The sequence below is a fragment of the Alnus glutinosa genome, chromosome 5 (genome assembly GCF_958979055.1).
Source record: "Alnus glutinosa chromosome 5, dhAlnGlut1.1, whole genome shotgun sequence".
NCBI lineage: Eukaryota > Viridiplantae > Streptophyta > Magnoliopsida > Fagales > Betulaceae > Alnus > Alnus glutinosa.
In genome coordinates, this window is record NC_084890.1 from 31,761,802 (window position 1) to 31,826,877 (window position 65,076).

Sequence of the window (65,076 nt, forward strand, 5' to 3'; positions counted from 1 at the left end):
AAGTCAATAACTTTTAGAATTCATTGTTTATCGAGCTTTCACACTTGGCTTACTTAAGTCTATATCGAGATGATAATAATACTTCAATAACGTACCCAAAAGTATAACCAGCTCAACTTGAGCTTTTGACTATCTATGTTGATCATGTACAATGCAAAAGTCCTTAATTAGTTCCGATGGAGCAGTACGTACCTCGCATGTCCATTTTACTTTAAACTTCATTAATTCTATAAGCAAAATAAAATGACCAACCTCACAAAGCACATGAAACTTATAAAATTTATTTATGCCTTTTAAAGTCAATAACTTTTAGAATTCATTGTTTATCGAGCTTTCACACTTGGCTTACTTAAGTCTATATCGAGATGATAATAATACTTCAACAACGTACCCAAAAGTATAACCAGCTCAACTTGAGCTTTTGACTATCTATGTTGATCATGTACAATGCAAAAGTCCTTAATTAGTTCCGATGGAGCAGTACGTACCTCGCATGTCCATTTTACTTTAAACTTCATTAATTCTATAAGCAAAATAAAATGACCAACCTCACAAAGCACATGAAACTTATAAAATTTATTTATGCCTTTTAAAGTCAATAACTTTTAGAATTCATTGTTTATCGAGCTTTCACACTTGGCTTACTTAAGTCTATATCGAGATGATAATAATACTTCAACAACGTACCCAAAAGTATAACCAGCTCAACTTGAGCTTTTGACTATCTATGTTGATCATGTACAATGCAAAAGTCCTTAATTAGTTCCGATGGAGCAGTACGTACCTCGCATGTCCATTTTACTTTAAACTTCATTAATTCTATAAGCAAAATAAAATGACCAACCTCACAAAGCACATGAAACTTATAAAATTTATTTATGCCTTTTAAAGTCAATAACTTTTAGAATTCATTGTTTATCGAGCTTTCACACTTGGCTTACTTAAGTCTATATCGAGATGATAATAATACTTCAACAACGTACCCAAAAGTATAACCAGCTCAACTTGAGCTTTTGACTATCTATGTTGATCATGTACAATGCAAAAGTCCTTAATTAGTTCCGATGGAGCAGTACGTACCTCGCATGTCCATTTTACTTTAAACTTCATTAATTCTATAAGCAAAATAAAATGACCAACCTCACAAAGCACATGAAACTTATAAAATTTATTTATTCCTTTTAAAGTCAATGTTTTTTAGAATTCATTGTTTATAGAGCTTTCACACTTGGCTTAAGTCTAGTGATGATAATAATACTTCAACAACCCAAAATTATATAATGTATAATTAGAAAGAAAAAAGAAATTACAGAAGTATATAATATATAGAACTCGGTGATTTCTAATATTTATTGTTTTATAAAGCCTTCACATATGAATTATTTTTGCCTACATATTACATACTTTTGGGCAGTTGTTGAAGTGTTATTATCATCTGCGCATCATCTACATTCTTCAGTTAATTTTTAAATATCACTACATAGGTTTGATATTTCTAGACTAAAAACTTAACTATAGAAGGCAGATGATAATAACGCTTCAACAGCCTAGAAGTATGTGATATGTCGACTAAAATATACTTCATGTTCTCGAATTTTTGAGTTATTATTTATTTGATTCTTGATGTTGAGATTTGTGTATAAATCTAAATTAAAATAAAAGTGGAATAATAGCGGAAGCAAGAGAGAGAAAAGAGACAAAATTTATGTGGTTCAGTTTATAACGTACGTCCACAGGGTAAAGCCCAAAGGGGTACATTGTGCTCAATAACTTGATGGTTTGCAATACATAAGTCTCTATTTATAATTGAATAAGTCGACCGAAGTAAACCTAAATCGACTTATACAAGGAAAGATAAATTGGCCTAGACTAGAAAATATAAATCAATAATATTATATTCATAATATATATATATAATATATTCTGTTATCCCCCTCAAACTCATGGTGAAAAATTCTGGAAACTTGAGTTTGAAAATAGAAAATTGAGACCTGTGGTGAAGACTGCTGGGCATTGCCGGAGGAGACAAGAGGCTGGTAGGTGGCAAGTGACAACCAGTGGTGAAGACTAACGAATGCTAACTTGAGCCTGAAACTGAAAAATGAATAATCCACTTCTTCTTCTTTTCTTTTTTTTCTTTTCTTTTTTTCTCTTCCCTTTTTTTTTTTTTTTTTTTTTTTGAAAAGTGGCCAACTTTAGCCATGAACAAACACACAAGAAAATAAATAAATTATGAGCCCACTTGGGCAATTGTCAATAGTCGCTATGAGCCTAGAATTGAATAGGGGCTAACTGCGGGTCAAGAAGAAAAAAAAAATAGACCAATTGGGCGGTTATCGGTAGGCATTGTGGGCCAACAATCGACTAGGGGCCCACTGCAGGCCAAGAAAGAAAAAAAGATGAGCCCAATTGGGCGGTTATCGGTAGTAGCTGTGGGCTAAGAACTGATGATGCAGGAGAAAATCAGACACAAAATTTGAAGATTTGATGATTATTTCTTGAATAAGATCAGCCCGAGAAAAGAAAGAATCGTACAAAATATTTGAAGAATATTTTTTAATTTTAGATATTTTTTTTCATTTATGGTAACTTTTCATTTATTGTTTAAGAGATGATTCTGAACCCAATTTGGGCCAGATTTTTGGCAGCTTACTTATTTTATTTTGTATTTCATTTTATTAGGATTATTAGGGTTTTGCTATTTTTGGTAAAATCCTAGAGGTCGAATTTTTCAGCTATATTAGCCCGGCTTGTGGGCGTTTTTCCAACAGCTTATTGTTATTGATTAATTATCAAAATTCAGAGTTTTCTCTCTGTTTTGGGGTGAATTTTCTAGTTTCTTCCTTGCAAATTACTTGTTGATTAGCCTACAGAATAATCGCTATTATGTTCCGGCGTCAATTGGTAGGAGAAAATCAGACACAAAATTTGAAGATTTGATGATTATTTCTTGAATAAGATCAGCCCGAGAAAAGAAAGAATCGTACAAAATATTTGAAGAATATTTTTTAATTTTAGATATTTTTTTTCATTTACGGTAACTTTTCATTTATTGTTTAAGAGATGATTCTGAACCCGATTTGGGTCAGATTTTTGGCAGCTTACTTATTTTATTTTGTATTTCATTTTATTAGGATTATTAGGGTTTTGCTATTTTTGGTAAAATCCTAGAGGTCGAATTTTTCAGCTATATTAGCCCGGCTTGTGGGCGTTTTTCCAACAGCTTATTGTTATTGATTAATTATCAAAATTCAGAGTTTTCTCTCTGTTTTGGGGTGAATTTTCTAGTTTCTTCCTTGCAAATTACCTGTTGATTAGCCTACAGAATAATCGCTATTCTGTTCCGGCGTCAATTGGTATCAGAGCTTCAGCACTTTCCTGAGACGTGGTCTTCATCAGTTTCGATGGCTGGTGGTCGTGGTGGTCGTCGTGGGCAGGTTCCGAATGAGGAAGCTCTGCACCGTGATCGTAGCGTTCAGGACGTGATGATTGAAGATTTGCAGAGGCAAGTTGCAGAATTAGCCCAACGCCTTGCGGTGCAGGAATTCGGTAATCGTGAGATGAACTCCGATTCCGATTCCACCTTCGACATCCCGTATCACAATCCTGCTCCATACAGGGGACAACGTGGTTGGGATGAAGAATTTGTTGATGAAGAGTTCCAAGAAGACGAGTTCGTTGATGAGGAGTTCATACATGAAGATGTTGAAGATCCTTCACAAGAATTCGTGGATTGGGATTCTCCACCAATTTATGATATTGATATCATGGATGAAGATCTTATGAGAGATTCTTTATCGTATGATCAAGAGAAAAAATCTATAGTAGATTTAGATTGGGCCTCTCCAATAATTTTTGACGACATATATCCTGACGAAGAGGATTTATTGAATGAGGTAAGTTTTCTAGTTGATGAAATAAAATTTATTGAAGAAAATAATGACTATCATGTGTTTGATGAAAGTCCACATAACGAGGGATTTCAGTTGAGTAATGAGGAAATTAGTTATGTTGATTTTATTGGGATTGAAAGATTTCTATCAAATTCATCTAGTAATAAGTTGGATGTTGGTTTCGGCGTGTTAGCTGACAATTTTAATTTTTGTGGTCAAGAAAGAATTGATAATTCTTTGAAGACTTTTATGGAGCATGAATTGGAGAAAATAAATAAAAGACATGAGAAGATTGAATTATTTCAATTTAGTGTGAGGCTAGTCGTTGTGATGGGTTGCAATTTATTTATCTTCTGGTTTCAAGTTAGTTTGGTATTGAGAAATACAGAATGGAATGAATTGATCGGCCATCCAAAAGATCGAGGTAAAGAAGGTTCGAATTCGAGGACGAATTCTTTCTAACCCGGTGAGACTGATACAAGAGAAAATCAGACACAAAATTTGAAGATTTGATGATTATTTCTTGAATAAGATCATCCCGAGAAAAGAAAGAATCGTACAAAATATTTGAAGAATATTTTTTAATTTTAGATATTTTTTTTCATTTATGGTAACTTTTCATTTATTGTTTAAGAGATGATTTTGAACCCGATTTGGGCCAGATTTTTGGCAGCTTACTTATTTTATTTTGTATTTCATTTTATTAGAATTATTAGGGTTTTGCTATTTTTGGTAAAATCCTAGAGGTCGAATTTTTCAGCTATATTAGCTCGGCTTGTGGGCGTTTTTCCAACAGCTTATTGTTATTGATTAATTATCAAAATTCAGAGTTTTCTCTCTATTTTGGGGTGAATTTTCTAGTTTCTTCCTTGCAAATTACCTATTGATTAGCCTACAGAATAATCGATATTCTGTTCCGGCGTCAATCTAAGGGCCAACTGTGAGCCAAGAAGAAGAAAATTAAAAAAAAAAAAAAAAAGATGAGCCCTATTGGGCCGTTATCGGTAGTAGCTGTGCGCTAAGAACTGACTAAGGGCTAACTGTGGGCCAAGAAAAAGAAAATTAAAAAAAATAAAATAAAATAAAAAAAGAAAAAAGATGAGCCCAATTGGACGGTTATCGGTAGGCGTTGTGGGCCAATAACCGACTAGAGGCCAACTGTTGACTAAGAACAAAAAAAAAAAAAGATGAGCTCAATTGGGCGGTTATCCAGTTGGCACACCAATACTGACAAGGCGCGTGAAGTGGTTTGTTTTGACCGCTCCTCATTTTTTTTTTTTTTTTTTTGTCCTTCAAAAGCCACTGGATGGGTTCGGATCTGGTGCATGCAGGAGCACTCTAACCTTGTAAGCTTGTAAGTATATGATCTTGTGTGGGTGAGTACATCAAAAGGAGAGTAGGACCTTAGGGCTGTGATCCAGTGTGGCGCATACAGGTGAACTCGCGAGCTTTGATTTGGTGTAACAGAGGTGCAAGTGGAATCGCGGGCTGGGATCCAGTGTGATGTACGAAAGCTAGATAGGTGAGCCTTGGCACGTGGGAGACACGCACAGTCAGTATAGATGGCGCATGGAAGCTCGTGGCAGCTCCACAAGGCACGTGGTTGCTGCAGTCTGGTAGATCGGCAGTTTCCAATCCTGGATCCAGGGTTTTCTTCCTCAGACGGCTGGTAGAGGCGGAGCGTGATTCCCAATGGAGGCATGTGGAGCTGCTATCAGAAACTACCTACAGCGCGTTAGAGCATGTTGAGGCTCTGATGGCTGTGAAACTGGTAGATCTGTGACGACTGGCGGCAAATCTATCTGATGGCATGATTGTCGAGGTGGTTGGATGACCGTAGCGGCGCGTAGTTGTATGTGTGGAATTTTTGGGCGGCGTATGGAAGCACGTGACGATGACTATGGTGGTGATCTCGGTGGCGATGGAACCGTCTGCTTTAGATCTTTCGATTGGCGCGGCTACCAAGGTGATTGGACGACTTTGGAGGTGCGGAGTTTCTAAGGCAGAAACTCTTGGCAGCGGATGGAGGCGTGATTGAACTATTTAGGCTAAGGAAAGATGGCTTTGATACTATGTTGAGATTTGTGTACAAATCTAAAATAAAATAAAAGCGGAATGATAGCGGAAGCAAGAGAGAGAAAAGAGACAGAGAATTTACGTGGTTTGGTCTATGACCTACGTCCACAGGGTAAAGACCAAAAGGCTACATTGTGCTCAATAACTTGATTGCTTACAATACATAGGTCCTTATTTATAATTGAATAAGTCAATCTATACAAGTAAACCTAAATCGACTTATACAAGAAAACACAAATCGGCCTAAACTAGGAAATATAAATCAATAATATTATATTCAGAATATATTTAGAATATATTCTAACACTTGAAATTCTAAAACTTGTAATTAACACCTCAACTTTGGAATTGTTGTTATCCATAAGATCTAATGACTTAAAGGTCATTCAACATAGGGGTGAAAATGTGGATGTGGATGCGATTATTAGCAATATCTGCATCCGCATTCGTATTATGTGATTACTATCCGCATCCGCACGTTTATTCCAGTTATTATTTACTATCTGCATCTGAGGTAATTGGCGCTTTGGATTACTATCTAAATCTATATGCAAGATTAAATAATGCAGTTATTACTATATACAAGCTTAAATAAATTAAGATTTAACTTGTTACACAATTCGCGATTATCAGTCATAGAGGTTCATTGTTTCATAGAGTAATTGAGATTTGGATTACCAAAGAAAAGAAAAATAAATAAATAAATGCAATGACGTATGACTTTGAGATGATACTGAAAAAAAACTTAACATAACCTAAATGTCTTAAACTTACTAAATCCAAAACGACGTCGTTTTAGTGAATTTAATATATATATAAAGGGAATGCGGTAACCGCATCTACATTCCTTAAAACAGCTATCCGCATCTACATGTGTGGATAGCGGAAAGTGGTTAGGTGCGGATAGCGGATACAAGTGATTATTATCCGCCTACATTTTCACCCCTAGTTTAGTATTCAAAACCATAACTTTGTTTACAATTTTTCAACTTTCCAATATTTAGGAAGAAAAAAAGAAAAAGGCCAATAAAATGATCTTGTCCCAACGGTTGTGCCACTACAATGACATCATTTCGACATTTCTCTTATATGATTTAAAATCTTAAGCTCACATCGATTAAACCCAAAACAAACTCAAACCATGGCCCATGTTGCATCACCTCACCCATGGTCAACCTGTTAGAGTATATTAGGAGCAATTCTATACATCATATCCATGTCCATCTAAAAATGATGTGACTTTTAAAATCGTCATTTGATTTATGATAGATCACTATTGAATTTTAATCAAATTATGATTTTAAAAGCCACATTAGTTTTGAAGAGATACAAGAGGAACATAGGTCCTATGATGTCTAGAACTACTCATATATTAGGGGATTTGATTTTAGAGATTTATTGTAATTATGTTATCTTCTATAATCAGATTTGATGGTAGTCAAATTTTATTATAATCAGATTTGATAGTAATCAAATCACATTGGATTTGATTCGATTACCATACTTATCTACCAAAATTCTCCTATGAATATGAGTCTCATGTATTGTGAAACTATCAAAAGGAATAAAAGCAAAATGTAACACTTTGGGCTTTATTCCATGGACGTAGGTCATAGACCGAACCACGTAATTCTTGTTCTTATTTTTTTAATTTCACTTTATCTTTAATATATTTTATGATTATATTTTCTTTCATGGTAGTAGTTATAGGCTAACCTTAATGTTCAATCCAATGTTCTTGTGAATTCTTTTGTTTTCTATTTTATTGTCTTGTTCTTAGTAGTTTGCAAATCTCTCATCACTTGTGTTTCATCCGTGCCACTTACCTGCCTTTTGGCTTTTACTATTGTACGTTGTAGTTCACAATAGTAATTGCTCCTAAAATGTCGTGACACAAGTCCATGGAAGTAGAAACACGCATCTGCCTCTGCCTCCACACATTCTTTTTTTTTTTTTTTCCTTCTTTTCTGCTTTCACGCTGCAGGGCTCACTGGCCACTGCTCAGTGCTCCCACTCCCAGTCCTAGCCTAAGCAACTTGCAGCCTCCCACTTTCTCTTCCAACACCACAAGAGCATACGACATATAGTGGATTGTGGAATGAGCGCACCACAGTATCGTCCTACACTTTTTGATTCATATATAAAACTGGCATACAAATGTGAGTCCTACATGCCAATGTGGATTATGGAACCTCCTTTGTGCTATTTTTCAGCCTAATCAAAAGGAAACAAAAGAAAGCTCGTAAAGTGTACTCTTATTAACAATACAAAAGTGACCTTGCCAATTTTTGTATAAACCATTACCATTTTATGTGGTAAAAAGGACGGTTGATAGTCTTTCGGCCTCGTATGGAACAGTCAAGGGCGGAACCACGTGCATTGGGGGGGGGGGGGGGGGGGGACGAATGTGCCCCAAAAATTTTAAAATTCAGCTTAAAATATATAAATTTATAAATTTATCCTTCCAAAATAATTTTTTTGTCCCCCTTAGAATTTTTTCTTTATACTTTGACCCCTCTTTTATTTTGGAAGACCAAAAATATTCCTTGTACTTGAGCTCACAAGTCACAATCAGAAGCCTGCACTGCCAGGCTGGACGTCTACAAGCAGCAAGGACCAGCACGTCTGTTGCGACTACAAGCTCACAAGGCACAATCAACAACTGCAAGTCTGCAAGCTCACAACCTTCCTCACCTCAGTAAGCGTGAAACCCTTTCCTCTTCAACCTTCCTTAGCAAGCGTTTCAATTTTTTCTTAGAGGATCGCTCCTCAGCTTCAAGCTCACAAATTCGTGATGGAGCATGGAATAGCTTTGCTTGCAAAGCAGAAACAAAAGAGATCGAAGCACCCTTTCGATCCTGGAGAAGCCCCATGCCGGCCGCGACCTCTTAGGTCCATCCTATTCCACCCTTTTTTTAGTTGAATTTTCTTTTTATTTTTGAAAAAAAATATGTGAAACTTTACTGAGGGATGAATGATTAACTCTTAGATCAAAATAGAGAATTAAAACAAACGAACAGAATTAGCACGATATAAGGATACATGATTCTGTCTGCAGAGATATTTCACCGTCCTCCTCAGCCTAGAAAAAGGGGAGCATGATTTATAAATTTAAAAATGGGGAAAAAAGAAAAGAAAAGAAAAATTATTGATCATGTTAGGTTCATTTTGGCTTATATTAAATTTTAAAAATTAAAAATAATCCGTAGGAATTTTTCTTTTTGTTACTTTTTCTTTTAATAGTAGCTGTACGAAATATGGATCATGTGCTTTCTAATAGTAGTCTTTTTCTATGGACCATGTGCTTGCTCAGTTTCTCTTTTATATATTTGGTCAAATATGTTCTGACTTTTAAATGGATTTATCATTTAGGTTTTGGAGCAACATTGTTATGACTTGACTCTCTATCATTATTGTTGTTGAGAGTTTTGGGGGATCTTGTTAAGAGAAAGTGTTTACGCTCAAAGGTACCACTTTTGTTTTTTGGACCCTATAAATTGCGCTTCGTTTATTTTACTAATAGTTTATACTATTGTGTGTTTGTGATATCATGAAAATTTGAAATTATAATTTCGAATCTAATAGGTACTTTGATGTAAAAAAATTATACAAGTTTTTTTTATTGTTAGTGGTAATAAAAAATAAAAAATATCACTTGTTAGTACTAATAAGAGCTATAATGAAATTCTAACAAAAATCTTATACGTCTAGAAATATCACTTGTTAAGCTCGTCCCCTCTTACCAAAAATCCTGGTTCTGCCCCTGGGAATAGTGGAGGTGTTTCTGCTGGAAAATGGGTTGTATATATTTCGTTTTGAAGATGAACATTCCAAGGATGCTGTTCTTGAAGTAAAACTTTGGCACATTGCAAATAAGCCTCTCATTCTACGGAAATAGGTTCCAGGTATGCAGCTTCTCAAATTGTCTTTATCCTCTGTTCCTATTTGGATAAAACTTCATAGTCTACCTATGGAATATTGGAATGCTACATGTTTGGGCCTCATAGCTAGTGGGCTGGGTAATCCCATCTGTGTTGATTCTGTCACTGAGGAACACCGTAGACTTGGGTTTGCTCGAGTGTTAGTTGAGGTTGATGTGGTTTCTGGTTTTCCTAAGGAGGTCGATGTAGTTGGTCTTAATGGAAAAGTCATAAAAATAGGTGTTAAATACCCATGGCTGCCTATTAAATTTAAGAATTGTAATCTTTTTAGGCATGGTACTCACACTTGCCCCAAAACTGAGAAGGCCATTTGGGCTACTCAAAAGAAGGAGCCAATAAAACAAGATGTTTCTAAAGCTCTTGTCAAGAAGAAACCTGTTGGGGTTTATAAGCCTGGTCCTTCTGGTGTGGAGAAATGGACTGTGGTGAATCGTGCAAAGAAAACACCTAAATCTTGGCCTATTGCAAAAGATAACAGTTCATTGGACCAATTCTTTTCAATTGCTAGCCAAGGCAGAGGGTTTTAAGTATGATGACAATGAGATTAGGAAGTCCAATGGGGCTCTCCAACTCATTTTGGATGAAATGGTGGATTTTGATTCTTCCTTTGCTGATGATAAAGGGAAAGGAAAAATGGAGGGAGGAGATGAGGAGGGGATGAGGGGATTCTCACCTCATTCAGGAATCTACTTGTTTGGAACATAAGGGGCTTGAACCACCCCTCCAAATAAAGTGAGGTTCAAAGAATGATTCAAGAGAAAAAGATTGGTTTGGTTTGTTTGATTAAGACCCGAGTGAAGGAAACAAAGGCTGGCTCTACTGTTTCTTCTTTACTTCCTGGTTGGGATTTTATTTCAACTATGAGAAACATTGTCTTGGTCGACTTTGGGTTGGCTAGAATAAAGATGCGTTTTGTAAAGACCAAGAATTTAAATAGGAAGTTTAGCCATTTTTAAATGGTGTTTATTAAATTAGATGGGACTAATACTAAGTCTTAAGCGAATGTGTTTATGCAATTGAGTAAAATAAGATTGAGTAATAATTATTAGAAAAATGAATAAGATAAGATGGGGGCAAAATTGTAATTTAGAAAGGATGAGGGCTAGAATTGGAATAAGACCAAAGTTTGGTCTTATCCACAACCACGTGTGTGGCTGTGGATTGTTGTGGAAAATGTCACTCTCCCCCTCAAGCCCCACGCACAGCACCCCCCCTCTAATTCTTCTTCCTTTCTTCTTCTTTCTTTTTCTTCTTTCTTCTTTCTCTTCTGTGTCCTTCTCGCCAGACCCACAGAGACAGCAATAGAGAGAGTGAGAGAAATCAAGTGAGAGAGAGTGAGAGATAAGAGATTGAGAGGGAGACCCGAGAGATTTCCGTGGAAACCCGTCGAACCCGCCAGAAACCCGTGACCCGTGTATGCAACCCGACGAATCCGGGAGAACCCGTGTGACCCGATCCTTCGGTAGTGAAGTCCGGAGCGATTTCCAGCGGCTCCAGTGGATTTCCGGCGAAGACCCGTGAGGCACGAACCCAGAACCCCTCAAACCCGCGACCCGTGAGCCCAGAAAACCCAAGGACCCGTGACCCGCCTGACCCTAGAAGAAGACCCGATTCTTCATGGCGTTTTTCGGTGGCTTTTCCGGCAGTCCAGTAGCGATTTCCGGTGGATTTGTTGAGGAAAATCCCTAAGGTATAAAAATCCTATGATTCTATTTAATTTGTAAATTGGATTATTATAAACCCTGTTGGTTGTTGGATCGGCTGAGCCGTGATTAGGTAGTTGATGTTTTCTGTTTTGGGGGTTCTTGATTTCCAGTGTGTGTCCGGCTGAGCCGTGTGTGTGTTGTTTATTTTGTGGATTGATTGGATTAGTGTGAAATTAGGGTTTGGTTGGATTATGATTTTGGGGGTTCTCTACTATTGGCCGATTGAGTGTATATTTATGGATATTGTGCTATTTGATCAGTACACAATGTTTGATTTGAGGAATTATTGTAGTTGGATTGGTGTTTTGGATTCTTGATCGGTTGAGTGGTGTGTTTGCACTGTTTGGCTAGGTACTGATTTGGGCTGATTATTGATGTTTGATTGAGAGTGTATTTGAGTATTGTTTACCTTGTGGGACAGTGAGGGTGTGTTCTCGGTGGATGATTTTCCTAGCTAATAATATGTTGATTTTAGTCCATAAATTATGGATTGAAGGATTGCTCTTTGTTGTTGACCGAATGGTTTTTTTTTTGGATTGGGTTTGATTATTGATACTTGGTTCTTGTGTTCTTTGGCCGGTTATGTTGTGGGGTAGTTTTTTGATTAAATTCTGAATTTAAAGCTTGGTTAATATTGGATTTTGAATTAGAATTTTAATGTTGATTATTGGTGTTGAATTGTTGAATGTGGTTTGTTGTTGTGGATGAAGGCTGATTTGAGGGTTTGAAGGCTCAGTGAATTAGTTGTGTTATTTTGTTGTGGATTATCGGTTTAGGTGATTTTTGGGTGTTAGTTTCATGATGGGAATTGTTGGGTTTAATGATGAAATTATGGATTTGTTTTTAATGGCTGATTTGATGATGTTTTATTGAGTCTTGTTGGTGGAGCTTGGTTGAGGATAGGTTCCGGTTAATGTCACAAGGAAATGGTCGAATGGTTTGGTTAGTTCCTTGTGGTAGCCGTGTGTAGAGAGTGATTTTAATAGGTGTTGTGATGAAATGTTGTTTGGAGAGAAGTTCATGGTTATTGAATCCTCTTTCGGAAATGACTAAATATGTGTATGTGAAATTGATGATCTTGGAAAGTGTTGTGGTTGGTTATGTTTTAGATTGTTATGCCCTTATTGGGGTTGAGTTGGTTATAAACTAGTAAGAAAATAAATGAGTAAAGACTACATTGAGTAAACGAGCAAATAAAGTATGTGGGCATAACGAAAGAATAAACCCATGAATAGGTAAAGTGACTATATAAATAGATTATAGGATTTTAGTATAATATAGTTAAAGACATTTAGATAACCTTTAAGATTAAATCACTAGGGTTCTAGGTTAGAAAGACTTAATGGATAAGTGTATCAATAATAAGGTAGGAGCGTTTATGTGGAATGGTGGTGGACTAATAGCAAATTAAGCCTAAGTATAATGCTTGGCTTTGAGGTTAATGTATATGGCTCAAGCTTTAAGAATGTATATTATACTATGTGATCGTAAGTAGCTTAAAAAGAGCTATTAGATTAATATGTTGTATAAGGTTAAGGTTCTATAATCTAAACTATTTATATGGTTAGTAATTAAATAACTAATGCACTTATTCATTTATATTAAAAGTACTTAAGTTTATTACTGAATTAGGCTTATGTGGATAAACAAACTATAAGCTTAATGTCTAATAATGATAGTAAGGTAACTTGGTATCCAATTTACTTATCTACGTACACTAAGTAATTTAGTATATTAATGGACTAGGTTTAAGTATTGTATATTTATATGTATATATGTACATATATACATATGCATGCATACATGTTAAATATATAATGTTAACTTAGTAAATAAGCAACAAACCATTAATGGATTCACAATGGTAATGTGATGTAATAAATAATATGTAGGCGAATAAAATGGTAAATACATCTCCTAATTAATAAGAAAGATATAATAAGAACTTATAACCAATGATTAGCCTAATAAGTAGTTTAGGATATCTAGCTAGCTTTAGAAGCGAGTGATGTGACATGTGAGCACGCGGGTAGTTAGGATGTCATAGAGTATGTGATTCAATAGCATAGTCTAATGCTACCAATGGTTGCAGGATCATGTTCGGATTGGAGACTTTAAGTGGTTCTCCAATGTAGAGTCCAAGTGACTAGAGTCCAAGGAGTGTTCGAGTTGGAGTCCAATGCAGCCAAGGTGGGTATTCCACTCACTAAGAAAATATATATTTTTATATGTATTGGATTGATAAAAATATATATATTGTTTATGAAACTGAACCAACCATATGATGAAATGTATATGCTTTGAGATGATTTATTAGTTTCGATTATGTTTAAACTATATCAATGATGTTTAAGAGATAGTGCAAGAGTGAAAAGTATTGACTAGATTTAAAGTGTTAAGTTCTGCGGTTGAGATTTAAATTATGCAAATTGTTTGAGAACATGTCATGTTAAAACTGCGTAGATTTGATAAAGAAACTAAGTTTTGAATGATTTCAAAGTGTTGGGTAAAATGCTGGATTTGTTTAGTTTTAAAAGGGTGTGATTTCAACTGCATGATTTCAGCGTGACACAGTAGGGAAATATATACTGGTCAAGCACGGAACATTGAGCATGTAGTATAGAGCATACATATCAGAGTAACAGTATCAGCACATTGAGGCAGTATCAGCAACACATTGAGGCATGCATAGCATATATAGCATTGTTTTGTGAGAGATGTTTTTTATGTTATGAGTAGTTTTGCTAGACGTATTGGTATGCATAAGAGTCTTCATGAAAAGATCTTATGTATATTTTTATCGGATGGTCACATGTGTTAATAGCATACATTGAACTTGAAAGTACATGGATACTGATGAGTGCCAAAAAGTGTATATTTGGACCCCTTAATTTACATTAGTTAAACCTTTAGCTTTATTATTTTCTAATGCTTTGGTTAGTTTTAGTGTTTTTATATTTTGTAGGACAATAAGAGAGAAATGATATAATTCAAGCAAAATACAAGGAAATTCGGATGCAGCAGACCACTACATTTAGACTGATCATAACAGGACCAAACGATATCCTTTTTGGGAGTTTCTTAGGTCTAAATTTAAGTTCAAGATGTCAGCTTTCCAACGCAACAAGTTTCAGCCAATTTGGAGATGCGTGTAAAAAGATATGGCTGTTTGAATTTCAGTCGTTGGATCATCCCGAAAATCCGGAACCATCTCTCTTAATATTTTTCTTTTGCCTCATTCCTTGTCTCCCCAAAGCTAGAGCCAATACACGATTTTCTCCACATTCTCAGCCACTTAATCACCTTTTTTTCCCCACTCAACATAAAATACCATCTTTCCATAAAACACTCACCACTCATTCCATAAAACACTCACCACTCATTCCATAAAACACTCACCACTCATTCCATAAAACACTCATCACTCATCTCTCCACTCATACATAAAATAACACCCACTCACCCATTCCACACAAACCACTTGGCTATAAAAGGAGACCAAGGCTGAAAATCAAGGGAGAGAGGAGGCATGAGCCTCTTTGTACATAACTTCTTGCTTATCTTCTTCTTGTAGCTTATTTCTTCCCTTTTGCAACTCTTTGATTTTTATGCTTTTAATTTAATGTTTTAAGTTGTAGTTATTTTATCATGTGTAGCTAATATTTTCGTTTGGGGTTGAGGATGAGACCTCACCATTGAAGAGAAACCGAGTTTCTTGCTTGTTCATGCTATTTGAGTTTATGGGTTTGATTTCTCATTGTTCTACTTCGATTTTTATGAGATGATGTTTTGATATCTCTTGTGGTTTCCGGATACAAGTGATGATGTGGAATAAGTTTCATTAAAATTGATTGCTTGGTGTTTGATCTATCAAAACATTGGATATTCATTGTGCGTCGTTCGACTAATACATTGTTTTATCGGTTTGAATGATGATATCCATTGTGATTGAATGATACATTGGATGTTTTGATTTCAATTGGTACTCTTTGTGATTTGTGCTATGAACGGAATCATTGAATATTTCAAATGATTTTTGAAGCAATGTAGAGCATACCTAAGATTTGTATGTGACAACCTCAAAATATGTGTGATGAGCATGAGATTAGGTTATTGTGATTTGGTGAGTGTGGATTCCGAAACCCTAGACCCCTTTATCTTCATTATTTTTGTTCATGTTTTCTTTTATCAAAAACCTCTAAATTTGGAACTAGGTTAAAATAGGATTAGTTTGAATAGAGATTAATTTTCGCAACACAATTCCCTGTGGGATCGACCTCGCACTTGCATAACACTATATTGCAAAACGATTCGTGCACTTGCGAGTACTATTTTAAAACACATCAGATACATGACTACCCAGGTGCGAGTAATGGCATGTCTATGAGTAGGAAGGTTGACTGTTCTTGTTCATCAGGAAATACGTGTTAGCATGATTGAGTTTAACTCTAGTGCTCTCATGATCTACTGACGTCAAGGCACGAAGCTGGAATACGATTAGAGATGGTGTTGCGAGTGTTTTGTTGAAGGATGTTATCCTAGTATGGAAAAGTAAGATGCCATGTTCTTTGCTTAAGACTTATGTGTATACGTGATATCTGTGATGGAGTGATCGTGTGCACATATGTCCAAGCGACCGGTGAAAAGTATTATTATAGAGGGGTCTATATGTAGAGTCTTCCAAGCGGTAGATTGGAACTTCTACATATGTTCACAGCTATATAGTATGTTTTAAATGTTTTCTAAATAGTCGGTGTTTGCTGCATTAGCTATTGGTAAATTGTGGCTAATATAGTGCTCGCACGACTAAAAATAAATAGAGGTTGGTTCTTTGTGAAAACTCAGTTAGTCTTATACCACTGAGGTCTTAGTATGAGGTATACTAAGGCGGTGAACTCATTCTTTCACCTATGCGGATGTGGATACCACCACAACCGTGTAGATGATGTTTTCTTTGGCTGCAGGTACTTCGGTATAGTCGATGGGTCGGTAGCAGTGTGCTTGCGATATTATGACTGAAGCTCGCCGCGACAGTTGTAATTGTCGGACCACGGGTTGTCCACTATTTTATAGGTTTGGTATGGCTTGTGACGTTTGTGTCACTTATTCTTTGTTAAGCCATTATTGTTATAGTGTTAATAAGACTAAAACAGATAGATGTTAAATGGCTCTTTGTTGTAATTAACTTGTGATAGATGTATAAGTTGTAATTTCCGCTATTCAGATTTATGTTTTCCGCTGCATAGATAGATGTATGTTATACTCTGATTATCAGGTACATGTTATGGGGCATGTGCCATATGTTGGCTGAGCGACACGTAGTCGTGCCACTGCGATGACTCGTTTTATGTTTGTATAAAAAAAACAAACGGGTCGTCACAGAAAATGGTATCAGAGCAGTTTGTTCTAGGGTTTGTTAGGAAAAGAGGAAGTCTAGGTTTGTATTAGAGTCTAAGGATAACAAGAGAGCCTTAGGATTCTAAAAGTTTTAACACAGATAAGAAAACTTAAATATGAATTCTTGTATGCATTGCATGAATTTTGTAATGCATTTAATATGATTCGTGTTGTCTATGTAGCATAGTTCTGTGTAGACAAGCTATGCCACTTAGACAATGACCTCTTCCTTAGTTCGGAAGTGTTGCTTGCGTCTCGACAGATTTGAGTGCAACACCTCCCTTTGTCTTGTCCACGTATGTGGAGTCGTGTAGGTAGAGTACGAACATTTAGGCCAAAACGTATGCGTGACCACTCTTGTAGTGACGCTGTAATGGGTATACCTAGGTGTCTAGTTGCTTAGTCTTTCAGAAGAGTCTAGTATGGTTGTCTAAGATTATAGGTGATGTAAGGGAGAGCTTCTCGTGAGGGTAAACTAATAACCGTCCTTTGAGAAGTGATGACATATCATTTGGGCGCATCAAAGGAGACTCGAATCTTGAAGAGCACGAGACCATTGTACAAGATCAATTCTAGGAAGTGGCCTAACTACAACTACAGGACGACACCCTAGCGAGGTGACTGCCATCAACCGAGCAGCTATTCAGACGACGAGAGACGTTTCCTCTAGGAATCTGACCGATGGGTACGAGTTAAGATAATAAAGTATTAATGTGAAACAGACTAACAAGCGAATAACTAAAAATGATAAATTGCCAGATATCTTGTTTTAATAAACCATGATTTAAAGAATGAATTAAAAATAGGTAGTTAAGTTAAATTAGACTAGTTAATAAAATTTATGGGCTAAGCCAAAATACTTTTAAAACTTGATTTCAGACATAAGAATTGACTAAAAAGGTAGTAGTTCAAACATGCTTTGTGTGTAAGATATGTAATTTAACACAAATAATCATTAAAGTAAAAGTGATAGTTCAAATATGAACTTTCAATATATAGTTGTACGTGTTAGAGGCTGCTAATTGAATTAGGTCTAAGTATTAGAAAAGAGTTAATTGCTAGCTGACCTTTGATGAGATAAAGGTGTCGTAACATATTTTTGGTGGTGAAACCAATATTTAGAGAAAATTTATGTTTTGAAGGTATTGATGGTAGTGCAATAGTAAGGAGTTAAAGGATCAGATCGATAATATGTTGAGGATAAGCCATCATTAATGAGTAAGTAGCAAGTTGAAGCATAGTGATGTTAGGTTAAGTGTAAGAAAAAAATCTTAGTGGTTTACTTATTCGAGGATGATAGTACCTATGATTAAACGAGAAATAGATTATAATATCACATGAGGATAAGTAGATTGTGAATATTGGAGGTACTTAGTAAGCCCACACTAGATCTTTGATGTCTTAAGGGTCACAATTGAGGACAATTAGAGTTATTCCAATATGATTTTAGGAGTGGATAAGGTAAACGATAGAGGAGATTCATGTAGAGCAACTGATGAGTACCAAATATTGTGTATTTGGACCCCTTAATTTACATTAGTTAAACCTTTAGCTTTGTTATTTTCTAATGCTTTGGTTAGTTTTAGTGTTTTTATATTTTGTAGGACAATAAGAGAGAAATGATACAATTCAAGCAAAATACAAGGAAATTCGGATGCAGCAGACCAGTACATTTAGACTGATCATAACAGGACCAAAAGATATCCGTTTTGGGAGTTTCTTAGGTCTAAATTGAAGTTCAAGATGTCAGCTTTCCAACGCAACAATTTTCAGCCAATTCGGAGATGCGTGGAAAAAGATATGACTGTTTGAATTTCAGTCGTCGGATCATCCCGAAAATCCGGAACCATCTCTCTTATTATTTTTCTTTTGCTTCATCCCTTGTCTCCCCAAAGCTAGAGCCAATACTCGTTTTTCTCCACATTCTCAGCCACTTAATCACTTTTTTTCCACTCAACATCATTCCATAAAACACTCACCACTCATTCCATAAAACACTCACCACTCATTCCATAAAACACTCACCACTCATCTCTCCACTCATACACCCACTCACCCATTCCACACAAACCACTTGGCTATAAAAGGAGACCAAGGCTGAAAATCAAGGGAGAGAGGAGGCATGAGCCTCTTTGTACATAACTTCTTACTTCTCTTCTTCTTGTAGCTTATTTCTTTCCTTTTGCAACTCTTTGATTTTTATGCTTTTAATGTTTTAAGTTGTAGTTATTTTATCATGTGTAGCTAATATTTTCGTTTGGGGTTGAGGATGAAACCTCACCATTGAAGAGAAACCGAGTTTCTTGCTTGTTCATGCTATTTGAGTTTATGGGTTTGATTTCTCATTGTTCTACTTCGATTTTCTTGAAATGATGTTTTGATATCTCTTGTGGTTTCCGGATACAAGTGATGATGTGGAATAAGTTTCATTAAATCGGTTGCTTGGTTTTTCATCTATCAAAACATTGGACATTCATTGTGCGTCGTTTGACTAATACATTGTTTTATCGGTTCGAATGAAGATATCCATTGTGATTGAATGATACATTGGATGTTTGGATTTCAATTGGTACTCTTTGTGATTTGTGCTATGAACGAAATCATTGAATGATCTAAATGATTTTTGAAGCAATGTAGAGCATACCTAAGATTTATACGTGACAACCTCGAATAAGTGTGATGAGCATGAGATTAGGTTGATATGATTTGGTGAGTGTGGATTCCAAAACCCTAGACCCCTTTATCTTCATTATTTTTGTTCATGTTTTCTTCCATTAGAACAAAACCCCTAAATTTGGAACTAGGTTAAAGTAGGATTAGTTTGAATAGAGATTAATTTTCGCAACACAATTCCCTGTGGGATCGACCTCGCACTTGCATAACGCTATATTGCAAAACGATTCGTGCACTTGCGAGTAACTTATTTAAAACACATCAGCAACCAAATTAGTGTTGAGGTTGCATAAGGAAAAAAATTTCATAGCTAAAGTTTGAGGCACTAAGGATAAGTTAAAGAATATGGTATAGAGGAATATGTATGATTCACTTTAAGTCATAATTTGGATAATGAGTTTAGAACTAAGGAGGGGAGACTTAGTGAATTCACTTGGACATGTATGGAAATATGTAAAGAGACAATTGATATATATAAAATTTTGTATAGTAAAGTGATTGATGATTATAGAGAATGAACTAGGAATTGCCAAGTGTAAAGATTAGTTATGTCTTTGAGGTGAAAGATTGAATGCCTAGCACAAACTAACTTTGAGGAGCTTCAAATTCAAATAAGCATATGAGATCATAAGCGATGTTGCAAATTTCGAGGACGAAATTTTATAAGGAGGGGAGGATGTAAAGACCAAGAATTTAAATAGGAAGTTTAGCCATTTTTAAATGGTGTTTATTAAATTAGATGGGACTAATACTAAGTCTTAAGCGAATGTGTTTATGCAATTGAGTAAAATAAGATTGAGTAATAATTATTAGAAAAATGAATAAGATAAGATGGGGGCAAAATTGTAATTTAGAAAGGATGAGGGCTAGAATTGGAATAAGACCAAAGTTTGGTCTTATCCACAGCCACGTGTGTGGCTGTGGATTGTTGTGGAAAATGTCACTCTCCCCCTCAAGCCCCACGCACAGCACCCCCCCCCTCTAATTCTTCTTCCTTTCTTCTTCTTTCTTTTTCTTCTTTCTTCTTTCTCTTCTGTGTCCTTCTCGCCAGACCCACAGAGACAGCAATAGAGAGAGTGAGAGAAATCGAGTGAGAGAGAGATGCGAGAGAGTGAGAGATAAGAGATTGAGAGGGAGACCCGAGAGATTTCCGTGGAAACCTGTCGAACCCGCCAGAAACCCGTGACCCGTGTGTGCAACCCGACGAATCCGGGAGAACCCGTGTGACCCGATCCTTCGGTGGTGAAGTCCGGCACGATTTCCAGCGGCTCCAGTGGATTTCTGGCGAAGACCCGTGAGGCACGAACCCAGAACCCCTCAAACCCGCGACCCGTGAGCCTAGAAAACCCAAGGACCCGTGACGCGCCTGACCCTAGAGGAAGACCCGATTCTTCATGGCGTTTAACGGTGGCTTTTCCGGCGGTCCAGTAGCGATTTCCAGTGGATTTGTTGAGGAAAATCCCTAAGGTATAAAAATCCTATGATTCTATTTAATTTGTAAATTGGATTATTATAAACCCTGTTGGTTGTTGGATCGGCTGAGCCGTGATTAGGTAGTTGATGTTTTCTGTTTTGGGGGTTCTTGATTTCCAGTGTGTGTGTCCGGCTGAGCCGTGTGTGTGTGGTTTATTTTGTGGATTGATTGGATTAGTGTGAAATTAGGGTTTGGTTGGATTATGATTTTTGGGGTTCTCTACTGTTGGCCGATTGAGTGTATATTTATGGATATTGTGCTATTTGATCAGTACACAATGTTTGATTTGAGGAATTATTGTAGTTGGATGGGTGTTTTGGATTCTTGATCGGTTGAGTGGTGTGTGTGCACTGTTTGGCTAGGTACTGATTTGGGTTGATTATTGATGTTTGATTGAGAGTGTATTTGAGTATTTTTTACCTTGTGGGACAGTGAGGGTGTGTTCTCGGTGGATGATTTTCCTAGCTAATAATATGTTGATTTTAGTCCATAAATTATGGATTGAAGGATTGCTCTTTGTTGTTGACCGAATGGTTTTTTTTTTGGATTGGGTTTGATTATTGATACTTGGTTCTTGTGTTCTTTGGCCGGTTATGTTGTGGGGTAGTGTTTTGATTAAATTCTGAATTTAAGGCTTGGTTAATATTGGATTTTGAATTAGAATTTTAATGTTGATTATTGGTGTTGAATTGTTGAATGTGGTTTGTTGTTGTGGATGAAGGCTGATTTGAGGGTTTGAAGGCTCAGTGAATTAGTTGTGTTATTTTGTTGTGGATTATCGGTTTAGGTGATTTTTGGGTGTTAGTTTCATGATGGGAATTGTTGGGTTTAATGATGAAATTATGGATTTGTTTTTAATGGCTGATTTGATGATGTTTTATTGAGTCTTGTTGACAGTATTAAGGGTGTTGCAAAGAGGTTTTATAGAAACCTTTTAGGCACTAACCACATGGTGTTTACTGAGGAACATGCAGCTTGGATCAAACAACTCATTTTTCCTACCTTATTGCTGCAGAGAGACCTTTTTCTAATATGAAATCCAATAAGTCCCTTAGCCCTGATGGATATACCTTTTTTATTTTTTATTCTGGTTGTCTCCTAAAAGAGGTCAATGCTACAATTCTAACCTTAGTCCCTAAAAAGCCAAATCCTTCGTTTATGGGGGAGTTTCGGCCCATTGCTTGTTGCAATGTTATCTATAAATGTATCATAAAGATACTCTATAATAGGATTCTTCCTATTCTTGATGGCTCGATAGGCAAGACTCAATCTGCTTTTATCCCAGGAAAAAGCATTGCTGAAAATGTGCTTTTGGCTAAGGAGCTGGTCCTAGATTACCATAGGAAGGCTAGTATTCCACGGTGCACTATGAAGGTGGATCTAATGAAAACTTACAATTTAGTAAATTGGGAGTTTCTTATTCAATTCATGATCTGTTATGGATTTCTACGAAATTCTTAAACTGGATCAAAGAATGCATCACATCTCCTCGGTTTTCTATTTCTGTAAATGGGACTCTTGTTGGTTATTTTAAAGGTGTGAAGAGGGCTGAGGCAAGGGGATCCTCTTTCCCCTTACCTTTTTGTGATAGCAATTGAGGTTTTCTCTAGATTCATGGCAAATTGTACCCGAGATGGCTTTGGTTTTGGCTTTCATCATAGGTGTGCTAGGTTGAGGATTACTCACCTATGTTCTGTCTCTATTATTAAGGCTGCACTTGAGGAGTTTGAGAAGCTATCCGGTTTACATGCCAACCCTTCAAAGAGTACTATTTTCTATTCTGGAATTTCTGCTGGAAGGAAGGATACTCTATTAGTAGATTTGAGGATGAATGAGGGTCAACTTCTTGTCAGATATCTTGGAGTGCCCTTGATTTCATCTAGACTTTTTGCTTTTGATTGCAGTATGTTACTTGACAAGATTGTTAGCAGAATTAATTCTTGGAATTCCAAGAATCTTTCATTTGCAGAAAGGCTAGAGCTTCTTATTTCTGTTCTTTATAGCCTTCAGGTGTACTGGTCTACCTGTTTATTCTTCCTAAACAGATTATTAAAGAGATTGGTCAGAAGTTCAACCGTTTTCTGTGGAATGGAAAGGATGGAAGTTGTGCCAAAGCTAAAACTGATTGGAATGAGCTTTGCTTTCCTAAAGAAGATGGCAGTTTGGGATTGAAGAATTTGGAATATTTCCTCTATGATGAGACACATTTGGAGCATGTTTGCTCAGTCTTGCTCCATTTGGGTTGCATGGATTCAAACATATTTGCTGAAGGGCCAGAGCAATTGGAGTGTAAGCATCCCCCATAATTCCTCTTGGTGCTGGAGGAAACTGTTGAAGCTTAGAAGTATGGCTAGGGACTTTATAAAGCTTGAGGTTGGTGATGGCAAACACATCCATTTATGGGTGGATCACTGGCATCCGTATGGAGTGTTGCTTGACAAGTTTGGTTATAGAATCATTTATGATTCTCAAAGTAGGTTGGATGCAGGATTAGATTTTGTCCTTCATAATGGCTCTTAGGGTTGGAAGCCAGCAAGGTCTGATGCTTTGGTTGCTATTCAAAGCAAGCTTCCTGAAATTCCTCTTGGTTATATTGATAAACCAATCTAGCCAATTGCTAAGAAGGGTACTTACCAATGTGCTGGCACTTGGAATTTTCTTAGGAAGAAGGACATTGTGGATTGGTGACTATTGGTGTGGTTTCCATACGCCATTCCAAAACAAGCTTTTATTCTATGGCTTGTTATGCAGAACAGACTATCTATTGGTGATAGAATACTGGTTTGGGCAATACAGGTGATACAAAGTGTGTTTTTTGTAGTCATGCTACTGAAAGCAGGGACCACCTTTTCTTTTCCTACAGTTTTACTTATAGGATTTGGAGAGCTTGTATGCAAAGATGTTATTCTTTGGCTCCTCCTTCAGATTGGTCAGAAATTATTAATGTTGGGTGCAGAAAATGGAAATCAAAATCCATGGAGGGTATCCTTTGTCGGTTGATTTTGAGTTCTACTGTGTATGGCATTTGGCGTGCCCGGAATGAGATTAGACATAATGGGCATCCAAGGACTGAAGAGCAAATCTTGAAAGCTATTCTTTGGGAAGTCCGATTTAGAATTTCTGGTAAAGGGTGTTTCAAGAAGAATAAAAAGACTGTCAAATTATGCCATTGCTAGAACATTGCAATTGATACTAGTATTTTGGTGTAATTTTGCTTAGTTCTGTCATGATTTGACAGTTGGTTGGTTGTAATCTGGTTTCTGTCCAGTTTGCTTTCGATGAGTTTTGTTTGTTTGTTGTTAGAATTTGTTATTGCTTTGTTGATTGTTGTTTGTTTTAAACAGTTTGTACAGTTGTTTTGAGATAAATATAGTTCACTTATTTATCGAAAAAAAAAAAAACAAAAGTGACCTTTTTATAATCAAAATAAAGTTAATTACATTATCATTTTTTATCAATTCTTTCTCGATTTGCTTCATTGTTTTAAATGTATTTATTAATATTTCTTCGGGGAAAAAGAAATTGTGCATTAATTCTAGTGCTATTAGTGGTACCTAGAAAAGTGTCTTCCCGTATCTTTCAATAAAACATGTTCCAAAATAATGTAATTTACCAAGTAATCAAAGATTTTCTCTTTTTTCTTTTTATTTTTTTGGTGGTTTTGATCTTTTATCTTCATGGCTTATTTTTATCATATTAAAAAAAAAACAAATCAACAATTTATGAAAAACGGTTATCGATTAATAACCGGTTTTTAATAACCGCATAGCCATCGGTCTAACAACCACAATCGGTATTGGTTGTAGCTGCAATTATGAGAAAATAACCGCAACTAGTTGCTCACCCCTACCTAACAGTCAATTATTTTGCAAGGCTTGATGTTCTTAGACCCAGTCAACTTTATATAGACATTTTGTAAGGAGGTAGAATGGATAATGGGCCTCCAGCCAAGTATTTATATTATTTGAATAGGACTAATACGCGAATAGGACCCCTAGCCTATAAATATGTCAACCCAACTCTTGGTTGGTTTAGCTCCACCAGTCACACCCTATACATTTTATATGGTCAAATATTTTTTTCAATTTTGTCCTTCGCGGTAGTTAGGAGTTTAGGAGAGGTACCAATAGATGTAGAATTCTTGAGTTTGAAGTTTATTCATTAATTTTCTTTTAAGTTACCCATTATGGTCTATGAAATGTGATTCAATACCAAGCAAAAGAGAGAACAAAAAAAAAGATTTGATAGATTGATAATTTCCTATTAAATTTAAGCAAGCAATAAGATTTGATATTCCAGTTTCATTTTTATTTCAAAGATATTAAAATGTTTTGAGAACAATTTTTTGTTTTTAAAAATAAAAGTACATTTTATTAAATGCATTTCTTCATACATTTTAACTAATCGCTCATCACCAACGAGATCTTAGGTAGAACAATGTTCATCACATCAAGATATGAGCAAAAGTAAAATATTAGAAAAACCATGTTTGATACGGTAATTAGCTCGTACAAAATTTTTGCATTGTTTAGAATAGTATCCCTCTCCAAATCAAATTAAATAGATATTATCCATTTCATGATCTAGATTTAAAGTTGGTGTATCTAATAGTGTATATAAAGTCAGCATTGGCACGTCTTTTAAAATTTAAATAATATAAAATCATGTATATCGTTACTTGCACTAACTTTAAATCTTAACCATAAAATGGATACCATATCATTTGAAAATGGATAGGATCCTTGTCCAATATGTTGCATGAAAAGTTTAATATTTACTTTAATGTACTCATTAATATATCAATATCAAGATCTCAACAAAAGCTCATCAAATTAGAGATCTCAATAGAGGTATAAAGTAGTCATCAATATGACAATGAGAAAGTCTGAGTCGTAGACCCGGTTACGACAGGACTACGACTCGGTTGACGTGGTTATGTCCACATCAGCTTTTTTTAAAAATTAAAATTAAAAAAAAATAAATAATAAATAAAAAATTAAAAAAAAAAAAAAAAAAAAAAAACTAAACTGAATGTAACAAAACTCTTCCCCCTTTCTCTTCCCCAAAAACTAAACGAAATAGCAGGGAAAACATTCCCCAAAACTCTTCCCCCCATCCGTCCGTTCTCCACTATCCCTCAAGCAATCAAGACCACCACGACCACAACGAAAGGCACCGAGGCATCAAGTTGTTCGGTAAGCGTTTCACTATTCTTGCAACTAGAAAAAAGTTTTGGTCTTCTTCATCCTTTAGAACAGTAGTTTGCATTCATTTTTAGAAAATCTAAAACAAATTTTTTTTTCAAGCCCTAGCCATCAACAAATATCGGGTCCATGGAATCTACAGCCACCGTCTACCTTCTTGTTGCGTATGATCAGTTGTTTATGCATCTAGGTCTTCCTTATTTTGTGAAAATATTTTAATGGGTTTATGATTGTTTTGACGCAATTATTGGGTTTCTTCTGTAACTAGTGGGGTTTACAATCATGGGTGTTTCTTTGTTTTCAATATAGATGAGTTTACTTTTGTGGCTTTTGGGCTTTTATTATGTTTTTTTTTAGAATTTTTTATTGATTTGTTTATTGGGTATCTGTGTGGGATTTTCCAAGCTTTTACGGAAGGTGGTATTTGACTTTGAAACCAAAAAAGGGTTTGTTGGGTTTGGTTGTGATCAGCAAATTTTGATGTCTGGGATGTCTGTTTGTGGATGGGCTATGATGGGTTTCAACGGATTTTGGTTCTGATGGATGTGAAGTTAGGGTATGGAGCGGTCTCATTCATGATCAGTCTTCAAGGATTTCAATCGTTCTTTGATTTTCATGAGGGAAAAATTTGATTTTTGGTAGTCAACTTAATTGTCAATGGTAGTTAATGGGTTTTAGGAAATTTGGTTTGTGAAGCTTTGAAATTCATATACGATTGTTTGGGGTACACCCTCTTGATTTTAACCCTTCTTCTTCCTTCCATTTTTCCGCCTTCCAATTAGATTTCAGTCTTTTTGTAACGATCCACCCCCAATGACACAATACTGTCCGCTTTTGGCTCCCCATACCAGACTTCCCAAGAGGTCACCCATCCTGGGATTGCTCTCGCAGCGGCTCGCTTAACTGCGGAGTTCTGATAGGTTCATTGTCATCACAGCTTTAAAACGCGTTGTGTCATAAATGGTGCATTTATACATATAAGCACATCCTCATTCCTAGGCGATGTGGGACGTCACAATCACCCCCCCTTTGGACCCAGCGTCCTCGCTGGCGACCCTCATGGGATCACCCTATTCTTGGCGTCCCAGCGAGTGCCCGCCGGCGACCCTCATGGGCTTGTGCACGCTCCCACCATCTCAGGCTGGGCAATGGCTCTGATACCATTTGTAACGATCCACCCCCAATGACACAATACTGTCCGCTTTTGGCTCCCCATACCAGACTTCCCAGGAGGTCACCCATCCTGGGATTGCTCTCGCAGCGGCTCGCTTAACTGCGGAGTTCTGATAGGTTCATTGCCATCACGGCTTTAAAACGCGTTGTGTCATAAATGGTGCATTAATACATATAAGCACATCCTCATTCCCAGGCGATGTGGGACGTCACACTTTTGTAGTTGGAAGATATTTTAATAAAACAAACCACAAACCATGTCCAGTCACTGTGTCATTGATTATGCAGCCAAAAAATACTTAGGCATGCTCCTTAGAATAATGTTGTGTGTAATCTACATGGTCTTGGACTCTTTAAAAGCCATGTTCCTTAGAATAATGTTGTGGAGTTAATATGCATTCTTCATTTATTGGAGTTAATATGCATTCTTCATGTATTGGATTTAAAGCCATGCTTCTTGTTTTTACTTTTTGTTATTTGAAATGTACTATTGTTCAGCAGCAATTGATCAATTCAGGATGTGCATTTGATACTCTCAATTTAGTGAAAGAAGACAAATTATGATAAGGGCCACACAATAGGCATCCTAACTAGTAGAAGCACTGGTTATTCAAGGGCCAAAACTGGCCACAGTGTTGAGTCAAGTGAAGAAGCTGGAAGTGACTGTACTGGTGCTGAGACAGAAGAATCCATCCTCCAGTTTTTAGCTGGTGGGTCCAATCTAACCATCTAATCTCTCTCTCTCTCTCTCTCTCTCTCTCTCTCTCTCTCTCTCTCTCTCTCTCTCTCTCTCTCTCTCTCTCTCTCTCTCTCTCTCTCTCTCTCTCTCTCTTCCCACCCTTTGATCCCAAACTTATAAATCATTTACTTTCCTTTCAGTGCATGACCAGATAAATCTTTTGTGCGCCTCCTGCCTTGCTAAGAGCTGGTAGCTAACTTCATCGATGCCTAAACAGTCATGTCAAATAAACCATGTGATCAGGAACTGTTGTAGAATTCCATAAATATCAAAGCAGAAAGGGCAAAGCTGACTGATTCCAAATCAACAATGCCTTTTTTTACTTCCACTTCCACTTCCAAAGGATGTTCCATTTGTCCCTCTTTTATTTAATGCTCTATGATGAGTCAAAAGAGAAAGAAAGAACATTAACTTAAATAGGAGAACCATATGAGCTGATGATAAATGTAATATACAAACAACCAGAAGAAAATTACTAAGATGCATATGTCCAAAGAGGATGAGAGGTGGCAGCATGCATAGGAATGACAAAAAGAATTGGCAGTGACATAGTATTGGTAGTGCTTCTTGAACTGGTTGTTACATAATCCGTCGTAATGAGGTGCATTAGAAGCAAAGCAACAAACAAAAATTGATGCTTGTACTGAAATTTTCATTCTCTTTCTACTTTTCTCTAGATCTGTGTTTACTACAGAAATTGAAATAAAGAAACCCATGTGTATTATCTTACTCTGGATCTCATCCACAACCAGACACAGCATGTAATCCAAGCCTTCCAGGCGTATCTTGTCTTACTAATTAAATATTAAAAATTAAAGATATGATTCGTTGTTTGCTTGCCAAAGTCTTACTAGTGAAAATGTAACCCTTCGAATGTGCTAAATGTGATGAGCTGGCCAAAAAGAAAGCAGCAACCATACTTTAAGAGAAAATCTCACATGAAATAGCGAGGGTTGAGAAAATCTCAACTGATCAATCTGAATGAAAACTCGGTCAATTTCAAATCAAACGAGCTCGTCCTAGTTAAACTCACAACTAGGCAACAAAATTAATTGTTTTATCTCAAAATTCATAAACCCAAGCAACATCCAACAAATTAAAACATTTATTGCATCTCCAATTGCCCTCTATTAAAGAAACTTTGAACCAGTTATCACTAACGTAATACATTACCATTCCAACACAATATACTTGATTGAAAGAATTCCCAGGGTTTTAGGGTTTAGCAGTTTTAGGGTTTAGCGTTTTAGGGTTTAGCAGTTTTAGGATTTAGGGTTTTAGGGTTTTAGGGTTTAGGGTTTTAGGGTTTTAGGTTTAAGGTTTTACAGTTTACGGCATAGGGTTTAGGGTTTTAGAGGTTAGGGTTTTAAGGTTTACAGTTTAGGGTTTTAGGATTTAGGTTTTTTTTAAAAAAAAACAAAATTTTGGCGATTTTCGCCATGTGGCAGTACAACCATGTCGCCAGATGCACGTCGTTGCATGTTGCGACGTGGTTACTAACCACATGGCCACATTGGCGACGTGGCTTTTGACGTGGCCTAAAAGCCATGTCGCTGACATGTGGCCACGTGGCCATTCGATGACGTGGCTTAAGTGGCCACGTTGCTGCATGCAAACCGTGATCAGTGACGTGTCATTGACCATGCTGGGACACATCAGCAACATGGCAGTAGTGGCCATATGGACACTTACAGCACGTTGCGGGTGGTTCACTTCGCGACCACCTGATCCACTACGCATGGTCCACGTCGCTAATGCCACGTGGTGACCCGTTAGTGAGGTGGACTGCCCTCCAACACGTGGTGAAGGGCAGGTGGCTAACTACCATGTTTTTTGTAGTGCCAATTGCTAACGGTGGTTATTCTATAATAAAAATTTAAATAATATGCAATAAATTTCAAGATCTAAACTGTCATAATTTTTACAATGAACTGATAAAAGAACATATATATATATATATATATATATATATACCTAAACTTCTGCGCAGGAGGACGAGCCTCTGCACTCCTAAATAGGAGCTGAGCGCAGGAGAGCTCCTGCGCTCAGCTCTTGTGCAGGAGAGCTCTTCTATCACGCTTTTTCTCCCTAAAAATTGTTGAATTAAGATAATTAATTTTTTCACCACAAGAATTAGTGTCGTTTGAACAGTTAACGCTAAGAATTTAGTGTCGTTTACTGTTTAAACAACACTAAATCTTTTTTTTTGGTAGTGGAACTTGGTATTTTACAATCTCAATCTTCTACACTATGGTGAGGTAATATAGGTGCTACTTATTTAACTGCTAATCCTGTATTTTATGAGCGAACAGAGCACATAAAAATTGATTTTCACTTTGTTCGTGACAAAGTAACATCCCGTCAATTGGCTGTTCAGTTTCTTTGAAGCAAGGATCAGATTGCTGATATTTTCACCAAGCCTCTTATTGCTACACGATTTGCTATATTACGTACACTCCAAACTCAATGTTCGTTACTTGCCATTGAATTTAAAGGGGCATCTTGGAGATAAAGAGACTGCATGTTGAAGATGAAGAAGCTCATGTAGGTTACATTTCTAAAGCTTTGTGGTAATTACCTTTTCCCCCCATGAACTACTAGCTTATGTCATTTTGGCCCCATAAACTACCACTTCGACCAAAAAGGAGCATCAAACTACCATCTTTACATTCTTTGTCCCCTTCCGTCAGTCTAATTCATGCAAAGGCTTAAATGCCCTAACTCAATTTCAAAAATTACCAAAATATCCTCATTTTAAACAAGAAAAAGAAAAAAGAAAAAAAGAAGAAGAAAGAAACTGAAGGAAAAAGGGGGTGGCGGCCTGAGGTGGCTGGATGTGCCTGCGAGCCAACCCCAGAGGTGGCTCTAGCCACCTCTAGGGTGGCTCGCGGCCCACCCTGGCCTAAGGGGTTGCCGCGCGGCCACCCTAGAGGCTGTGGGTGGCCCGCGAGCCACCCCTAAGGTGGCTCCCGCCACCTCTAGGGTGGCTCGCGGCCACCCCAGGTTCTGGGGAGGCCATGCGGCCACCCCTTAGGCCGGGGGTGGGCCGCGAGCCACCCCAGAGGTGGCCGGGCAGCCACACTAGAAAAGACCTAGGGTGACCGTGACACCTGGCCACCTCAGGGGTGGCTGCCGCCACCCCTTTTACATCAGTTTTTTTTTTTAATATATTAATTTTAATATTTTTTATTAATTATTGTTTGGGCATTTTAGTCTTTAAATCAAACTTAACGGTAAAAAATGCATATTCCATCCAAGTTAACGGGATTCTCTGACGGAAGGGGGCAAAGCAGTAAAGATAGTAGTTTGATGCTCTTTTTTGGTCGAAGTGGTAGTTCGTGGGAGCAAAATGACATAGGCCGGTAGTTCATGGGGGGAAAATGTAATTACCCCTAAAGCTTTTAATTCTAGTCATAAAGAGTGATGTTAAGTTTGTAACATTTAGCATTTGTAAAGTCTTTAGTCTTAATTTAGCTTTTGTAACGTTTAGAATTTGTAAAGTCTTATTCATGCCTATGTAAACATATAATCTTTGAAAGTAGTAAAAGAGAAAAACCAAAATCATAGTCTCTAACACGGCCGACAGGTAAAGGAAAATATAAAATGTATTAATAAAGGCATTAAAAACCAATTACCAGATACATAAGGTAGAAAATAAAAATGAACATGATAGAATTGTTCGGTTATAAAACAGTGAATCAAAGATTTTCAAACGGCAAATACAGCGCAAGTTTAATACGATTATCTACAAATAGAACATCCAAATCTAATCCTCATCAGTAGGTGGTATCCCATGTTGATCATTAAATGCAGAATGCATTTCGTTCACAGTGCTAGTGAGGGCATTGATCTGAATATGCATTTCTGCGAACTGAGTCTCCAAGTCCAACACTTTGGAACGAGCGTCAAAAAGCGCCTTCTTCAGCTTAGCCCAAGCTAGACTCTGCTTCGGTGGTTGTAGGAACTCTGGTATATTCAATAACAAACTCATGTTAGCATTTTTTCTTTAGACTGACACCTTAAACAACATAACAAAAAAATTTATTAACCAGATGATACATGCAAACACGCACACACGTACGTACGGATTGCAATTTCTAATATATATATATATTTTTTTAAAACAAAAAGAATTTGGCAAATAGGCAACGAATACCTTCGCCACCGCTTGTTATTGGGTACTCATGCTCACTTGTGTTGGAGGTGAGAGTGCTTGGAACTGAATCAATAAATATAATTAGTCTTCACGAATTGCACCAGAGAATGCCCAAGAAGTACGAATATATATATATATATATATAAGAAGTCCGAACTGAAGTTTTAATATGGCTAATAGCCCTAAAACACCCTAAATGTCATAACATGAAAATTTGATAACCGGATGATATATGGAAACACACACACACACAGAGATCCGAAGTTTCAAAATTAAAAATAGTTGATGATCATTGGAAGGAAAGACCTGGGGCAGGTGTTGTTGGGTGTCCAATTGACCGATCAGCAATAACTGACTTTAAGGGATACCCTTTTTTCATTCCGTCTCTATTTGTCATCCCTGGCGGACGGAGAGATCTAGAGTCGTTGTTTCCTTCTGTGCCACGGGGAGTGGCCTTGAACCGATTAGCCTCCAGACGTCTCGGAGATTTGTACATAGATTTCTCCATTTTGTCCTTCTAGAAGAGAATAGTCTGGCACAAATGACCAATTAACGTCATCCACGGATGGCACCAAAGAATGCTCAGCGACTCAATGATATCTTTATAAAGTAGATACGTCAGCCAATGATGAAGGAACTGCTACAACTTATTTAATGCACCTCCATTCATTAAATTTTGCACCATGTATATGCATGTATGTAGTATTTTATTTTATTTTATTTTATAAGGCCGGGTTTTAAGCATGTCTAGCAGTAGTACTGGTTATATTAGCAACTTCAAAATATACATTTTTCTTAAAAATAAAAAATAAAATTAGTTATTAGTTTTTTAATTCAAATTTTAACAAATTATTTATCACACTATTTACTTTTTGTAAAAAAAAAAAAAAATTACAACATTTTTTTTTTTTTTACTACAATGCTCATTACAAAAAGTTATATGTCGGTAAATTCCAGCGATCGAATTTTGGTCACTAAAAGTTCAATGAATTTTTAATTGAATGGCAAATTACAAATTTTCCTTTCGTGCCTAAATGATAACTTAAATTTAAATGAAATAGTCTTTTTTGTTTTTTAAACGTGAAACTTGAAAACGAAATTTAATACTCAACCTATCAACCATCGAAATCAACGGAAATTAATTAAGCATTTGGAATTGCCGTCGGGCTATGTTCGGATAAATGAAGAAAGGGCTCTTGTTCTCCTCAAGCCTGTGAACCCACCACCAAGCCCAATTCCCTCTATAAATACCGCCCAACCCCCAACCCCATATCCACACATGCATTGACACCAAACCCATTATTAATATTCCAAACATTTTACCGTACAATGTTATGGATTTAGAGACGAGCAAAAGTTGCAGGATCTGATTTCCTAAGCTTGAGAACATGATGAATGATGAATGATAATTAGGGTATTCGAGGTACCATAACCTCCTAATTAACTACAAAACTTGCGTAATGATTTTAAAAAATGATTGTTATACAACTCTTGATGTAATTATTATACAACTCCGACAATTTTTTTTTTCAAACAAATTATATATTGAATATATTTTCCTACATGTGGGTTCTATATATTCAATCGTTGATTTAAAAAAAAAAATTATTAAAATTGTACAAGAGTTATACGGATCATATCTCAATAATTTTTCTCATGGCTTTTTATTAATAATAACTTCTTCCTTATATAGAGTAATACATGGTAGATCGAATAAAAGAGAGGGCAATACACGGTTGATATGGGAAATCCTAAACCTCATGGGATAACAATTTCCTTATTTAATTCTTTAGATTCTTGCTCGGAAAGCAAGGATCCGAATCACACAAGGATACTTGCGTGATTCACAAAAGTTGGGATTCTTGCTCCAACTCTTGCTTTATGAGCAAGAATCCTAATCGTACTGCACCTCTTATTACCTAATAATGCACTACTACTAAGGCCTGTGATCCTTCAAAAGTTGTATTTTTTGGTTTGCAATCCTCTCAAGCTCCCTATTTTTCTTGGCAAGATTAATCAAACATAGATTAAAAGAAATGGAGAAAAGCATTACAAAAATCAATAAATACACAGTAGCTCTTTATGAAGATGCTAGGGAATATTGTAAACAAGTAAGTTAATTTGGATGGAATAGCAATGGCCACATTAACATACCACTCTTCCTAAATCTCAATCTTCACTTTGACAACACTTAGGCCTCGTTTGGTTTGCAGAATGACTATTCCATTAGGAAAATGAATAGTCATTCTTAGGAATAGAAGGTGGTGGAATTGAATGATTATTCTTAATATTTAGTTTAGTAAGAATACATAGATTTTAATTGGAATTCAATCAAAATTACTAAAAAAGCCCTACATTTTTTTTTAAAAAAAAAAAATTGAAAAGAAAATCAAATTATTAAAAAAATAAAACAAAAAACAAAAAGAAGAAGAAGAAGAAGAAAACCCATGGGTGGCCGCAACCACCCTCGAAGTGGTCTCTGGGGGTGGCCGCGGCCATCCCCGAAGTGAATCGGGGGTGGCGGGCCACCCCCAAAGAAAATTGGGGGTGGCCTGGCCACCCCCAAAATACTCGTCGGTCGCACCACCCCAGGCTCCATATACTATCTAGCCGGCCACCCCAATGGGTGGCCAGCTAGCCAGTTAAGGGTTTGTTTTTTAAATAAAATATAAAATAAATAGTTTTTTTTTTTTTTGGAAAATATTGCATTTACCCCAAGGAATAACTATTCCTCTCATTTTTTAGAGGAATAGGTATTCCTCTTCGTAAAGGAATAGGTATTCCAATGGGAATACATATTCCAAGGAATAGACCCCTACCAAACAAAAGAATGATTATTCCATAGGAATAATCATTCCATTCCAGGGGTCTATTCTGCGAACCAAACGAGGCCTTAATATAGTTTTACTGTAACAAAATTTCTGAAATCTATATATTGAGATGAAAAGAAAAGAAGAACAAAACCCCATACTAATCTCTTCTATATTGTTGTCAAAATTAAAGATAATTAACTAAGACACCAGTTGAATCTAAATAACCTAAAAATAGTTTAATTTAAATATTAGAATAGTAATTAAATGATTAAACTTGTTATTTATATGTTCACTTAAACTTTTATTACAACCAATCATTTACATGATATCAAAGTAAATATACTTTTTTATGAATTCAAATTTTGTTGACGTAATTTACTTTTCATTTCAAATGAATATTTTTTGTTTGACAACTCACACATGAGAGAATTTTAGTAATCGATGATTTAACAAGAAAATTTTAATATAAAAAATATATCAAAAAATCAAAAATATGAAACCCTTTACCATATATAGCGGACGATAAAGTAATTTTAAGACTTAATTATACAGGATCTCAAAAAATCCAAAATATAAATCATCATTGAATTTATGATAGACCACTTTTGTATTTTGATCAAATTGTGATTTTAAGAGTCACATCATTTTTAGGAGAATAAAATAAGAACACAAAGACGATATGTAGCATTACTCCTTACTTAACCTTGGTCTCACACAAACTAACGAAAGAAGATCACGTAATAAAGAACTAGCTATAACTAGGTTTCACGTGAAATATAGAAATATGTACCAAAAAGTCTTAAGGAAATTTCAAACTGCATGGTTAAGTACAAGCTAAGACTTGGGTTCGAATTTCACAATAAGAATCTTTATATTTGATTAGTGTAATTCATATTGGTTCTCATTGATGACCTGGTGGGGTTTGGATGATCAGGTTATGGCTAAATCACACATGAAAGAGCGCTTGCGGTTCCCAGGCACTGTCTAGGCCCCTCATGCACGGCTTCAAGAGGGTGGGTGTTACTATGATCACACTCAAGTAGAATTAATATCCATTAATATGGTCTCTCCTGCCCGCCCTTTTTTATTTTATTTAAAAAACAAAAAAACAAATAAATAAATCATTTTCATTTTGGCTATTTTCTGATTGTTTTTATATGTTCGTCTGTCTAAGAAAAGAAAAATGAATTATTCCCATACCTAAAGATTTCATCATGTGAAGTGCCTCACCTACGGTAGATAAATTAGGAAAAAAAATGTAAAATAGTCTACGCGCAGTTCTGTACACAGATTTGTAATAAGTTCATTGTGAAATAAAAATGTCTTCAAAGCTCTTTGTGGTATGAAAAAAATAATAAATAGGTCATTGCAACCAACTTCCGTCGATTTTTTTATTAAAAATTATTAAATGTTACATCAGTACTAATCAAATTATATCACGTGTCACTCATAATAAAAAATATATAAAATTATAGATATATATTAAAAAAATATATTGAAATAGAATGCGGTGGATCAAGTCATTCTCGTTGGCCAAATAATTAAGATGCCGGAACCACCCCAAATGACAGAAAAGACAAGGCTGAAAGGAACATCAAGAAGAGAGATAAACAGGAGACACGGGCTTCAAAGCTTAATTACAAGCCGGCAATCTCAGAATCAGAACAAAGAGTTCTTGTACTTCTCCATGGCCAGTGTCTCTCACCTTATATTTGCGACTGGTTTGATATTACAGAGCAGCTGTTGCATGGCTTTGTGATCCTACGTCTCCTATCATAATCATGGTTTTGTTGGAGAACAGATTAATTAGAAAATTGATGTCCCGTTCAGCCTCGTCTTTTCTGTCATTTGTGGCCTCGTTCCAGTTTCTTTTTTTGAAATTTATTTTATATATTTATAATTGATTTTATTTGATGATTATTGGCATTGACGTAATATTTATAATTAACGGTTTATAAAAAAAAAAAAAAGTTGGACGGAAGTTAAATGCATGACCAATTTATTATTTTAATATATCACAAAGAGCTCTTACAATATTTTTATACCTCATAAAACTTATTGGAAATCCATGTATCTACTGGGAATAATTTTACAGTTTTCTGTCTTCTCCAAATTCTAATTAAACATAATCTTTGGGCAATTTTCAACATGCAATTTTACCCCCAAATTTTTTTTTTTTATTGAGCACGCTCTTCCATAACTAATTCCCTGAAAAGAAAAAAAGAAAAAACTGCAACCCAAGAATCCACATTAATTATTTTTTTTTTTTCACGGTTTCCCAAAAGAATTTGATTTGTGATGATTATTATTAGAAATGATAGCACTAAGTTTTTTTTTTTTTTCCCTAATTAATGAAAAAAAATGGACTACAAGGGGGGGAAGGAATCTTTCTCACTCCTTAATATTGAAAGTTAGATATGATGCAAATGCGTTTTGTAATATTGAAAGAAGAACAATTAATGTATGCTAGGAATTTGTTCGGTATCGAACTTGAATGCTTGAAATTAAAAATTGTAGCTATCTTACTGATTATAATCACTATACATGTATTAATCAGATGACATAAATAGTGGATGGTGATGATGGAGAAGACACATGAAAAGAGATGGAGTATGAGACTAACAAATACCTGCAGAGATATATGATAGCTAGGATAATATGATCAGTCAAGAATTACAGCGATACACTCCCACTGGTTAGAGACCCTCAACAAATCAAGCCAACCTTAAGGAATGTATTGCAGGTTTTGACGGTTTATAATGATCAGCATATTACCATACGTCATTAAAAGTCAACAAAAAATATGAAAGCATTTACACAAAGTCAATGGCAATTGGCAATGAGCTGGTTTATCACCTTTTTTTTTTTTTTTTCTTTAGAGAGAACGACCGATGCTTACCATAATAACATTAATTAAAAATAAAACAAAAGTAGCATATGCTATCCCTAATGTGAAAGGAATTTAGTTAAGAGGGTGACAGCTGCAAGTGTGACAGCTAGCAAAAAAAATATATATATTCTGAATTAGTTGAGCCTATAAAACGTCGTAATATTCAAACTACTACCGGCACATGCCCACATTATAATAGAGAAATAATACTGTTCCATTCATTTATCATAATAATTTTATAGCGTGTTTTAAACGGCTTTTTTTTTTTTTTTAAATGTAATTGATATGCTATTTAAAATACGTAATGTCAATTGATATAAAATAAATGCAGGTAATAAATAGGTATAAATAGTAACATTATTCATTTTAACAGTAATGAAGCTGACATTCTCACATGAATGAAAACATAAAATTAATTAAAATTAACTGAGATGCTGCAATTGATAAGAAATTGAGTTGTGGGGGTTTTGGGACCATTGCTAGGGATCGATAGTGAAGGACAAGTGCTAGCTGTTAGAAGTACTACCTTACCTATTAGCATTGACCTCACAATGCTGAAGTGTGGGCCGCTCTTCATGCGTTATTTTCATCAAGGAAGTTGGGACGTATGACATTATCCTTGAAGGTGATGTTGTGCAAGTTGTCAACACGATCAATTCAGATAGCCTGATTTTCAATAGATTTGGGCTTTTCATCAAGGGTTTATAATCTGAGTTATGCTCTCTGAGATCCTCTCACACGTTGTTTATGTAAAGAGATAAGTAAATTCAGCAGCTTAATGCTTAGTTAGAGCGGTTGTAACTCATGTTATAAATTCAATATGGTTAGAAGAAACTACCCTTATAATTTATGACATTGTTCATAAGGAATGTATTGTCCCTCTTTGTTGACCTTTTTGGTCTCTCAATTATCAATAAGATTCAGAATTTGTTCAAAAGAAAAGATAAAATTAATATACTTTTTTATTATTTATGTGATTAATTGAAAAGAGAGATGGGCAGGAGATGTTTGTCTTGATTAATGGGGACCCACGACGGGTTGACCCACTGAATTCCCAAAGGCCAAAATGCTCGCACAAGTAACCTTAAAAATGAGGGGGGGGGGGGGGTTGTAATATCCAAAAAAAAAGAATCATTTTAAAAAAACAAATGATTTCAAAACAAAATGTTATACTAACCTTCACTATACGAGAGTTAATGTACATGTTACAGTACGTCGTGTACCGGAATGTTACGGTACATTGAGTACTGATATGTTATGGACCACTTGCAATAGGGTTTTGTTATGGTAATATAACCTTCACCATATAAGGGTTAATATACGAGTATGGTAATGTTATAGAATGAGAATATATATGATGTCATGAAATAATATTATGGTTGTAATGTAAATGAATAATGCAAGAGGGTTATGTTTTAAATTCTAATCATGTTGTGTTTTATAAAATTGACACTTGATAGTAATAATTAAACATTCTGTGAAAACCTTCTAAAATGGCATGATATCATGAGAAGTCATTTTGAGTCTATGTACACTATAATATATATATATATATTGAATTTAGTGTCTTTTGATCGCTTGAACAACTATACTAAACAGTTAGTGTCATTCACTGTTCAAACAAAAATAATTGTTTAGTGTTGCTTGAACAGAAGCGACTCTAATTAATTAGTATTGCATGAACAGTAAAACGACTCTAATCTAGAGTCTAAAACCTCTATCTAGCAACGCTTCAAAAGCAACACTAAACATTTTTTTTTTTAAGTGAAAGTTTTTATTTCATGGTTTATTTCTATGCGATGTTTACTTACTAAGTCGTGGACTTACATAAGTTCTATAATTTTCATGTGTGAAACATTTATTTGTTTTACAGTTTAATTGGTACTAGATGGAGTTGGAGCTTAGTCTTTCATTAGGCTTTGGATGTGGAGCGAGTATCATAGGTACTTTTAGTGTATTTCAACATTTATGAATTCAAGAGAAGTATTTGGTGTGATAGTTAGCTGTTATTATATTTTATGGATTTTGGATTGTAATTTTATTTGAAAGATGTTTTGAGGCATTAATTATAGCTCATATCAAAATTTTCAGAATTCTGCTATTTATTTTACTTTGATAGTTATGTAGGGTAGTATACCCAATTAATTACAAGTTAATTACTTTAGAAATTATTGCCACTAACTCCTCGTGTTTATCTTATTTACTAATTCTTAAAGCGTTACGATTTATATCGGGCATTCAATAATGGAGACCACAATTGATCCGAGCATATATAGGTTGTCATATGGGTGGGGTAGGTGGTGTCTCACTAAAGTTTGGGAATAGGTTAAGCGGGTGCTAATGCCAAGTCTCCATGAGTAGCGGTGCAGGCTAAGTTTATGAAAAATGTTAGAGGTATCAAATTTTTTATAAAGATAATGTGTAACTTATTTATTGGTACCGGCTTGTAACTTTTTTTTTATTAATTATTTTGATCATTTCTAATAATAAGTTTCACATTATCTTAGTACTAATTTCTTATTAAAAAATTTAATACCCCTGACATTTGTCGCATAATTAACAACTCCACTTCTTTTTCGTTTTGCTTCTTGGGGCTCAAGCAGTCGAGCGTTTGTCCAGTCAGTTAATCGCTTGAAGCATGTCGTTCATCACCCAATCGAAAGTACTTGATTGTTGACACAACACCTCTACACCTGGGTCCTGATGATCTCCTCCTACCACAAAGCCAACTTTCTACAATATGAGGGCTCGTGAGCTACTCTATAGACTATAGCACTCATCAAACCAATCTCCTAGAACTATACGTAGTACGGTAGTAGGGGTTCACTTTTCTAGCGGACAAGGTGAACTGGAGAGCATCCAAATTCTTTTCTTGCAAGGATCGAGTAGAGGTATGCTACGATGGTCAAAGGAGAGGAAGATTCCTCTAAAAAATACTGTCAGTAACTCTATAAGTTAACTGTTCTTATTAATTAATTATATAAATATATCATAATTTTTGAATCAACACATAATTTAAAATTATTCTCACTTTTTAAAAATAAAGATTCGCTTCTTAAATTTTTCGCTAATTTAAAATTGATTCTTCTGTTTTTTCCATCCAGCTTCTCAACGTCTTTTATGGTGAATTATCATTTCTCCACATAGGTATTGATACATCAGTTAAAGTGACATTATTTAGGGGTTTTTTTTTTTTTTTTGCCAAATCACCATAAATCAATATATTTTTTTTTAATTAAAATCTAAAAAAAAAAAAAAAAAAAAAACCCATTGCCATTGAAATAGGGCTAAAGGTAAAAGTGAGACAGTTTGGACGAGGGAGTGGTTTGAGTAGAATAAGTTTGATTTTTTGATTCTAATTGATCGATACGAAGAACAATTGATCTGGAAAAAGAAAAATGAAGTAATAGGGGACAATGAACAATTTGTTGGAAAGACCATATATATATATGGGAGGCATGCTATTTGAGAAAATGACACAGAGAGGAAATAGAAACCACTCCCTTGTTTATATATGAGCTTTGATCTCAATTGTTGCCAACACATTTTATGGGCAATCTCTGACGGTGAAGGTTTGTAGCGTATTTGCTCCACCGTAAAGCATGAGTCCTGTGATTGTTGAGTGATTAAGATTTTTTGGTACTTTATGGTGATATTGTCGCAATTTAAAATTTAGAATGACATTATGATCAATTGAATAGTGGTTTAACTTTTCTCTATTTATTATTCTAATCTTAGAGATGTGTTATTTGTATACACACTCACATATGGTGTGTGATCCATGCATGTGAAATATGTCCTACATTTATAGGTCTCACACTAAATATAAGTGTGAATAGAATATATATATATCCCCCCCCCAAAAAAAGAAAAAGAAAAAGTAAAGTGTATATGAATATCATGGATTAAGATCCAGGGCAATTTTAAAAAATTGTCGTGGCAACAATAGTTATAATATTAGCCGTTCATTTATATCAATGGCTCAAACAGAAGCCACATCATTGATCCGCGTGAAAGGGATTAAAAACTCTAGTATTTTCGGGTTTGTTTGATAAGTAGTTGTGTTGTGGAATATTTGTGTATTGTATAGTAAGAAGTGATTGATGTGATATAAAATTTGAAAATGTTTTATCAAAAAATGAAAAAATTTTGTTTTGTAGTGGGTTTTTTTATTTGAATAGTAATAAAATATAATTGATGTGATATAAAAAGTGTAAAAAAGTTAGAATGTTTTTTATTTGATATTTTTTAAAGAAGTGAAAAGAAATAGAGGGGGAATGAAAATGGCTTGCCAAACTAGCCCTTCAATTTTTCTCAATCCTCTCAGCTATACTCCAGTCCCATCTCTTCCAATAAAACTCTCCATTTTTTTTTTCTTCTATTAAGCTCTCAGAAGAAGAAGAACAAGGATAGTCTTTTGAGTGACAAGTGCAGATCTGGTCTTCTTCTTCACACTGCTCTCAATGCAACTCTCAAGGGATCCAACACGGAACAGGAAAAAAAGAAAAAGAAGAGAGAACACAAAAACCAGACCACCAAAAGAAGTCCCTCAGCCCTCGCCGGAATACGCCGTTTTACGTCTGCCGTCAAGCCACGAATGGGAGGTGGCGCGTCTTGCCATGACCAAGATCGCAGGATACACAGATCTGCGATGGCGATGCTCCAATATTGTGTGATGGAGCTTAAAGAATCGTTTTTAACCCAATCTTGTGTGACAATCGTTTGCAAAAAAAAAAACTCATTAACGTGGAACTTTTGTTTGTTTTGGATCCTTGTTTATTTGACATTTATTGGGACTAGAAATTTCAACCCCTGGTGATGCTTTAAAGAATCAGATGGGTCCAAAACAAAGAACCCCATTCCCATGGCTGTCTTTTTTGAATCATGAAGAAAAAAATCATATATAATGTGAAAAACTAATATTAAGAATTCATCCAAAAAAAAAAAAAAAACTGAGTAAAAAATAGGGCTGACAAAACGGGTCACCCGACACGACCCGTTAAGACCCGCGACCCGTTTAGCCTAAACACGAACACGACCCGTTTACGTTAACGGGTCGGGGCTCTAGACACGACACGACACGACAATTTCACGGGTCACTCGACATGACCCGTGAAACCCGTTTAGCATAATGGGTCGAATCGGGTCGACACGACCCGTTTGACCCGTGTATTGTAATGGAGTTGTTTCCACTGGGTAGAGTACCCTTCATGGCAATTCATGCAATCTTGGGCTCATAAAATCAATAAAATCGGTAAAATACAAGAGAGATTAATATTTACAAATAATCAAATAATCAAACCATTTCATCATTTCATGTCAAAATGCTGTAAAAAAATTAAAAATGGAAATCAAGTTAATCAACTATTTACTGTTAACATATCGGATGCTACATGGCAATTCGGCAGAAGAGGGAGACACCGAGAGAGAGAGAGAGAGAGAGAGAGCAGCAGAGAGACGGGGAGAGGCTGGTCCTGGGCTCCTGGCTGGAGAGTGGAGAGCAGCAGAGAGAGTCGAGAGACGGGGAGAGGCTGGAGAGTGGACTGTGGAGAGCGTTGGAGAGACCGAGACAGAGAGAGCGGCAGAGTGACAGGGAGTCGGGGAGACCCGGAGAGGCTGGAGAGTGGAGAGCCTTGGCAGTCGGCAGTCGGCACTCGAGTGGGTCAAGGCGTCCAGCGGTCCAGACTCCAGCCGACTCTAGCGGGAGCTGCGGGACTGCGGGAGGAAGAAGAAGGGACGACGGTTGGCGGCAGCGCGGCGGGGAGCTGAAGAAGAAGAGAAGGGCGGCAGGCAGCAGCTGAAGGAAAAAGGGAAATTTGGGGAAAAAGTTAGGTTTTCTCACTTTTCAGACTTTCAGTTTTGATTTTTGAAGTTTGAAATATTGTGTAAACTTTTTTTTTTTTCACTTTACTTTTCAATTCGGTAATTCCCAATCCCTGATTCCCTGAATCCCATTTCCCAATTTCTATTTTTTTTCCCTTTTTTTAATTTTATTAAAAAAAAAAGAAAAAAAAAAAGAGGGACTTAAGGCGGGTGACCCGCCACCCGACCCGTTTATCTAATTTAAACCCGTTTAAGGTAGACCCAAACTCGTTAATTTCGTGTCGAATTATCGGGTCGTGTCAAAATTGCTGGCCCTAATAAAAAAGATGAAAGAAGAAGAAAACGAGTGTGGGGGAAAGGGTATAGAAATAAAAAGAAAGTGATTGACAGTCGTACTTTTTGTTTTGCATGTGAGTTGACGTGACATGTTTCTGGTTAGAAATTGCCGCCGTGGATCTTGATCCGAATATCATTTGCCCTTACATGTGACTTGACAGCCAAGAAGAGGACAGGATTTCCTAGTCTTTAGGATCTGAGTATACGGACTTTGCTGTACTCCACGTTGATTCTAGCAACTTGTAATGCTTACAACTGGCTTTCAATATTAGCAAGAAAAAAAAGTCAATGCATACATGCAACGTGCATACTTGGTCATAAGTCGTCGAAGTCAACTCCCACGAAAGCATTGCTTGCGTATTTTCATAGAAACTTCGTGTAATTTTATTTAGTATAATAATTTTTTATTTTTTTGGAAAAATTAATAAACTAAAGAAAATAAATAAATAAATAGACTTAGATGTAAGGAGAGAGAATCTACCATCCTTCAATGATCCGGAAGACGACAAAACAGACAGCTGACAAATTAACTGAATGGAATGGGATGGATGAATGTAATTAGGGCCCTCTTCAGCAATCGATCATGGGCAGACTTAAAAATGTACGTTTCGACAATATATAACGAGGTTCATTTATTTGACTAACTTTTAAGTTTTTTTTTATTATATTTATTTATGTTTCTCACTACATAATGGTGAAGAGGTTGTTTTATAAATCTGGTGGACTTTGTAGCCAAACGCTCCAGCAAGGTTTAGTATCAAAAACTCCGTTTCCTTCTCTGAAGCTCAATTTGTAACGGCTACCTAGAATTCTAATAGTAAGTGTTCTCAACCTCCTACAAAAAATATTCATCATGCCGGCCAATAGCAATTTCTCTTTCTCATGAATTTTTAACTTTTAATTTTTGCATTTTTTTTTTCCAATTCATAATACATAAGCTTGGTATTTCTGTCATAGTGGTTCGTTCCTATATATATTCTAATTCACTGCTTCACAAATTTCATAAAGCAAACTTTATGGAAAAAAAAAGTTGATAATTTGTTGTGAGGGATGGCTTAGTGCAGTGCGATTGTCCTGCTAAATTGGCTAACAAATCATGCTTAATATCACATATCGATCACATGCTAATGAGCAACTAGAACTGGGAGGATCTCTATATCTGATCAGTTTACATTGTTTAAACTTATGGAAGGAAATTTGATAAGCATACTGAGCAAGAAAATTGAAAAAGTTATGTAGAATCTCTCTCTCTCTAGTGACTCAATACATGATATATCTCAAAGTGTTTGTATGTCAATTTTTCCGATCGAGAAATATAAATATTTTTGTTGCTATAGATATCTCTCTAATTCAAACACCAAGAACCTGGGCCTTCATTTTGGAGGTCTTTGATATGTTAACACAACCATAATAAATTTCACTACCCATAAACTTAAATGATTTCCAAATGAATAACTTATTTATGTTAATAGAGATGACACCTAGCTTTTCTATAGTCACTCTTCATCTGCTTATCTATTTAAATATTCTATACACATACACAATTCCATATTAATTAATTGTGTACTGATCATATGTTTTCTATCTGTTTTATTTCTTATAAAAGAAGAAAAAGTCCAAGGGGGTGCTGTCAAGTAATGAGCCTCAAGAACGAAGACAAAAGGCAAGGGTGACAATTGCAAGGAGTGACACGTACATTTCCGAAAATGAGTACTACACCTCAAAGGGCTTCTAGAGGACAAGATAACCAAGAAGAAGTATCCAATTCCCTTGAATCAAATAAATTATTAGATGAGAGTGAGTGCTGTCTCATTGTTTGTTGTCCATGTGCTACACTAAAAACTTTTCCATATTGTATGCATTTTCCATTGCAACTGGCAAACAATACATTGTGAATTTGGCTAAAATGATCTGTAAACATTTCTAAATATATATGTAGGCCAAGAGAAGCCCCAAGAAAAGGGAAAGAATGACTCACACAGTACACACACAAGATCAAACTTTTCATTTTTTGCCACCAAAATATTGTAGTTCATATGTCTGTTGCTTCAAAATTTACAGGGACAAAAAGATTTCAATATCTTGACACTTCTGTCAGTCTTTATCAAGCTGCCCTGAAAGGTGATTGGCCAGTTGCTAAGGCTCTAATTAAGAAATATCCAGATATCTTGGGTCGTCCCATAACAGAAGGGAATGACACAGCTCTTCATATCGCAGTTTTAGCTGAACGCACCGCTTTTGTAAAACAACTAGTCAAATGGATGACTCCGGATCACATAGCATTGCAAAACCAGGACAAAAACACAGCCCTTTGCTTTGCTGCTGGATCAGGAATCGTGTTAATTGCTAAGGAGATGGTGGAAATGAACAAGAAACTGCCATTAATCCGTGGTAGCGACGAAAGGACACCACTTTACACGGCAGCTTTGCACGGACGTAGAAACATGGTGTCGTATCTATACTCTGTGACTCCTTTTGAGGATTTGACTCCTGCTGAACGCATTGATATCCTTGTTGCCACTATTTCTACTGATATGTATGGTATGTCCTATATCTCTCCAATTAATTGGGAGTCTGAGACAGTTAGTTTGTAATTTGATCTATTTATTGAAATTTTAATTGGACATGAAACATATATCATTAAGATATCACATGCAGGACCAATCATTCTTCATTACGGCATAACTTTGACATTTATGAGTTTTTGGAAGCAATTTACTGACCATATATTGATTTTCAATCGACCGGCCTTTGACAATGATCAATTTTTTATGGACAGATGTAGCATTGACAATTCTGAAAAAGGATCGAAAATTAGCAACTATGAGGGATAGCTATGAGAATATAGCATTGCAAGAGCTGGCTAGAAAACCTTTTGCAATCGGCGACAGAAGTCAGCTATATCGATGGGAAAGATGCTTAAACTCCAGTTAGTTTACCTCTAGCACAAACTCTCTCTCTCTCTCTCTCTCTCTCTATATATATATATATATAACATTCCCAACTAGTTTTTATTGCACGAATCACATTGAGCAAAAAAAATTTTAATACGTCCATTTTATTGGTGTACCCACAATTATACTCCATTTCTTTAGGTGTAAAATATTTTCTAAAAAATATTTTTCGTATATTTTGTTATTTTGTGCGACCAAAAATAATTGCTAAACTGACTTTCAGTTTGACATCAAAATATTTTTCGAATTTGAATTTCTCATTCTCAAACCACCGAACTACCGGTACCAAGCTAGCATCGGGCGACCACCATTGGACCACCACCGAGCCACCATGGAACACCATTAAGCTAATCCCGGACCATCATTGAGCCACTATCGAACTGCCACCGAGCCACCTCGGACCACCATCGAGCTATCCCCGAACAACCACTGATATAACGACCCAGAGAAAAACATTAGCCATATCTACGCTATTATCTCAAAATGTTTAGTCAATTTGAAGTTTTTTTAAAGTCTCTTATAAAACTCAATTTCACCTAGTAACTAGGCAATATGAGACTTAGCACCAATGAATATTTTTATAAATCACTCACTCTATATGAGCTATTTATCTCTTCTCAATATGGGACCAGAGTATTGCAACCGAGCCACTCCTGGACCATCACTGGATCACTGATGGACCACCATCGAGCCACGGCCAGACCACCATCAAGCCACCTCGGACCACCACTGAACCATTCCAGGACCACCACTGAACCACTCCTAAACCACCACCAACCCACATCCAAGCCACCGTTGTCCACCGCCGAACCTTCACCAAACTACCACTGAGCCACCTCGAACCACCCCCCAGCCACCATCGAGCCATGCCCGAACTACTTCCAAGCCACTCTTGAACCACTATCGAGCCATTGCTGGACCATCCCGGAGCAACCACGAACCACCCCTGAACAATGCCCGGACCACCACCAACCCACCTCGGGAGCACCAATGACCAACCTTTGAGCCACCATTGGCCAACGTCGAATCACCACCGACCCACCATCGAGTCACAGAACCACCTCGAGCCATCCCTGGACCACCGCCAACCACCACTGAGACACCACTAGACCATCATCAAGTCACCACTGAACCACCGCCGAACCATTCACGAGCCATTCACGGACCACCAATGAGTCACCCTCGGACCACCATCGTTGGCCTCCCACCGAACGACTGATGGGCCTCTGCCACACCATTTGTGACGACCCGTTCTTTTTTTTTTTTGTCAAACATAAACGAGTCTTCACAGTGGCACGACAATGTGTCGCAAAGCCAACATATAGTATATATCCCATAATATATACACCTGGTAAATCAGAGTATAACATATAACTAACCATGCAGCGCAAACATAAACCTAAATAGCAAAAAGCATAGCTTATACATCTATTACAAATTATTTACAATACAGAGCCATTTAACATCTATATGTTTAAATCCTATCTATAGAATATTTAAGCAACAGGAATGGCTTATACAATAACAAGTGACCAAAGCATCACCAGCCATAAACAAAACCTACATAATAGTGGACAACTATGGTCCACCCATTACGACCGTCGCGGCGAGCTTCGGTCATATTATCCCAAGTGCACATCTACAACACTCTCCCCTACGACCGGAGTACCTGCAGCCAGAGGAACATCTATACGGTTGTGGGGGTTTGCCACATCCGTATAGGTGGAATTATGAGCCCACCGTCTTAGCATACATAAATATACTAAGACCTCAGAGGTATACTATTCACTGAGTTTTCGCAAAGAACCAACTTTTCTTTTCTAGTCATGCGTACACTATAACAGCCACCAATTTTATAAACTTTTGTTTGAAAACCCCCATAGCTGATATAGCACACACCGGCTAATAGAAAACATTTGAACATACTTGGCAACTAAGTTTATACGCAGAAGTTCTGTTGTAGAAACAACTACGTACGACCTCACCTACGATAATACTTTAAGGTTTATTTGCTTAGGTTTACATAATCCTTACGTTAGAAATCAATGGCATTTAAATCATGCAACTATCCGATAGAAATATACATAAGCTCTTTTCCATTAAAACTCTTATGCATACCAATACGTATAGCAAAACTACTCATAATATAAAAACATCACTCATCAAAACCATGCTATGAATGATTATGCAATGCACATCATGGAAATTAATCCAAGCATCATGGGTTACCCCAAGCATCATGGAAATAAATCCAAGCATCATGGAAATTAATCCAAGCATCATGGGTTACCCCAAGCATCACGGGAATTACCCCAAGCATTGTTTCCCATGAGTTGTGAACCTCACTTCGATGCACGTTTAGCGTTCATATGCATATGCATCATGCTTCAAAACAATATACACAATATACATTTTATTTTACGAATCATGCCTTTAACACATGCTTTCTTTACAAAACATAATCAATTCAACATGTCATTTCTTTAACAATTTGCATAACTTAAATCTTTATACTCACTCTACACTCACCAATCATATTCATAGTTCAAAACATCATCATAATTTCAATATACTCCAAAGTACTCAAATCATCCAAAACAATTCATAATCAACATACAGTTGGTTCAGGTTTGTAAAACAATATATATTTTGCAATTCATCATTTTAGAAAATAATACTTCTCAGTGAGTAGAATACTCACCTTGGCTGCATTGGACTCACGACTCGAACTCTACATTGGAGAACCAATTGAAGTCTCCAATTCGAACACTATCCTGCAAACATTGGTACCGTTAGACTATGTTATTGAACTCTATACTCTATGACACATACACTACCCACGTGCTCACACGTCGCGTAATTTGCTTCTAACGCTAGCTAGGTATCCTAAACTACTATTAGGCTAATCATTGGTTATAGGTTCTTATTATATCATGCTTATTAATTAGGAGATGTATTTACTATTTTATTTGCCTACATATTATTTATTACATCACATTACCATTGTGAATCCCTTAATGGTTTGTTGCTTATTCATTAAGTTCACAATATTTATACTTAAGCCATATACATGTATTTGTATACATATATACATACACATATACAACGCTTAAGCCTAACCAATAATACACTAAAACACTTGGTGTACATGGATAGGTGAATTAGGTACTAAGTTGTCTTGTTATCATTATTAACTATTAAGTCTTATAGTTAGATTATCCATTTAAGTTAACTAAGTATATTCGATCCCTTTATATATACTTATTGACATAAGATTATATTAGACATCACAACTCTATGTTCTTTTAACCTTGACCACTACATTAATACTTTACTAGTTTCTAACCTTCCAAGAAATTTAGATTATAAGACTTAGACACACTAGTAATCACTTATCTTATTTCTCATTCTCACTTAATACCAAGATGGGGACTTAATCAATAATTAGCAATTCATCTTCCTCTAAACATCCAAATGGTTTATAATAAAGAATCCAACATTAATCAATTCCACTTTATCCAACCTATACCCAAAATCCTCATAGATGGTCTCTTAATCCATCCAAGCTTTAAAACATACTTACAACACTAAAATAACTCATAGTAGAGAACCTATTAAATTCTAATAAATCATTTGTACTCTCTTTTGTATAGTACCATTAACCCATTCTCTATTTCCACCTCATTCGTCACTTACACCAAAAGGATCTAACATATTAACTTCAACATCATAGTTCACTCCAAATCAACACCAAATTTGGATTCAACAACATACACACATCAAAGCCATAAAACCAACTCTAAGGGTACCAATTCGGTAATTCTCAACGACGCCCTCAAAATCAATCTCCAACAACTCTAGGAGACCAATCCTAACTAATTTCAGCACCCATACACAAGCCATCTTTGGATAACACCCAACCATTTCCATCCTGAAACTAACACCCAAAAATCACATCTCAAACAAAACCCCGATTCAGTAACTCTATTCACAACTCAAGCAATATCATCAAATTTGCCAACAACAAAATCCAACATCTCTACCAATCAAAGCCAAGCAAAACGCCCATCCAAAATGATAACCCATCACCAACAAACCTCATGAAAATCAAACCCAAATGGATGCTAAAAAGGACCCAAAACAAATTCCAAAACAATCCATCCAAGAAGAAATTCCAGAATTTCCCACAATGCCCATTCGGTTCTATAGCAAAATTAAATGGAAATATTTTAACTAAACAAGAAATCTACCACAACCAAAATAAGAAATCATTTAGCAACCTACCCATAAAACTTACCTAACCGGTTACTACAAGAACCCTAGGATTTCTACTTAGATCAAACTCAAAAAGACCCAATCGGTTCCTACCAAAAACCCACATAGAAATTGCCACCAAAACCCCAACAAACGGTCACCAAAGCATAAAACCCACTCAAAATCCGAATCTAAAAGCTAAAGGAAAGATGATTATTACCTGATTTCCATGGGTTTTCCTCCATAGCCGAACTCTCCATCTCAGAATCTCTCGAACGATCTCGGTCTCTCAGTGCTTCTTCCTTTCGGGCGTGTGCGTGCATGGCAGTGAGACGAGGAGAGGAAGAAAATGGAAGAGAAGGAAAAAGGGAGAGGAATTCGGGTGCTGGAACAGGGGAGGGGCTGCTGTCCACCGAAAATAGAGGAGAGAAAAAGAAAGAAAAGAAGAAAAGAAAAGAGGAAAAAGGGGGGCTGCTGCCGTGAATCAGGGGGAGAGAAAAGGGGAAAAGAGAAAAAGAAGGAGAAAAGGAAGAGAGAGAAGAAGTGGGAGGGAGAGAAGTGCGCTGCTTGCTTTTGTTTGTCTTTGTTTATTGATGAGAATCACGTGTAAAAAGAGTGAGCCATGTGAAACCAAAAGAAAAGAAATAAGTATGGGCCCTATCTTAAGTGAGAAAAGTCAACAAGTGGGGAAAAATGGGAGAGGGATGCGTGAACTAAGGAAAAGAAGAGCCAAGGTTATGTGATTACCAAGATACCCCTCAAGCTTAAGTAGAAATGAGAATAAAGTGGGGCTAAAACTTGTCAATTTTCACATGGGCCAAGATGGTATTTTAATCCCCCATTTTTACCCATGGGCTACCATTTCTAAAACAAACAAGCCCACAAAATAAAATGAAACTATCTTATATTATTTATCACCCCAATTCCACCTATCATTATTTAATTGCAATCGACCTATTAATAATATTCTACATTTGTCTCTTCACTTTTCTTAATTAAATCATCAAGTGTGATTTTACAACACTAGATGAGCTTATTTTTAGTTAAACAAAATAAACCCATTATTATTATTATTATTCTATTTTAGCTCCATTATATTACTTCTCCATAATATAAATATTACTACCTAGAATATAATTATTTGTCTCATCTATTTAATAAACACAATTTATTAATTGTTAAACCCCTATTTATTTTCTTGGTCTTTACACCATTAATTGTCAAAACTCAAATTATTAGGTCATTTTTTAATTATTTTATATTAATATTTTGGGGTAATTACCTTTTCTCCCCATGAACTGCCAAAAAATACGCGATACCCCCATGAACTACCAATTCGACCAAAATAGAGCATTCAACTACCAAAGATAACCATTTTCCCCCTCTTCCGTCAGTCAGAGGGGTTAAACAAATGGTCAACGGGTCACGTGACTGTCACGTGCCGTTTTATATGTGGGCATGTTGAAAAATTGTGGTAGTTCATGGGGGGAAAATATGAAGAAAATGAAAATAAAACAACATTTTTTTTTTATCAATTGAGGGCATTTTTGTCTTTTAATCAAAATTAATGTCCAATATCGGCATATTCCGTACATGTTAACGGGTCTGACTGACGGAAGGGGGAAAAATGTATAAAGTTGATAGTTGGATGTTCTATTTTGGTCGAGTTGGTAGTTCATGGGGGCATCACGCATTTTTTGGTAGTTCATGAGGGAAAATGTAATTACCCCTAATATTTTTATGTTTTGAATAAAAATTGAGTTTTATAGATTAATATAATTGAGTGAAAATATAAAAATATTTGTGATTTTTCATACGCACCAAACACCAAATATGTTTTCAACAGAAAATATTTTCCTGAAAAATGATTTCCTTGAAAACATTTTTTGACAAAAAAATATTTTAGGTCAATAGATATGAAATTAGAAACACAATGCAAGAAAAATTGAAATCTTGAGCCCAAGGAATAGTTGGGTATAAGGACAGAAATTTCCTGCAAAATAGGTCGGAGGAAATTTCTTCGAACTCACTCAAATAAATGTCAAATATCATTTTACATGTGAGAAACATATGTTTTTTATCTTTAAGATCCTTACACTACAAAAAAAAATTGTTTTTCGCCACTTGCAGTTCGCCATGTGTACGGTCACTGTACACGTGGCGAACTGTTGGCCGCGTGCAAGTGGCCACGTAAATACACGCGATAGGTCCGGTTGACACTAACTGCACAATTGGCCGCGTGTATTTTAATACGCGTGGCCAATTAGCAGCGTGTATTAAAATACGCGCGGCCAATTGGCCGCGTGTATTATTATACACGTGGCAATATGTTTTTTTTTAAAAAAAATATATATAAAAAAAAAAAATTATTTAATTTAAATCTGTATTTAATTATTTTTTAAATATAATAAATTGTATTTTTAATTTAATTCTTTACTTTTAGAGGAAAAAAATATAATAACTGAAAGAAAAAAAAAAAAAAAAATTGAAGAGGAAAACACGTACGAGCAAGTTCAGTAGGGAGAGAGAGAGATACAGATAGCGAGAGAGAGAGAGAGAGAGAGAGAGAGAGAGAGAGAGAGAGAGAGAGAGAGAGAGAGAGAGAGAGAGAGCGAGCGAGAGAGAGAGAGAGAGAGCGAGAGACAGAGAGAGAGAGCGAGAGAGAGAGATACAGAGAGAGACAGAGAGAGAGAGAGAGACACAGAGAGAGAGATACAGAGAGAGAGAGCGATACAGAGGAGAGAGAGAGAGAGCGGTACAGAGAGAACACACCGTGAGAGAGAGAGAGAGAGAGCGAGAGCGAGAGAGAGATAGAGATAGAGAGAGAACGATACAGAGGAGACAGAGAGAGCGAGAGACAGAGAGATACAGAGGAGAGAGAGAGAGCGGTACAGTGAACACACCGTGAGAGAGAGAGAGGGAGACAGAGAGATACAGAGGAGAGAGAGAGAGCGGTACAGTGAACACACCGTGAGAGAGAGAGAGAGAGAGCGAGAGCGAGAGAGAGACAGAGAGATACAGAGGAGAGAGAGAGAGCGGTACAGTGAACACACCGTGAGAGAGAGAGAGAGAGAGAGAGAGAGAGAGAGAGAGAGAGAGAGAGAGAGAGAGAGAGAGCGAGAGAGAGATAGAGATAGAGAGAGAACGATACAGAGGAGACAGAGAGAGCGAGAGACAGAGAGATACAGAGGAGAGAGAGAGAGCGGTACAGTGAGAGAGAACATATATGGCGAACTGCATGTCTGCATGTATTTAACGAGTTTTTTTTTTTCATTTGAAATTACTGTGCAGTGGCGCGCGGGACAATTCCCGCGCGCCACTGCTATCTTCACAAATTCTGGCCGCGTGGCTTTAGGCCACGCGGCCAGTTATCTTATACGTATATATAAATAATAAAATTTACTTTTATTAATATATATTTAATAAAAACAATTAGCCACGTGTATTTAATACACGTGGCCATATACAAAACTTAATAAAATTTATTTTTATTAATATATATTTAATAAAAACAATTGGCCACGTGTATTAAATACATGCGGCCAACTGTGATGCGCATACTTCTAGCCACGTGTACTGTATACACGTGGCTAATTGGACGCGTGTCTACAGTAACAGGTACTGTAGACACGCGGCCAATTGTAGAGTTTTTTGTAGTGTTAACACTTGTTAACTCGTCCATCCACTAACGACTCTAACGTTTACTCACCTAACGTTTGATGAAATTTCGAAGAACCCAAACATGAAGAAGCCCAAGAGTCAAGACAGTAGCAGACCTTTCTTCTCCCTTCTCTCTTTCTCACGATAGCAGCAGAAGTTCTGTGCTGCTGAAAGCTCCATGTTTAGATTTTCTTGGTTTTTGGACTGTTTGAAGAAGTCCTTCCTCTAGCTCCCACATTTAAGCTTCTGCACGAAGCTCTTCAATTGTTTCTTTTTGAATTGCTGTATGTTTTTGTCACCTTCTTTTTTCTTCTTTTTTCGTCACTTTTGTTTATAATATTTATTTACTAAAGCCCTCTCCATAAGACATTCTCTATTGTTTCTTCCCTTCTTTCTTGGGTTTATGGAAGATAAACCCAATCTAAACAAGTCTCTCAAGCCAATCTAAAATTTATGGAAGATAAAGAAACTTGTTATTTCATAGACTTGTCGTGAGAAAGAGAGAGAGGGAGAAGAAATGTCCGCCGCTGTTGTGACTCTTGGGCTTGTTCATGTTTTGGTCCTTCAAAACATCATTGGACGTTGGGTGAGAAAACGTTAGAGACGCTGCTGGATGGAGGAGTTAACAGGTGCTAAGGATCTTAAAAAAAAATATGTGCCTCTCACATGTAAGAGAACATTTGGTATTTATTAGAGTGGGATGAGGAAATTTGAGACGTGTGATACTAGTATTTGTAAATCGAGACCCTATTATTTTTTCTATCAAATAGGTAACAAAACAAAACGACTGAAAAAAGGAGTTGGGGTCTTATCCCCATGGCCAGCAATGGATACCCACCCCTTCGTGAGAGTGGAGGCTGCAAAGGTCTCGTAACACCCTCTCCATGACCACCGTGCATGAGAGGGGGATGTTGAGGTCCTACGATCCTCCCTTTGCAATCTCTCTGACAAATAGGTCTTGAAGGCCTACAAAGTCACCTTAATGATTGTGAGGGGTTGGTCATGAGCCTATGTACGTAACCCTACGACGGCTGGTATGCGCCGCCATAGACTCGGCAGCATATCCGGTTCCACCGGCTCGGGAGGGATCAGCGGCGGCCTTGGCGCGGGTGGAAACATGCTGAGGTTCTACACAGACAATGCCCTCGGATTGAAGATCACACCGACTGTCATGCTTATCATGAGCGTCTGCTTCATCGGCTTCGTCACCGCACTCCACGTCTTCAGCAAGCTCTATTGCTGATTTGGCGAAGGAGCTTAGCTCTGTGTTCGGATTCCGAGCTTTGATTGTTGTGTTGGAGGTGTAGTGATGAGTAATCTTGCGTTCCTGACTCGATTGGTAACTGAATGCTACGACATTTCTTCTTTACTCTATACATTTTCTCAAGCTTGTAGATCATAAATCACAGGGTTTCCATTTTATTGATTTCAGATTCTTCGGATTTTACTTTGAAGGAAACGAGTGAGTTTTGATTAATTTGGAGTTTTTTTTTTTTTTTTTTAACTGATTATTGTGCTTGATCTAGTGTGTGTGATGGGTTGTGCATTTTAACCCTCGGTGCAATTTTTTTCTTTTTCTTTTTCAATTAAAGTTGTTAAAAGTGGTTGCTCTCAAAACCAATGAAAAATAATATTTAGTTAAAATAGAGAAATATTTAGAGAGTTTGATGTAGGAAGATTTTTCAAAGTGATAGATAAAATAACAAAATTAGATTGTTTAGCTAAAATTTAAAGAAAATTTGGATGTGTAGCTCACTAGAAATGCTCTAATATTAATAGTTTTGAACTATGTGATTTTTCTGATATCAAGTAAAAGTCCAATGGCCTTAATCACTCTTAAAAAACGCTTTGAAAGAGGAATGAACATAATGACTTATAAAATTCGCAGGTCATGTATCTCTTGACGATGTAAGATACTTTAACAGTTACGCGTCCACGACTCGCCCCTCACAGAGGTCGGGAATAGAGGTGGCCTTTGCACCAAAGTCGCAAGGCCTTTATGACCTCCACCAGTCCACCCCACATGGAGGGGAAGAGACCCACGTCTGTGGGCCTACACAGTCAACTCGTTTCTTTTCTTTTAAAAAAAGAAAAAAGAAAAAAGAAAAAAGAAAAAAGAAAATTAGAATGACAGAATTACAATTTTATATTCGTTTCGATTATCTATTCGACCAGAAAGTTAAGAGGTCTCGATTTAAAAATGCTGATGGCATGTGTCTCAAATTTATAGTGTTAATAAAACAAAAACGAATGGTGACATAATTAATTTTCTTAAGTTTAAATATCATTTCTTTCTATGAATCTTGCTAAGATAATTACTTCAGCTCCTATATTTATTGATGATATTTCTTTCTTACCAAACGATATTTCAATTGTATTTTTTTTTTTCCTGATACCAGGGTTCGAAGGGGTGTGTAACAAAGCTTTGATGCAGACATTAGCTCATGAATTAGTTGAACTCCTCTGGAGAGAGGTTCTAGTACTGCCAAAACAGCAGTTCTCCAAACTACTTAAAGATCATTCGACTTTACTTTTTGAAGCTGCAGAATTAGGAAATGTTAATTTTCTAATTATACTTATACGCTCTTATCCTGATCTCATATGGAGAGTAGACGAGAATAAACGAAGCATATTTCACATTGCTGTTAAATTTCGGCAAGAAAATGTGTTCAATCTAATATATGAGATAGGCGCTATCAAGGGTATCATTGCACAATATACTGATACAAACAATAACAACATGCTGCACTTAGCTGGACGATTGGCTCCTTTAGATCGACTAAATATCATATCAGGAGCACCCCTTCAAATGCAACGAGAGTTACTGTGGTTTAAGGTACGTATGTGATAATTATGTGATTTGAATTTATTTTCTTGTGATTGCATATTTATTGGTTGCACTTTCACTTGTCAATTACTTATACCTCGATCATTGTAGGAGATAGAAAATATTGTGCCGCCTCCATACAAGAAAATGACAAATACAGATAAACACGGTGAACCTGCATATACACCTTGGGAATCATTCATAGGGAACCATCAAAAGTTAAAAGAAGATGGTGAAAAGTGGTTGAAAGACACATCAAACTATTGCATGCTTGTGGCGACATTGATAGCTACTGTGGTCTTTGCTGCAGCTTTTACTGTACCAGGTGGTAACAATCAAGAAACGGGAACACCTGTATTTTTGAAAAGTAACTGGTTTTTGGTGTTCTTCATATCAGATGTAGTGGCACTGCTCTCATCTTCAACTTCGATACTAATATTTTTGTCAATTCTCACTTCACGTTATGCAGAAGAGGATTTTCTCGTGTCACTACCTGCAAGGTTGTTGTTTGGACTTACAACACTCTTCACCTCTATAGCAAGCATGGTTGTAGCTTTTAGTGCAACCTGCTTTTTGGTTTATGACAGTGAAATGTCATGGGTTCCAATTGTTATACTTGCTTCTGCCGGTTTCCCAGTTACTTTATTTGTCGTTCTACATTATCAACTTTGGGCTGATATTTTTCGATCAACATACTCGTCCAGATTTCTTTTTCGGCCATACAAACGTAAGTTATTTTAGCAAAAGATGTTGATTGGACAGATGATCAGCAGAAAATCTAGAATGCAAGTGAAAAAAAGAGGAAGACAAACTGTTAAGAGGAAGGCAAGAGTTTTTAAACAAGGAAGGCTGAAGAAAGAATCGAGCAAAAGAAGACTTTTAATTTGTTGGTGTTGTTGTAAGTTGCTTTTATAGCAACTTGAGTTCTAGTAGGCGTCTACTGAGGAGACTTTGTAATCATTTCCGTAAAGACTTCAACTTGATCTTCTTTGATTAGAACTACCATCATTTTTATTTTGCATTGTATTTTTCTCTGTAAACCCATAGTGGGTTGATTATTGTCAAGCTACCATTTAATAAGAACTTCCATTTGTCAACCGGTTCGTACTATACGTCATATTTATAACAGCACATATTGAAGAAAATAAAGCTGTAAAAAAAAAAAAAATTAAAAATTAAAAAAAAAATCAATAATTAGATCACAGAGAATTGATCGAATATCTTTCGGAGTGATTGTCTACATCTATGATGCAGCAAGAATGATACTTTATTTCACTAGTATGAAAGAAAAAATGATCGTTTATAAATGGTACATTTTGGGCTACTCTTCATCAAAACCCTTAAAATAGTTCTTGGATACAATACAATTATGCATTTATTGAGATAATAAACCCAATTTATCCTCATATAAAATTCATATGAAACTAGAATTTATTACAACCCAAGAAGGAAACAATTGCTTAATGTCCAATGTGACGTCAAGCATCGCTTGGGAATGAAGATATACTTATATGTATAAACGCACTCTTCTTGACACAACGCGTTTGAAACCCATGAATCATAAACCTATCAGAACTCCGCAGTTAAGCGTACTTTTGCGAAAATAGTACCAGGATGGGTAAATACCTCCTGAAAAGTCTAGTTCGGGAGAGCCAAAAGTAGACAATATTATATCGTTAGGACTTAGGAGTGGGTCGTTGCACTACATGGGTTCCCTTACTAACTTTGCTTAACACCCTATAATGACTCTAATATTCTCGATCTCACTTGAAGAATAGTTTTAGAAAATAGAACAACAACATTGAAAAATCTCTAAGACTACTCTATATATAGATGCTAGACATAGTGGGGGGATGAACAGGTCTTGTTGAATGAACCTACCAATTTAACAATTAAATCACAGTTCAACAACAATCAATGCACTAATTATACATGTATCATATGATGAAATACTCAGAGATTAATCAAGCACCAATATAATATCAATACATCATAAAATAATAATAATAATAATAATCATCACATTAACAATGAAACGCAATTATTGTACAACATCAGCAACAATGATATTTGTCTTTATAAAAACTAGGGAACTTAGCCCAGTTCAAATGATATTAGTACCGGAGAAAAACAAGTACAAGACTTATTGAATTCGCATATACATTCATAGATTCACCCTTATCCACTGATTGATTCACTATGATGTTGTTTCTGGTAGAGTATATAAGTTAATGGTATGGAGAAAGATTAAGAAAAGTTGTTGTGGAGTTTATTTGTATAGGGGACCAAAAAATAGTTCTGTTCTCTAAATGTAGAAAAAATAGTTGGTGTCTGCTATTAGTGCTCTTAAATGGTGGTAGTGTTTATACAGTAGATTTCAAGCCCTTGTTTATGATCTCACAACACCAACTCTACAATGAAGAGAGGAAATCATCTTTAAGTTAGTCTGATGTCTCTAGAAGAATTCTTTTGGAGAACCTGTTGTAACCCCTGCAGTATCCAACAAAAGAACACATTATATAGAGAACTATCGTCTAAACCGTTCATGGCAGATATCAAGACCAATCAATGAGGTTTGGTCATCACAAAACATAATGCATGTGGTGAACTAATTAATTAGATAAGAGCCAGATCTTGCATATCACTTCTATTATACTCCTGCATAACTCAAAATAAAACCCCAACAATTTTCAAATATAATATATCTACCCAAAGAATTACATATAAAAGAGTCCAAAACTCAAGATAAAGTACTCAAGAAAATTTAATGAATTTGAAACACTATCTCTTCACTTTCATTTAATGCAAGAATGGAATAATAAGATAAAGAGGAAAATATATTTTAGCTCCATGAACTAATACATATTTTTATTTATGATTCCAAACTTTAAAAAATGACATTGCGACTCCCTGAAAAAAGGGCTTTACACCTTCAGATTTGCCAAAAGAGAGCAACAGAGAGATTGACCAAATCTCAGCAAAGCCTCAATTCAAAATGGTCTTTCTTTTAAAAAACAATTATAGTACTATCAAATTATAAAAAATAAAATTATATTTAAACCAAGGAAAATCTATTTGTTCCTCAATGAATTGATTTGCACTCTCCAATTTTTTCATTTTTTTTTATTATAATTAATTTTGTGTGTTATTTATTTTAATTTTGAAAACTATAGCTTTGGCAACTTAATTAAGATTTCTCTTACAAAGAATTTAAGACAAATCCGCACATAGCACGAGTTATAGGGTACTTTACTTAAAAGTAGGTTACCTCCCTCAAGGATGATCCTAGTCTTAGAATTCCTTTCCAAATTCAAAACAAGTTTCATGTTTTTTCTTTTTCTTTTTTCTTTCTTTTGTTGGGTAGGAGGGGAGTGAGTTGTTTTGAATATATCTACCTCTAAGGACTTGCACGTGCGTATAGATATGATTTGAATTCATTTGAATTTATCATCCTGGTTTTGTTATAACTCTCTGATGTGCAAATTTTAATACTCGCAAGCTTACAAATCGTTTATAATATAGTGTATGTGCAAGTACGACATTGAATCCACAGGGAATTGCGTTGCGAAAATTAATTTCTATATAAACTTAATTTTATCTTAACCTAGTTCCGAATTTTGGGATTTTATAATGTAAAATAATAAACTAAATAAAAACTGAATTAAAAACAATCAATAAAAAAAAAACACTAAAGTTTTAGGATCCACCTCACCATATCAAATAACACATTCTTGTATTTTATTCATACACCCGATAAACAATTAAGACATATTCATTGTTCAAGGTTCCGGAAAAATTATATTAAATCATTCAATGAATCCAACTTAATAACAAATCACAACAAATGCCCAATTGAAATCAAATCATTTAATGTATCCGTTTTGACAAACAAATCACAATGGATATCCTCTTTCAACCAAATCATTCGATGTATCCATCAGTTGAAACATATTTAATATCCAACTTTTTCATAAATAATCATTCAATCAAAAGATATAAATCTTTTAATTGAATATTGGACTTGAACAAGAATTTGATAAATATGCATAAGATAAAATAACAAGAATGAAAGTATTATCAAAGGTGAGGTTTCATCCTCAACCTTAGTTGAAAAATTAGCTACTCATCACTAAAAAGAAAATACTAAATTTTTTTAAGAACATAAATATAGAACCCAGTTGCTGCTATGTACAATGTTGGGATGTGTCCTAAGTGGTGCCTAGCAGGGGGAATTTATAGCAGAAGATTAGGTTAAACCTAACTTTTACAAAATGCCACCTCTACCCCTCTAAACCCAAATAGAAGAAAAGAACGCTAGGGTTTAGGGCCATATTTTCAAAATGGCACCTCTACTCCTCAAAAACCCTAATAAGAGAAAAGAATGGTAGGGTTTGGAGTGTCTACAGCCGCTAAGAACAAGGAAATTCGCGTTCTTATATTGCGGGGCACTCATGATGTAGCAGAAATTTCAATTAGAAAACTTATATTTCACAATGATTTGTAGCATTTTGAATTAACTTTCCAACGCCGCTGATTTCATTTTAATCCAATACTTGAGCTGAAAGTTATGGTCAAAATACTATGACTTGTGCAGAACCTGAAATTTAATCTAATCCAATTTTGACTTCTAAAATTTGCATTTTTCACTTTAAAACTACCGTTTTCTCTCCATGATCTAGAAAATATAACAATATAAAACTAACAAAAAAATTAAAAAATAACAAAGCTAAAGGTTTAGCAAATGTGAATTAAGGGGTCCAAATATACAATATTTGACACTCATCAGTCTCTTATTCATGATATCATATATTTTTCTTAATCACAATCACTCTCAGGGTTTAAAAGTTTAAATTGAGTTCCCAGATTTTGGAGTGAAATATATATATATATATAAGCAACACATCCAACTCGGGAAGCACAAAAAGCGCTTATGAGCGTAATAATCACCCGTGCCATTTTCAACCATCATCTAAAATAGGCTAGAGCTAGCATTGAGCCACTTGTAAATGACTCAAGCTTGTGTTTAATGAGAAAATCTCGAAAAAAAAAAAAAAAAAAAAAAAAAAAAAAAAGTACTGTAAGGGTAGATAAATATACAATCACATTTAAATACAATCAAATCTCATTACCTTAAAGGTAGGAGATTACAATCAAATCTAGAATCAATTACAATCTGATTATATATTTTAAGTAGGATTGACAATTTTTTACACAACACTCAAACCTAACACAAACCAATACGAAAATAAAGTATTATGGTTGAGGAGTCTAGCCTGTTTAATTAAATGGCCAAGTTGGATTAAGGTTGATCTATATAGTTTTATATATATGTCTCGACACGAATCGAACCTCACACACGACATAATAGCTGACAATTTTTGACATGATCTGCAAACTCAACACAAACTCAATACAAAATTAGAGGATTAAGATTAAGGAGCTTGTCACGTTTAATTAAATAGTTCGGGTTAGGGTTGATGCGGTCGACGAATGTGGCAAACGGCTGGCCAAAGATAATGGCCAAAAACTCTTTATAGTTGGTGGCAATCGGCCACAGTAGCCAGAGATAGCAGTGACTAGCAACGATGATTGGAGATGGGTCTTTAACAATAATAAGCAAAATAATAACCCAAAACAATGCCAACTATGGGTCAAATAGAAGAGCCAACTTTAGTCTAAAATAGGCCAACAATAAGAGCAAATGAGGCCACCTTAAATGAGTCTTGGGTCATCAAACAAGACTAACAAAGACCAAATGATTAGGTGAACAAGGACAAAAAAATGTATTATATGGGCCAAATATAGGCCACTTGGCTTTTTTTTTTTTTTTTTTTTTATTATTACTTTTTGAAGAGGGACTAATTAAAAACTTGAAGATCTAACTGTCCTTTGAGAGATGTTGAAACCCAAGTACTAAATGATATTGTCAGTGAATTGTGATGAATTAAAAATTAGAAGATGGCAGAGCGTTCTCAAGGTTGAAATTCCCCACTTTTTTTCTTTTTTTATTCAAATATGGGAAAAAGGGGGAAAGGGTAAAGAAATTCCCCACTCCTTTACTTGTACACTTTAACTACTTGAGCGGAAGAAGAAAATGATTTTGGTGAAAGTCTCATGCAACTAAAGGGACTTTGATATTGTTCTTGAAATAAATAAAAAGAGCTTTCTCGTTTCGATAATTACAAGGAATCAACATGTTATTGAAGAAGTTTATAAATAAATGGAAAATGAAAGAGGAAAGGGAGGAAAGAGAGAATATGGAGACAAATATTTTAGGGGTAGTTCGGTGTTAGACACATATGTCTGCCACTTGGGTAGAGCCCTATCGGACTACATTTTGCTCTTGTTAATTGATATGATTGTGTACAACGCTTTATTTATAGAGCTTACAAATGATTTGAATTTATTCAAATCTAATTTAATCCTAATCAAATCCCTTCATCTAGGGTAATCCAATCCTTATTTATGATAAGGATTTCTATTCTTATCATATACAACATTTATTTAAACAGTATTCCGAACAAGTTCTTGCTCTTTTTCTATTGCTGGCTGCATTTACAGATATGATGATGTTTCATGTGAAGTTTTGGTTCATAAATATAGTAAGGTGAGATGCAGTGAGGTTTAGGCTCATCTAGTACATCACTTTATGCATTTAATGAAAATGCTTCAGACATGCATCTTTTGAACTGAAAACTTGTTTGTGTAAATTCCCTAACCATGTTGGAAATTGGAAACCACACATACACTAAGAGAGAGAATGAAAAGGAAGAGAGACAATAAATTGATAGAGGACTTTATATTCTTTTATTCAACTTGATTAAAAATAACTTGCTTACATGAGTATTTATAGGATACAAATGACCCTTCTAAGTTCTTCACATTAACTCCATTCATTTATTTCTCAAATAACTTCCATGTAACTCCTATATAAAATAACTCTTGAAAACCCTAAAGACATAACCTCTTCAAGTCACTTCTTAGTAACTTACAAGTATAACAAAAGACTCAAATAAATGTTATTAAAATTAAGTTTATTATTCAACACCCCATTTTAAACTTACTTTCAAGTAACTCCAAGTAATGC

General features: G+C 35.8%; 2 protein-coding genes and 2 long non-coding RNA genes across 5 annotated transcripts; 2 read left to right on the forward strand and 2 right to left on the reverse strand.

The window, feature by feature from the left end:
• The first annotated feature begins 13,315 nt into the window (after window positions 1-13,315).
• LOC133869578 (uncharacterized) lies at window positions 13,316-16,933 on the forward strand. The gene is made up of 2 exons (XR_009900477.1): window positions 13,316-13,806; window positions 16,581-16,933. It is a non-coding gene; the product is annotated as an uncharacterized LOC133869578 (long non-coding RNA).
• Window positions 16,934-31,898: 14,965 nt separating this feature from the next.
• On the reverse strand, window positions 31,899-37,965 carry LOC133867943 (uncharacterized). 2 transcript variants are annotated; one of them, XM_062304725.1, is made up of 4 exons: window positions 37,875-37,965; window positions 32,739-32,964; window positions 32,433-32,495; window positions 31,899-32,242 (listed from the first exon to the last, which is right to left on the reverse strand). In XM_062304725.1, exons 2-4 carry the CDS (start codon window positions 32,938-32,940, stop codon window positions 32,043-32,045), a joined length of 465 nt encoding a protein of 154 aa, XP_062160709.1. In that variant the 5' UTR covers window positions 32,941-32,964; window positions 37,875-37,965; the 3' UTR covers window positions 31,899-32,042. The 2 variants fall into 2 exon arrangements, with proteins under 2 accessions (XP_062160709.1, XP_062160710.1); XM_062304726.1 differs by lacking the exon at window positions 32,433-32,495.
• Window positions 37,966-45,069: 7,104 nt separating this feature from the next.
• On the forward strand, window positions 45,070-58,849 carry LOC133869263 (uncharacterized). The gene is made up of 6 exons (XM_062306220.1): window positions 45,070-45,111; window positions 45,901-46,091; window positions 46,356-46,835; window positions 47,074-47,223; window positions 57,562-57,998; window positions 58,101-58,849. Exons 2-6 carry the CDS (start codon window positions 46,001-46,003, stop codon window positions 58,728-58,730), a joined length of 1,788 nt encoding a protein of 595 aa, XP_062162204.1. The 5' UTR covers window positions 45,070-45,111; window positions 45,901-46,000; the 3' UTR covers window positions 58,731-58,849.
• Window positions 47,663-52,009, reverse strand: LOC133867607 (uncharacterized). The gene is made up of 4 exons (XR_009900118.1): window positions 51,723-52,009; window positions 49,950-50,022; window positions 47,842-48,935; window positions 47,663-47,677 (listed from the first exon to the last, which is right to left on the reverse strand). It is a non-coding gene; the product is annotated as an uncharacterized LOC133867607 (long non-coding RNA).
• Window positions 58,850-65,076: the final 6,227 nt, after the last annotated feature.

Coding starts and splice junctions, on each gene's coding strand:
- LOC133869263 (XM_062306220.1), top strand. CDS start 46,001: ATGAGTACTACACCTCAAAGGGCTTCTAGAGGACAAGATAACCAAGAA. Junction 46,092..46,355: donor AAATAAATTATTAGATGAGA/GTGAGTGCTGTC, acceptor CAAAATTTACAG/GGACAAAAAGATTTCAATAT. Junction 47,224..57,561: donor GGAAAGATGCTTAAACTCCA/GTTAGTTTACCT, acceptor TCCTGATACCAG/GGTTCGAAGGGGTGTGTAAC.
- LOC133867943 (XM_062304725.1), bottom strand. CDS start 32,940: ATGGAGAAATCTATGTACAAATCTCCGAGACGTCTGGAGGCTAATCGG. Junction 32,496..32,738: donor CCCAACAACACCTGCCCCAG/GTCTTTCCTTCC, acceptor TTATTGATTCAG/TTCCAAGCACTCTCACCTCC. Junction 32,243..32,432: donor AATAACAAGCGGTGGCGAAG/GTATTCGTTGCC, acceptor TGAATATACCAG/AGTTCCTACAACCACCGAAG.